The following is a 72,089-nucleotide window of genomic DNA, read 5'->3' on the forward strand; positions in this document are numbered from 1 at the left end:
TAAGAAGTATTTATTTAAAAACTCTATAAGGCAATTTAAGATGGCCAGCACTAATGAATGAATTAATCTCTCACTCATCCATCAGCCAACAGCTCAGTTGATCACTTTCTTTCTGCACTGACGTCTTTATTGAGAACAATTCTGAAATAGTTTCCTATTCCCTCTGTAACGGTATCCAGCTGGACCGTTGCATCACTCAGTCATTACACAATCATTCTAGTTGATGCCAAATAAACATCATTTTCTGGAGGAGAGATAACAACAGCCATGTTTGTGCCACAATGTTCCTTGTTCTCAAGGGAGCCCATAGGCAGCACTAAATAAACAGGCAAAAAAGGCTTTCCATGTGTTTGTCCGTCTGAGAAAGGCTGCAGAAATGTGTGACAGCCAGGGACAGATGGAGCAAAGGAGACAGCCAGAGCCACGGGAAATACATCATGTGTAACAGAGACTATTGATCAGTGTGACCATATGATTTTGGCCCAGCAGAGACGAAGACAATAGCAAGCTATCTACATCAAGCCATGCTGTGAAGGCGAATTAAGTCTCTCCCTCAGATATTTTTGCATTGCTATAACTGGCGACAAAAGAATACCAAATGTTTATATTTTTAAATAGAGACTGTCACAATGATTCGGAGCTTTCTATGACCAGCAGAGATGAGCCACGTCTGTATAATACTGTACATCTACTGAACAACTACAAAGACAAAAGGCTTCACGCTGCAGACAGGACACCGAGACAGAAACACCGAGAGGCATATGAATGCTACGGATTTCTGCAAACAGAACTACATTGTAAAAACAGAGTGTGATAAGAGCAATGTTGTCAGCTGAATTTCTTTTTTCTTGGTTCTTTTTTAGGAGGACAAAAAATGGGTGAGTGATTTAAAGGAAAACGGTTGTGAATTTTAGTTCAAACAGCAAGGACAAAATTCTGCCTTTGAGTGGTGAACTGTAAGTTCAGGGGTTTGTTTTGTTTAATTTTTTCCTGTAATTCATTCAACAAATGTATAAAATGTTTATTTGACATGTCTGCAAATATAAAAGCGTGCCTTGCTTGAATAGAAATGAACAGACATTTTAACTACCTAATAAGCGACACAGAATTAGGAGCAAGAAAAAGAGTTGAGAAAAGTGCTTGCAATTAACGCCTCGCCAAAAGCCACTTCCAGTACCGCACTCATGTGCATATTTACCTTTCTAAATATCAAGCAGTGCAAAAGATCACAAATAGACTGAGTTCTTTTCTGACTATCAAAAAAACAAAACACAGAATGGCAGCAGGCAGATTGACGACAGACTTCCTTTCTCGTTACTTACCCTTTCTTAAACAACTCAACAAGCTACCCCATTTTGATCGATTGATCCCTAATTAAGTTGAACATGAGCAATCTGACCAGCTGTCCCCAGCCAGACACAGGAGGCATACATTGACATATGGCCAGACGCCACCAGCCACAGCATTTCCACTGTTCCATAATTCAAAAGCTATTTCATCACCCCTTATGCTCCACCACCATCTCACCCATTACTTAATTGTCCCTCTAATTTGCACCAAGCTCATGGTGCCCTTGCGGATGATATTTGTATACAATCTACAAGCAGTTCAGTGCTAATTGAACTCAAAAGGCTTGTTTTACGTTCGTAATTCAACAGGACTGAATACTTTAACTTGCTCAGACAATGACAGAAAAATGACAATGAAATATATTCAAATAACAAATCAAGGCAATGGCGACTGGCCAAAAGCTTTGCTTCCTATCAGTCCCACCATGAATAAATGGGTTGAAATGGCGCTAATCATCTGAACACATCATGTGTTTTACGCCTCAAATTCATTTGTTGATCAATGTACATAATGTCTGTCAAACATAATGTCCCACTGAACCCACTCATTGGTAAAACAGTAAAATAATCACTTACATTTTATTTATACTATGCTACACAAGTTATACCTCACTGGAGACCTTCCCTTGGCAGCATTTGCATTAATCTGAGCAAAATATCAACTAAAAAGGGAGATTAGATTAAAACAACAAACTGGATGGATGTGCTATTTCATTTGATCTCTGTCGCTGGCCTAATCATATTTGTTCAGTAGCTTAATCATGAGCACAGATTATATTTTTCTGTTCCTTCTTGATGGAGTATTTTGTTACCAACAATTGTGGTATAAAATATTCACTACATCAGTGATTTAACTTAGATTAAATTTAAATAAATCCTTGCTTCTGGTGGTCTCACATAAATAAATCACTTAGTTTATATCTAATGGTTTGATAATTACATGGTTCAATTATCCAATGGTTATTTTCCAGATTATGAGTGGGCTTTACTGTAAAATCACTAAAGAAATAAATCTATTAAAACTCTTTACATTATATTTAATGTATATTGTAGCTATTTAAATTAATACAAACATTTAATAAATTCTATAATAGATCAATTGTACTTTTACATTCAATACAATGTACATTGTAGCATTAGTTATTCAAAAACAGTTTCCTCTAAGACTTTTTCTAAGTATATGTGTAACAAATATATGTTATTGATCTCCGTGTTTACAAATAAACTGTATCGTATTGGTGCTGAATGTATCATTAGACCCCTACAGTGTCGTTTCAAGCCCTGAATCTTTGTTGCCTACAGGCTGGCCATTAAAAGGACTGTTTCTGGGGCAACTACACAAACAGATTGCATTGCATGCAGCCATGAACTAATAATGGGCTGATTCTGTGAACTGAAACCGAAACAGTATACCGGTATATACTCTGTGTGTGTGTGTGTGTGTGCGTGGTTCTCTTTAGGCCTATAGCTAGAACCCTATATAGTCCCCTAACCAGAATCCTACCTGTCACAGCACTCCTCATTTGGGGTTCTCTTGTTCAGTAATGAGTGTTGACCTGATTGGGCTGTCTTGTCAACTCACTTCACATGCACACACACACATGTGCACATGCCCTCACACACATTTATGGACACACACATGTTCATCACCAGCCGACCAGATGCCCAGCCCCTCAGCCTCCAGGCATAGAGTCTCAAGTGTGTTCATGGTGTGTTCATCGTCTCCTCCTGCCTTGTGCATAGACATAATGATGTGTAAACTGTTTTACAGACAGTGCTTTTATGAGGAGTTTTTCCAAAGTGATGAGGTGCTGCTCCAAAAGGAATTTCAAAGGATTTGGCCACTGGAGCGTCTACCTTCACAGGATCAATTTGAATCCAAAAAAAAAAAAAAAATTGTATCTATAGTCTCAGTGATTATACAATAGACTTTTATAACTCAAGAGGAATGTCGGCAGCTCATTCATTATGATGGACATTTACATTTTTCTTTAATTGTGGGTTTTTTTTCCCCACCAGTTTTTTCCTTATCCCTCTTTCTTCTTTTTTACTAGTTCATTCTTTCCTCTGTTGAAGAAAAGTCTGACTGAACAAAGCTCTGGGAGCTATGCACCATGTCCAGTAAAACGGTATGTGTCTGCCAAGCGACGCTAAATTACCTCCAGTTGTCTTGCTAGGGTAGGTTTAACCACCATGGACTACTTCTCAAGTTCTGTGTGGATGACAGCAAATTATCATCGGTGCGGGTGAATCTTCATTAGAATAAGCACACACACACACACACTCAGATAGCTAATTTGGCAGTGCGGCGCTGAAGAGATGATAATCAGGATAGGACCTGAAGAGAGTCTGCCCCGTTGCCCTTGATGAAAGACTTCAGAAACACAATTTAACTTAAACATAAGTATTCACATGCATGGGCAAAAAAACTAATGTAAACACAAACATACCAAGCGCATATGATGCAAACAAAGTATTTTTTTTTAAGTAGAGAGCCCACTCTTATAACTTTTGCTGTGATTAGTGGTGACTGGTCCCTCGGTGTGACCAGAGGCTCAGGGAAAACATACTGTCAAATCCAAACAATATGGATGTCTTGACATGTCGACCGCAACACAAATCATACTGTTGCATGGGGGGGGGGGGGGGTTGCATACTCGGACCACATTAAAATCACAATTAATAACAAGTAAAAGTCACATCTGTGCTAGATAAATCGTAACGCAACAAGACAAAGGCATGTCCACTTGTATCTCTCATTGTGAATCGACACAATCTGCAATTACAGCCAGTTGCGGCGCAGCTGCCCCCATGGGTTAGATAGGAGGTGAAGGACGAGTTCTCCAAAGGAATGTGCACAAATGTCATTGTGCCCTGAAGACAGTGGCCTTGTTGGCAGTTTGTTTCATACAGTGCTAGTTGTAAATCCTTTGTGTGACTTCACAGTGAGCCTTAAAGGTATAGGTCACCCCTACATTAGTGCTCCTTGATTCGGTCATTACCGATTTAACTCACCATCCGCCAAAAATTTGAAATGGGTCAGCGTCCTACCATCCATCCATCCATCCTCCCTATCTATCTATCTATCTATGTATCCATCTATCTATCTATCTATCTATCTATCTATGTATCCATCTATCTATCTATCTATCTATCTATCTATCTATCTATGTATCCATCTATCTATCTATCTATCTATCTATCTATCTATCCATCCATTCATCCATCTTCAAATAATTCAATAAAAGCATTTTTTCTATTATTATTTTATTTTGACGTGCCATGATAGGAGCGGTACTGGATTATAAAAGAGCAGAGCAGAGTAAGGCTGAATCTTTTCTGTTTTGTAATTTGTGCAAGAAATACCTTGATTAATAAATATTTGCATAGAATAGAAAAGATGTGGGCTACACGCCTCATCCTTTCCCTTCATGTGAGACATTTTATGCCCATCAGAAAACTGTATCTCAGGCAACTCTGGCTTTGACTGGACTACTAATGTTTCTGCATGGCTGCCTCTGGCTGCTCTGAGAACACGCCCAGAAATCCAATGGAGCAAAACTGCCCTGCAAATCCACCACAAAGACCTCATATGTAAGGAACGGCTTGTTTTGACTCCTCACTGCCTGGTTGTAAGACAACACATACCGGTCTGAGCCACCCTGAACTTTATCCTCCAGTCTAATCCACTATATGCATCCTGCCCATCTAATAAGACAACATGGGCTAAGAAGGGAGAAAAGAGGAAGGAGATGGGAGAGTTGGGAAGAGGGGAGGATAGTAAGTATATGATGTATATGGGGGCAAGGGCGAGAAGATGGAAATGCATAGACCAGGTCAGAAAATAAAACATCTGAGGATGATAGAGACAAAAAAGATGGAATTAAGAAGCACTTTACAGATGGATGAGATGGGGAGAAGTAGGGAAGTAGTGGGAGAGAGAGAGTGCACAAAAGCAAAGTGCTGGCACCAAGGAGCTGACGGCTGCAAAGTGCCTGTTGTGCGCATGCGTAAACTAACACCCCGTGTCATTTTGGGGAAAGGAAATGTTTTTAGCATTTAGCCTAACTTCTCACAAGTCGTTTGAAAAACTTACTATCTACGTTCGAACAACTTTATCGAGACGTTTGGACACGAAATCAAAACTAAATACAGGAGAACTTTCTTTAAAACGTCAAAACAACGTCAATGATTTTATTTTCTCAAATATTCACATATGTGACAATTTCTCTTTAAAAAAATACAACTCCTAATATTTATAGTAGGAGTTGTCAAGGTCATTAAGTCATTACGAGAGTTGTTCAAACCCATTCCTATCAGTTTTACCTATGGGCTGCAGGCCTCCACCCAAGATATTAGAGTCATCAGAAAGTTAAATATCTGGAACTGCTGTTCTGAAGTGAAGAAGCCTTTTGGATGAGAAGTGAAATGTCTTCAAGTCCAGTTGATTTGATTTGACACAGAGTATGAGCTCAAGTATGTATGAAAGAAGCTTAATATAATATAATATAATATAATATACAAAATAAGCAAGAAAATATGAGGAATGCAAGTACAATAGCTCAGTTAACGCTCCTTATTATTTCCTTCTCAGGCTGGCCTTCATGGGGAAAATGATTATGTGGGATCAGCTGTTTACATCTATTTACTTTTCAGTCAATGTTTGTACATGTAGGCTCTTGCCGTGCTTTCAGATTCACCTGAGAGTTCGATATATCAATGTCATCATCCCTGTTTTCATCCCAACTCTATAGTTCCGAAAAAGAAATGGCCCCATACTTTTACTGGAAAGCTGAAATTAATTCGTTTCTAGCCAAGATCCCCAGATACCCTTGTCACGCTTCAGAGATTCAGGATTCAGGCTATGATGCGTGGAGATTGTGAATTAAGCTTATCAACAACGTTTACTGAACTGACTTTTCACCTATAAATGCTTTTAAAGTGTCACTTTGGCTGCTGACCTTTTGGTACAACAATTCTGTAGATTGAGGAATGATATCTTATCTGTATATACCACAGGGATTGAGCTGTGGTACATACATACATAAAAAAATCAAAATCAATAATGAATTAGAAAATGATAACCGTATGGCAAAAATCTAGAACATTTCATTGTAGAAAATTACTCATAAGGCATATACAGTATGTGTCTGTAAATATTTAGTCATTTCTAGGTTCATTCATGCAAGACGCTTCGGCTAATGAAAAAAACACAAATAAATACATGACAAACACAACAAATGAAATACACAAACACAAACAAACAATCGCACATACTGCGTGAACACACACACACATGTAACCCATAAAGCAGAATGTAATAGCTCACAAAACTGGCTGATACAAGCAATTCTGTCAACTGGAGATGCTGTGATGTTAATTCCTCTACCACCGCTCTTGCTGCCTCTCTTTGATTCATCTGTCTTCTCCTTCATGCCATCCTCTCTCGCCCACATCACCATCTCCCTCTCTGCCTTTCTGTCACTGTGCTCTGAACCTAGTCCTGTCACAATGGATCCATCAAAGCCATGCCTCAAAGGCAGAGACTGAGCGAGGCAAAGTTTTTGAGTGCGTGACTGTGTTTGAGAGAAAGGCAAGGAATGAGAGAGGGAAAGATAGAGAGAGAGCGGGCATTGTCCTGTACAGTAAACAGAATAACCTCCTCATCAGCGAATTACGCACATTTAGTTGTTGTTTATTTAAAACTGTTCTTTATTTCATGATGGCTCCTATGTCCTCTTTATCATCCTGCCTGTCAATCCAACTCTCTCCGTTGCTATGTAAAGAATATTAAAAATGTTAGCGTCTTCACGTCCTCCATTCCAAAATAACCTTGCATAAAAAGATCTCTCAGAATTTCATGGACTGAATAATAATACGAATTCTGTCTCAGGCAATATTATCTTTTTTTATATATATCTTTTTTTTTTTACAAATTTAAAATAGATTGGAAACAAAATCTGAAATGAATGCAAATATTCAAAAATTCCTTCCGAATCAGCAAGTCCATTGATTCAGTTAAGAAAAAAGTGACTTCTGCATAAGACGTTATGACCGAACCTTTGCCTCTTACGTTACAGAGCTGATAGGAACTGTGTATATCAGAGGTTTGAAATATTTATTCACAATGGCCTTTCTGGGGTGCTTACTGGGCCCTGTTCATAATTTAATAATGCATAAACTCCAACAGTGGTATATAAATATAAAAGGAGGCACTTAACATTGGATTGCCTAACTGCAGAGAAAAAGGCTTTGGAAATACAAAGAGATCTACCGAGGAGGGAATACATTCATTTGCCAGCTGTCATGTTTACTCATGCATAAAAATGTTGCAGGTGGACACATAAAATATTTTCTTCATAAAATATAGCAACTTTGAGGCAGGCTCCTTGCCAGTCGTGCTGCTGAGAGCGGTGAGATGTGCAAAATGTGCCGTGACAGGCATCGGTGGTGATATGGAAGCATTTGTCAGCAGACACAATTTGTTAGATATTACATTTTGACTTTCCGCGGAAACAAAATACAAATGAAATTGTAGAACAGTTTCCGGGTTTAAAGTGGTACAGTGAAGGTTACTCAATTCAAGAAATGTGCTTGTGATATGAATAAGTCAAAATTATCACTGTCCGATGCTCGGCCGAGACAAAGATTGAATTTTCAGGGTAAAGCAGTTTGGAAAGTCATTGAATTCTATTTGAAACCTGACAGGAGAAGGCTCATTGCAGGCATTATAGAACATATGTTAAAGATCTCCTCTAACAACACCAACCAACCTACATATATAATCATTTTTTTAAGATATTCACTTTTTAAAATGCAAGCTCTTTCATTATTGCACGGTAATATGGTTATTTTCTGCAACACTAGATGACCTGCATTGTCACGGAACCAGTGTTGCCCTTGTCATGTCATTACGATGTGTGGTCCACTGCTCAGGACTTGGTTTATCACTCCCCCTTTAGCAGTGGAGGATAAAAAATTGGACCAAAAAAAATAGTCCACTCCTTCAAGTAAATCAATTGGGACGTGAAGCTACTAGAACTAGATGCTTGGCCACATCACCAGTCAGGTCACATGATATTTGTAGCTTGCCACTATACTTCTCCTTATTAGCCTTTTTAATAGTTTTTTGACTTGGGTAAGGATTACTTTTGGTAGCTGACGCTACTCACACACACCACCTGTTTTTCATTAGAGACACTAGGAAAGCGGAGGCTGTTCTATTTATTAATGTTGTTTATTTTTCATAAGTTAGTATAGATAGGGAAATTTTATCATTTTCATTTTTATTTTATTTTATTCACTGGCTCTTATTTTGATAGCTCTGTTATGGTTAGATTTGTTCATTTTCAATTGAACTGCATCAACTTGCATATTTTTGTAGCATTCATCTCAGCTATTTATGCTTCTCCCCAAGCAAATAAATGTGCCTATTTACCAACCACACCCATTGTTATGTTATGTTGTGTTGTGGTTTTTCTCTCCCCCCACACTCACACTATGGTTGGTCAGTGATTGCAGGGCATTGTGGTTCTTTTCTTGCCCAGCACAGACCACAGTTGTTGCATTTTTGATAAGCTGCATCAATCCTGAAACAGCATAAAATGGTGACACAATGAGCTCTTATCAGGATACATGGGAGGTGATTCTGAAGCAATCAATGGCGACAGTGAAGGTAAACACAGTGCAAAATGTCAGCCACGGTGATTGCACTGCCACAATATCATCTTGTGGCGGTAGACGCAAACAACCTAAATCAATAACCTAATCATTTGGTATTCAAATCCAGCAGTGTAGACGTCTGGATCTTATTGCAGTTTTATGTCCCTGGTGTGCTGATAAATTCCAATCAACGTATCAGAGCAATCAGATGCATTGAATATACAGTAATTCTTAGAAGCTGTTTGTGGGCCTGACTGTTTCTGTGTAAAGATAAGTTTCCAATGTATTTTGGAATATTTATCATTTCCTTTATCTGATTCTAACACACTGAAGCACCATCAGCTGAAGCACCATCATCTTGAATCTGGATCTGCTCAAAGTTTATGCCTGTGGAAAGGCAGTTTTTCTTTCTCTCACTGTCACCAAGTGATTCCTCAATGAGAATGATTAGTCTAAAGAATAAAGAGTAATATCTTGACCTTTTGCTGGAAAGTGGCTCACCAAAAATACATACAGTAGGTTAATTGCAATTAACCATACTATATAGACAGAATATTTTAATAATGATTTATATGATACTATTGCAATAACACATAAGCAATATTCCATTATTGTTGCTTAACTATGTGTTTTTTCATATTTTGATGTCATATTATACACTTTTATGTATTTAAAATAAGTTTTTTAGTTGTACATGAGATTTAATCTGATTAATATAACACTAAGGAAAAAACCAGTGAGAGAATTGTTGTTGTTGTTTTTCCAATGAAAACAAATTCAAATATATTACATTTTTACTCAGACACAAATAGATTTTTGACTGTATTTTCACAGGGCGGCATACCAAGATAATCTGATAGAAACCATTAATGGCTGCATGAATAAATAAAGAGCTTTCATGTTTTGTCATCCGCTTAAACTTTTTCATCCTTCCAAATGTGTACAATTCTGCAGCTAGAAAGTGAGTGACTGTTTTTGCCAAAACGTATTCTGTAGCCCTAAAATTAAACAACAATCAATCTGCATATGCAAAAGTAAAAATGTAACAGAGTAAACAGAGACATAGAGAAAGCATCTGTTAGTGCATCTGCTCATCATCATGCCAAGCCAGTTATTGATTTATGTTTGCTATATCCTCTCTTCCACTTTACACAATTAGCACCAGTTTATAAGCCGGACACCCCAAATAGGAGAGAAGTGATGGTAATTGCCTTAACTTGTTTTGTTTCACACCGACTCTTTGCACAAATAAGATGGCCAGTCCTTCCAGGAATACAGTGGCCCTAAATAACTGCTTGTTGACAAAGAGCATCTCCGTGGGCTATTCCCTCTTGCAGTGTGTATGTGTGTGCGTGTGTGTGTTTGGGGGGGGGGTGACTAGGGGATTGTAGCACTGTACTCAGGTGGCAAGATATTTGTGATTGTAGGTGGTAAACGCTGCATTTGTGTGTGTGTGTGTGTGTGTGTATTTACTCTCCTGCTGCCATATCCTGGGCGAGGGAACAAAATGCACATGGGACAGACTGGTATCTTTAGCACAGACAACAGGATGCTCAGCCACCAGACAACAGCAGCAGACATAGCAAAATAAACTATTGGATCAATAATTAATTGTAAAACTAACATCAAATTTACCTTGAATGGAATTAGAAGAAATTAGGAATTAAATTGTTTACACTCTAAACTGGAATAAAGCCCAAAAATGTCACACATTTGTGTCTGCCATAAAGTCATAAGCCTCATTAGGCATGGCTCAATGACTAAGAAAGAACACATTCACGTTTGCATGAATGTCAATGGTGAGCAGCTGAGAGGAAGGAAGGCAGGGCCACGTTCACACGTTAACACAATCACACCTGGGATCTGCACGATCTACAGCCATGCCACACTGTCTTGCACTATTGGACACTGAGACACTCCAGTGAAATAGTTAAAGGTTAAGTGTCCAGAGGTCGCAGCCCTGATAGAAGTTGCTGTGGGATTTATAATCCCGGGATTTTTACAGCTACTGTTCGACTACAAGTTAAAAATATGACCTTTGAGTCTCATTTCCACTGAGTCTATCTGTTATTGCAGGTCAATACAAGACTGGTGTATTTAAACTGAGGTTTTTTTTGAGACATTCATGCTTAGGTCTGTTGATATTACCGTCTGCATGCGTCTGGCTATGCGGCCTTGTGTGTGGATCCATGCATGTGTTTACATGAGGGAAGATGGCTGCATATAATTGTAAAGGCCCATCTGCTTATTCTGGAAAACCGGCATGGATCTTCGACACATAGTCAGTGCAGACAAAAATTCATAGGCACAGACGCGCGCACGTCAATACATGGCACAAGTGCCTGCCTTCAACTTGGACCTCAAACAATCTGCGGCCTTACTCGAGCAGCTGTGTGGATGGCAGTGACTGGCATGGTTGGCAATATGGACGCAATTGTTTTAGGACAAAAGCCTCCCCGCTCAAAGGAAAGGTCACATTACAAGACAATATGCGTGTGTGTGTGTGTGTGTGTGTGTGTGTGTGTGAAAAAGAGAGAGAGGAGAGAGAGGTGTATCTGCAGCTTAAATGCTAATTCATTTATGTCTACTTCTTTAAAAAATAACCCAGACTTGACCAAAGTGACAGGAAATTTTAAAAATGTTAACCACTTTATATAATGTTAGTTTTGAAAGTAGGTAAGATTATTCATTTCAGTTTTATTTGTTGTGACTGCACCACCAGGAGACCGTTAATCTGTTCATCTGCCCATGCTTACGTGTACTGTGCTGCCGCATGACTCATTTTACACGCAATTGTTTAACCAATAAAACTGATTCTGATTGTATTTCAATCTGTGCTCTCATTTGGCTTTGTGGAAAATTTAGGTTGTGTGTTTGTGCATCCGGAGCAGGAAACACCTGTTTCACACAAAGGAAAATAAGAAGAATGATATATCCCCCACAAGAAAATGGATAGATGGAAATGCATGTATCCCCTTTCCTGTTGTTCTTTCTTTGTGCCCATTGTTAAAAGAAAAAAACAGACAAAATGCAGCCTTGATATCACAGAATTAGATTTCAAAGCAGCATTCAGAGTCATATAAGAGTCAAGGAAGGAAAGACTGTGGAATGAAGGATGTGTTCAGGAAGTATATTAAACACACACTTTACTCACACAATATTAAGCAACCTTATTAACAGTCTGCTGTAAAACAGCAAAGATTTTGTCTCCAAACAGGCTGACATTTTGCAACTCATGAACGTAATTTTAATTCATATTTTTATTTTGAAATGTTTTCTGTCAGTAATTTGTTTTATATTTGCCAAATGTAGGAGCAAGCAAGAGAGAACTCACAGCCAATTCAATCAATTAAAAATCGGATCACACATAAAACATGGCCTTAGGGGGTTGCATCTCTGCAAAGACGAAACATATTTCTCCTCTTTGAAAATAAAACTGTTGTCAACCACGGACAGTCTGACTAGCTGTCAATACACAAGAACTGCACCCTCATCCATCGTCAATACATTGAACGTGCAATTCATCAGCCCGACTCTAGGAGACAGTATATCTAATTAAAAAGGAGCTCGTAAATTCGACATTTTTACAAGCCCGGCTCAGCTTGTAAATACCCAGTAAATAAGATGTAGAAGTGGCATCATGGGCAGATGAAGGTCTGGAGTTTGTGGTGAAACTCCTGCTGATGCCTGCATTCAGCAGCAAACTGACTGCAGTTAATTTTCATGTTTGCTCCATTTCTGTGCAGCATTGTGTATTCTCTCTGGAACTGAACTGTCACCACAGATCGTCTGTGCACTTTTACGCTACCTAGTAAATGATGTTGCGGCTTTTGCTGCTCATTGCAGGCTGTGCTTTTCTTTTTTGTTGTTGTCTTGGTGAGTCACATTTGATTGGGTTAGTAGGTTTAAGAGGACGTATTTGTGGGGCTAATTAGCGCCTTTCCTAGCACAGATGGAACCCTAACATCTCCTGAGAGAACAATGGGTCATATTTGGGTTCTAAAAAAGCATAATGTGTACTGTAGAGTCAGCAAATATAACACAGCAGGTGTGATTTTTATCTTGTTTGTGACTACCCCAATGCTTAAATAGGACTTCTGTAAATAGGAATAAACTTAAGTCAACATTACTGTTTAATGTTTAAAGTGATGATAGTATCATAGAATATGTATTCAACTTATTCCTACCTGTTAGTACACTTTGCTTTGTCCAAGTGAAAAGCAATCCAGAGAATCACATCTCAGTGACAGCTGGAGGACCTCCTAGTCCTGGACAAAGAGTAAAAGCAGAGACAGAAAGAAAAAAGAGAGGGGGGAGGTCAGGGGTTATTCACGCTCGCTGAACTCAATAGAGACAGATACTAGCTATAACACGTAGTGAATGTGAGGTGCAATGCGAATAACAGCCTCCTCCAAATTGTGCGAATAGCCCATAACCCGCTGAAACACAAGACAGTTCACAAGCCACTTGTGCACACTTATGGTTGGGGTGCACGGCGTATGTGCATGTGTGTGTGTGTGTGTGCATATCCTCTGCCGGCTAACGACCTCTTAAAGGCAGAATGAGCAGGATTTGTGGATTGTGAGTGAAGCATTCTAAATTAGTCTGGCTTAGTTACCGGCTCAGAGCCCAAACCCTCAAAAAACACCTCCACTGGTTTTGGAAAGGGGTCACAGACACAATGGCCAAACAGGGAGTGCTTACACATGTCCCAAACACTATAATGAAGAAAATGCACACAGGGAGCACAGCTTCACAGCCCACTTCTAGTGGGTCAAAAGTGATGACTGGGATTATTTATATGGGTCTGTATGTTACTTTTTGGGGGGGTGGGGGGTGGGGGGAGTACTACTCTCAGACCCATCAGAAAGAGAAATCATCTGCTCTGGTCCTAGAATGCAGTGTCAGTCATATACAGTCAAACTGTCCCATCCATCCATCCATTTTCTTGTAGATGAGACGACCTCAATCATATCGTCGACAGCCACTTATCCGCCTTGCAGGTTATGGGTCTGCTGGAGCCTAGATCCCAGCTGGCTATGGGCGGAAAGCGGGGTGCACCCCGGACAACACACCAAACGTGCATGTTTTTGGAGGTGGGAGGAAACCGGAGACCCTGAAGAAAACCCGCGGCCACCGACTACGCCGCCGTGCCGCCGGTGATACCGACTTGTATAATAAGGCGTCTCGCATACATTCCCTAACAGCCTATGCATCTCGTTCTGTTTTGCATCACCGTGGCCCTGCGATGAACTGGCGGCTAGTTCAGGTTTCACCCCGCCTCTCGCCCGTTGACTGCTGGGATATGCTCCTGCACGACCCGCAACCCGGTAACGGACAAAGCGGCTCAGAAGATGAATGCATATATAGAGTACGTTGTTCACAGTGCCTACTTCCACCCTTTCCCCAAACCCCCTTCTCTTTAGGGTAAACCTTTCAACCTCATCTGACCAGGGTCAGTCTCAACTGTGTGTATTGTGATAGACATTGGATTGTGAGTTTGTGTATACCTCTTGATACGCAAACTAATATCATATTTGTGTGTGTGTGTGTATGTGTGTGTTTTGATGCTTAATGGGAGAGTGGATGAAGTGGAAGAAACAGCATACAGCATATCTGTTTGGCCATGAATTTGCTGTTTCAAAATCTTTAACTGTGCAGCAGAAAGATTTCCTTCAGATTTCACCAAAACAAGTTCATAAAGTCAAGTGCATCCAAACACTGTAATACACACATACTGGCACACACACACACACACACACACGCATGCATTTTACAGTGTGTTAGAGCCTCAACTTCTGTGGCGCTCTCTGGCAGGGCTGTGCAGTAATTGGGTATATTACTAAGCACAGGAGGGCATGAGCAATATCTCATTGGTTGGGTGGGCAGAGGCTACAACAAAAGCTGAGTTGACTGTACAGTGCATTTGTGTGCATGCATGTGTTTGCAAGACCTCATTTATTCAGTTCATACACCCACGATGAAAGCTCTCAGAAGCAACAGAGCATTAGCGAGTTCCCCCACCACCAATGCAGCCCCTTTGTTCTTGTCTCTCCAAACACCATATATACAGAGCAGCTCAGTGGTGGAGAGATCAATGAATCAGGAATGGAGGCATGGTAACACATCTGGATGTACAGGCAAGGGGCTGAAGGAGCAGGCTCATATTAGGAGCGGGCCGCTAAATGGGAAATTAGATTTTTCATTAAGGCCTATTTCCAGGACCAAATTGAAAAGAGGAAAAAGATTATTACAGATGCCTGAGTGTCGCGGCACTGCTTTAGTTCGGCTAAATTCTAGTTTTGCTTTGTTGTTGTTTTTTCATCAGAAGAAACAGATGTCCACTGCAAAGCCACACATGAATTGGTTTGCTATCTGTTGTCGCCTACCAGCCGATAAGGACCGCCGTTCGTCCAGGAGGATTAATCGTTTGCCCTTTAGCAAGGTGAAAACTAAAAGTAAGGATATTAAGGTTAGCATGGTGATGGTCCTGCAGCTCATCCATCGCTCCTGCTGCAGACACGCAATTACTTTTAACCATAATGGAATATTTCAATAATCTCTAAATATTTTTGTTACTTAACCCTATCCATACATCATTTGGCATGCATGGAAAATGTAACGGGAATATATTGTCAGCATCATCTTGTGTCACTGTTCTTGTTTTCATTCTTGTTGTTGAGAGAACTGAAAGAGGAACTCTCAGATATTCTTCTGTGTGGAAGGACTCAGGCCTCTTTTTTTATTTTTTATTTTTTGTAATAGGTTGATATTGTCATTGACCCTTTTTAATGCAAGGTACAAACATACGAAAATGTTTGATTAGAAGAATGTAATATTTCCTCATGCGTAATATTCTAAAATTTGATTTGCATTATGCATTGGTGTCACAAGCGAGATGAAAAGATGTCATGTGCTTTGTCCAGAGGCGGCGCGTGACACTGCAGCTTTATGAGACATGCTGGTTTTGAGCTGCCAATGGTTCAAATGAATATGTAAAGTCTATCCATGCTGGATTAAAAAGATGTTTTCAGTGCCTAGGTTCTCGTGGCATCTCTTCGGTGCTTCCCTCTGTCTGACTTGTTTTTCAGAGTTTATCAAAAATATTGAGGTTTGAGCTCTGGCAGCAAATCTGAGCGCTTCCGGGGTCACTGTAAAATATATGCTAGAAAATGAGCATTGTTAAAATAGAAAGGCAAATTTAAAAGAAATAGAAAATACATCCAATATTAACCTTTATAGATTACAGTTTTCAGGTCCAGGTTAAGATTCAACGGCGTCTGGGTCAGAAGTCAGGACCTGGTCATATTTGATCATTTTGCAGAAAATGGGATGCCACTTTTTAAACTGCCTGACTATCGAATGGATAATATGTCGGCATCTATATGGGTCAAATTCATATTCATATTGCTACAAAAGTTTTAGAAAATTCAGCAGCTGGCTTCCCATATGAATGCAGGATTAACATTCATTGATTGTCTGAGGTCAGAAATGGAGACTGAAGCAAGGTTTAGATCAAATGAAGGTGAGAAGGCTCCTTTGAGAGGAGTCAGCAGAGATGCAAAGATAAGGACAAAAGACAAAGCTTTAGATGGATAAATGGTGAATGCTAAGAGCTTTCACAATCGTGAAAGCTTTGGCAAATGGCTTTGCCTGACTGAACAATGGATAGACGTGATGAGGAGAAGGAAGGGGCTGTTTTATGAGTCTTAGGGCTCAATCGCTTCCTAAAAAACAAAACAAAAAGAGAGAATTGATTCCATGTGGGACATGTTGAGAGTTTTCTCACTATAAAAGGGCATGGTTTCCATCATAAGGGACAGTGGTTGTATTGATGTCTCGTGCTGTTACCATTACTCATGAGCCTGCTGTATGTACTTAGGATTACTCTAAAGTGTGTTCTCATTGAGGCTTTTCATCTATTAGCCTTTGTAATTGTGCTTTAAACAATAGATCGCATAATCAGCACCCCAGAAATGGTACGGTGCCTATTTGTAGCTATTTCTGGCATTTACAACGGAAACAATGCAGAGTCTCCCTAATTGGTAAGGTCCCTTATATGTTCATATTAAAACCACAACTCTCCCTTGGGCTTCAACAGATTCAATATAACCATGAACAATATGGAGCAATGGTCTATCCAGGCATAAAATTAAATACTCTTGTCTATGTGGCCCACATAAATCCTTGGATGAGAGAAAGTGATAGAGTGTGAATAAGAGAGGGTGGTGCACATGATGAAACAAAACACTGGCTGACTGGTTTTCTGGCAATTGTGAACCAGTGAACTGTGACCAACTGTACTCAATCCTGGACAATGAGATCTTTCACAGGATGAGCATACATACACACCCAGACACATAGAAATAAACACAAACAGCCACCTAAACATGTATTTGCAACCATAGAAATTGTGCAGGTTTTACACAAAAATTGAAAGTACCAGATATTATTTATCAAAAGCAATCACTGCATCGCCCTGCACTAAAGATCCTCCTTCAATTCCCTGCAAGTCAGATCTTGATACACATGATTGATACTGTCTTATCTTTTACACATCTAGCATCTGAACTGGAGCACATCGCGGGTTCAAAACACACTCAAGCACACTGCAGGAGGAGCGGCATGCAATTCCTCACGTGGTCAGAACACAGACATATGCTCATAGTCGTTATTGCTGCAGGCCCACAGGACTGAGCAGAGCTCATCTGTCTTAGAGTGACAGTATCAGGCTCCGGTGGTAAAGGTGGTTTTAAAATGGGTTCTTTTTTTTTATTGCAAATGTACGAGACACATCAGGGGCAAATTGACGGGTGCTACTACATGCCAAAAGGGACATGCCGTCTTTATCTCAAATGCCCAAATAAGATGTCCTTTCCTGAGCAGAAGCCAAACCACACAGCTTGTCTTAGAGTCACGTGTTGAGAACGCGCTAACAGCAAGCTAGATGACTCAAGCTCCTTTGTCAGATCCAAAGCGATATTCACTCGGTAGTCAAGGGCGATCAATGCATATGCAGTAGTAGCTATATTTACACTGATGAAAAGTCATTGACGTGAAGGAAACATAAAACACTGGGAATGATAAATGTCGATTAGTAACCCATTGAACATTGGTATATTCCCCCCCCCCCCCCCCCCCCCCATCAAGCATGACTGTTGCGCCATCCTTGTCCTCCTTCGGCATACAACAAACTGCACCATCGTGAAAGCTCCAGATCAATACTCACAAAGACTTGAAATGAAAATACCATTCGATATCAATCAAGATCGCAGCTGTACCGCTGAAAGGCTACGGTGGTGAGTTTTTTTGGGGGGGGCTTTTTTATTCACCATCAAACAACCAATCACATCAACTGAATCAAGTTAGATCTTGCAGTCTGGTTTATGCTAAAAGGAACCAGATGAACAAGGAGTGGAAAATGTATGTAATGCAGTTAAAGTAAAAGCCCAGTAAGCAGGACATTTAAGAGGGGCCTGGGGATGATGCTATTAGCAGACGCTGATTGTTGAGATTCCACTGACAAAAGAAAGATATGGAAAATATCATAGGATGCAGCGTGGTGGATAACATGTGCATGTAAATGCTGTAAAAGATGAGGGAAATGGAAAAACCTAAACAACGTAACTGTCTGTTCATACCCAGGTACATTCTATAGCAGTCATTCAAAATGAATTCTCCACTGTGGTGCTAAAAAAAAAATATTTGCAGTAATCACACCAGAATTCCCCTTCCATTGTCTCCGTCGCTTAAGTAAACTGACCCAGTCCATTATTTGCGTGGTAGAATAAGGACCTTAAACAATACTGCGTTTCCGAGCCATGCTGCAGTTTCCTCCATTGATAAGAAATGCTGTGTTACACCACAACCCTGGGAGATTTCTAGCCCCCAGCCCTGTGATGACCTCATTGCTCATTGCCCCATAATTCAAATCTGCGACGCTGTGTTGCATCACATTGTGTATGACTCATGTCCATGCACCCCATTCTCCAAACAAGTGGGGCCTCCTCAGCACACCGCACTCCAGCATGCAAACAGCGCAGCAAAGCATCGCCTCGCCAATAGCGCGGTGACTGATTTAACACTTATGTGCACACACACACACAAACACAAACACAAACACAAACACACAAGCACCGGTTTCAGTGGACTGAACTGGGAGGAGGTGAGAAGGGGATGCTTTTGTAAATGATTGCCTGTGGAGACCAAAATAATCGACAGAGTGAGCGTCTTACAAGCACTCTGGCCTTGTACACAAATTCTCTATTCAGCCTCCTAATGACACTGTGCGCGTGTCTGTGTGATTCTCTCTGGGACTATAGCGGTGCAAAAAGCGTGTGCTGCAGAGTGTTAGTAGTTGATTGTAGGACATTGATGTATGTTAGGAGTACCTGTGGAAAGAAATTTGCACGTGCTTTCAATGAGCGGTGCCAGTTTTGAATGGGGCGCTGGAGGTGAAGGACAAGATGAGTGTAAGCAGGAGATGTGTTGACTGGAAGAACAAGTGGTTTTATTACAAGAACAATGGATGGTGGATATGGAATACTAGCATGAAAAGCAGCTGCTTAAATATAAAAAATGAGTCATGATAATAGGGGCCATTTGAAGAATAAAGTAATACTAGGATAGGCGCTCGGGCTTAATTAGGCATTGAGCAGTGGGGTTTATGTCAATATTAGATAAACAAAACTAATATTTATTGTCCTTCAGAAAGGACAATAAAAGCCTTAATCTTATACCGTTACATAACCCTCTTCAAAAAAAAAAAAAAAAAAAAGAACTACAGGATGTTTTGCAACAAATATAACTGCAGTAAATGAAAGTCAATAATTCACTTCACTTACTACTAAATTCTGGAGAAAAATTAAAGACCGAAACTGGCCAACTGGTCAGAGCAAAAATAAAATATGACATGTTTTCCACACGACCCACAAATGTATCACTCCAAAGGAAAATCAATAAGCTGATAAGGAATGAGTGATTACTGCATGGTTGGTTTCACTGATTAGTCTTATTGTATTATGTGTATGTATTTTCTTTTGGACTGTTCATGGCACCAAGGTAACAAGAAATGCAAAGTGGGGTAGAGAATATGACATCATCACCTTGGATAATTTTAGTATCCCCCCCAAAAAAACACTGAGCAAAAGAAAAATTAATTTCTAAATGTGTTCTTATCAGGTTGTAAGATTAGACCTGACCTGAGGTCCTCTGAATTGTTTAAATAGGCAAAACACTGATTTAAAGCAAGATGCTTTCAATCCTTCGGGGTGTTTCAAGATTTCTAAACTTATTCAGCAGTTTTTCTGTCACTACTAGTAAACATCATTTTCATCAAGCCCAACACACTGTCGGGCTGGTTTTGTCAGACCAACACTGGAAGCCCAAATGTATTTAGTTTATCAAATAAAGCATAGAAAAGCAAGAGTTGGCATTTACAAATGGCCTGCACGGAGATGTCTGGCATTTTATTATTGAGTTCAGCATTTTATAAAGTAATCCTCTAAATGATTAATGGACTCTGTTCCGGTTCTATTTCATAGAATTAGTCCAGTGAATTACCATCTTCCCTTTTTGACCTATCGCTGATTCAGAACTGCTGCTAATCAGTGGTGTTAAAACAACCTACTATTAAAAAATATAATTACCACAGTGCCATTCACATAAACAGCCCAGTAAGTAAAGAGTCTGAGCAGAGAGAGACCAGCGGTGCCAGCCCAAAGACACAGATAATGGGCCGCGGTGGTTCGAGTACGAGCCCGAGCCCCTCCAACAGCTCCATGTTTAGTCAGAGTAAGACACTGGCTGCGTTTACATGGACACTTTCGATCTGTATAAATTATTTTGACATGCGCACTACCGGAAATAGTCGTAGAAGAAGCCGTAGCAACTTCCGTTGTAAACAAAACATCACTCTGCCCTTTTGCGCTTGAAACGTTAGCGTTATTTTGCGCATTATTCCCATTTGCGCTGTTACTTTCCACCTTTAATATCTCCGGCAACGGCAAAAGCCACCCCTCTCAATCGGAATAAAATCTTGATCGGAATGACCTTGATCGGGTCAGACTATTCCGAATTTGGTGTGCGTACATGAAGCATTTTTATTCCGATCAGGCTTTTAATCCGATTAAATGTGTCCATGTAAATGCAGCCAGTGAAGATGGAAGAGCAATAAGTCAGAGAATGTCCGGAAATCTGACAAGTCAACTAATACTGACTTTCCCAAGCAAAGTTCTTATCATGCAGCAAAGTAACTGTGTCGTCTTCTCACATGGTCTGAACCTCATAACATTGGTGGCCAATCTGACACATTAAGAGAGGTGAACTGAGCTGATCGCTCGGGCCATGGTGGAAAATGAGGCAAAGGTTTTTTTTAAGAGGCAAGCTTTGGCCTTAATATTTCAATAAGGGACAGACAGAGATGCCGTCTAGGACAGGAAGAGCTTTGGAATGAAGTTAAATTCAGCACACAATGCGGGGCTGGAGATATGAGTCATCATCGCATGAGGACGAAGGTAACAGCTCAGCGGCGGTTGATACTTAATATTATAATTGCAGAATTAAGATTTTTTTTTTTTTTATTTATTTATTTATTTATTTATTTATTTCGACCACGTAAACAACCAAAAATTTGGTTTTTCTTGCAGCCGAAACCATAATGGTGACAATTTATTTCTGCAGGATGGTTGAAAATCTCTGTGTGCACAAATGACACCTTATGTTTATCCACAAGACAGCGTGACACAGGCCTTTACGTTTGCTATGCATTATTCAAATAAACAGACGACTGGATCCAAGGAAATTCAAAATTCTTCAGGAAGCTCTTATTTAAAACTGCTCTGAGGAAATCAGCCATCATTCTCTATGGGACCACTAAACTAATTAAAAGCACAAAAGTTGACGCTAACTCTCTAATAACCCCTGAAGATGGAAATAGAGACTTCAGTAACAAGCAGATAAAACTGCAACAGAACCCGGCATGCTCCAATGTATCATGACGACGGGCAACATTTAACTGAATTATCTTGAGGTTTCAATGTGTAGACAAGGTATTTCAAATGCAATCGCAGGCTATATTATGAGGATTGTTGTTTTTTTTTAAACTAAACAAATCAAAATCACACATTATGTTTTATTTACAGCTCGAAAACAAACAAAGTCAAACAACGCTCAATCAGGCAGAACAATCCACGTGATCACTATCGGCGCAATTTGCTCCTGGTTTTCCCAATCACTTTGTCTTCCTTGTAAACCATCACAGGTGAAATAAATCAGTGGCCTCATTAAAGGATGACAGACAGACCGACAGACAGACAGACAGAAGGCTTGACTGCTTCCATTGCTCCATATATGGCTTCAGGTCCTTCAACAGCAGTGCTGCGTGGGTGTCATCACTTAGCACGGCCCTAAGGATGCTCTTTGAAACACTGAATTCATAGTACGGGGTCAGACACACACACACAGACACACACACGCTGTGCAGTTCTTTGGAGAGGCTGTCCAATCTGGTCCGAAAAAGAAAACCAGACTCATCCGCTGGTATTAAATATAAATACTGTTGAAGCAACAATATTATTTTTTTCCTTCAGAGTTGAAGCTGAAAAACAACATGTAAGACATCTGCTGTCAACAAACGAGGATAGTTTGATGGCAAAATACTTTTATTTTGCTCTCAAATATTCAGAACAATCAATCAACCGGGCAAACAAAGAACTGCGGGATTACTAGAAACACAACAGATGCACTGATGACAGATTATTTTGTCATATCCATCTCATCCGCAAACACAATAATCTTCTTGGAGACAGACTTGTGCTTTAACAGATGCTGCCAAAGTGGCAGCCAATTAAATCTGTCAAATTGTGCCCACCATGCATAACTGCTCAGCGCTGACCATTGTCCCACCTGCTCAGTAGATTCCTTGGAGACACTTTGCAGCTGCAGCACCGACAGAAGAGTCAACATATTGTCAGCCACTCAAACCAATAAAGCCAACACACACTTCTGCATCACGCTGAACACGGAGTTTTTGCACACAATGAGGTTCTGATTGTCTGAAATCTGAATCATTTGGGGGGGGGCAGAACACTTGAGAATGAGCATCACCGGGGGTGGAGGCACATGCAGGGAGACCAGTTGATGCTATTTGCTTTTTCCCAAAATTAGAAATAGTTGGTTGCAAATGATGTACTCCACGTTTATCGGCACACAAACCTGAAGCCGGCTGCTCTTTCCACAGCGTAGGTCCAAAACGGAAGAATTGTGCAACCTTCAGTGTAGTTTTCAGCAGCAGATCAAGGTCAACTGCAAACCTGGGATGCCTCTCCACTAAATAACAGCCTTCACTCATGAATCTGCATAATTGGCGTGTCCTGGGCTGCCTGGATGCTCCTTTTTCCTCTGGCTCTTCCACTGCGGTTAACAAACCAGTCCGGCCTCGAAATAAACCTCCTTGCATTGCAATGCGCTCAAATGAAGCGCGGGTCAAAAAACGTTTTTACTCAGTCTGTCATCAAATGTGCAAGAGCATGCAGTGTGTCATTGCATCCTGCAGTGTGGCACACACACACACACACACGTACACAAACGCGCGCGGCAACGGAATTAAAATTGTGCGCACCTCGGAGAACGAGTCGCCATGGGATACTGTGATCGCATTGATTGTTTGCCGAAAGCTATTAAGAATAATTGCCTGTTATTTCTCCTCGGCGACACCTCCCATGCGAGCGACGCCCCGATCCAGCCACAAGTCTCCGGATCAACATCTGCACAAATAAACGCGTTTCACCCTCTGCCGTCCATCGGAGCCCGTTTCCGCGCCTCTTCTATAGGTGGAATGAGCTCAGGCCACATTCCCATGGGCATCCGTGAGAACCGGAGTATACGCGCTGCGAGATATCCTCCTTCACAGCCGATCGGTGACGCGCAGCCAGGACGTTTAGCGGCGTCCAAACGAGCGATGCGCACAAAAGAAAACCCTTCATTATAAATCAACTGAATTGGAATTAGAGAGCGGGGTCCTTACCGTATCACTGCTCACAGCGACGGGCGTCTGTCTGTGTGCGCGTGTGCGTGTGTGCGTGTGCGTGCGTGTGTGTACACATCCAGCGCAAAGAGGAGTCGGGAATAACCTTGTCCTTGTCGTTCAGTTCCCAGGACGCGGGTCCTGGGCAGCAAATATGTTCCCGGTAGGAGGGAGGGAGGGAGAAAAAATAACTTCAGCGACACCACGCCTTCCAATCTGTGGGTTATTCTTGTTCTGCTTGTTTGGGGGGGGGGGGGGGGGGATGAATAAAAAGAGGGACGGGAGATAAAGGTGAGGGTGTAAACCAATAGATGCGCGCTCAGTATCCCGATCAGCGCGCACACGAGAGGATGCTGCCCGTCCTTCTGAATCCACTCAGCCCAGTGAACTGCTGGAGGACAGAGGCGTCTCTCTCTCTCTCTCTCTCTCTCTCTCTCTCTCTCTCTCTCTCTCTTTATATCTTCCTCCCTTCTCCTCCTCCTCCTCGCTTCTCTCTTTATCTTTATGTTCTTACTGACTTCAGCTGAAGTCCACAGGCGCAGAGCAGAGGACCGTGGGGGGGGGGGGGGGGGGGGGGGGTCAGAAATGACAAACCAATTTGGAGAGGCGGTGGATGCACGGCTGATCGACCGCAGCCCGGCGAGCGGAGCCCTGAGTTGCGGGCGGGCGGGGTGGAGGAGTTGGGGAGAGGGTGTTGATTCCTGCCTAGGGGGGGCGGGGGGGTTGCTGAGACACAGAGAGAGAGATGAAATGGGGTGTCTGGTGGAAAACATGGAACTGGATCTGGCTCCTAAGTTTCTGGACCTCGGGCTCCACCTGCCGTGTGGAAGACACTGCAGGGGTTCGCAGGACGATCGAACATCAGACCCCCGCCGGATAGGATTGTGTGTTTGTCTTTAGACATGACTTGGTCTGTGATTGTGCAAGTGCCTGAGGAAAAATGATATGTGTGTAGTTGCTGCAGTTCCATTTACTGCAACACTCAAATTTAAATAAAGAGGTGAAATCACAACCCTCATAAATATACTTATTATCTGCAGTGAAAGTGTTAAATGGCGTGTTTTGGTGCCTAGATCCACATGATTTAAAAAGATGAACATTGGGGGGGGAAGTCATGTTGACTGCCTAATGATCAAAACATTTCAACAAGACGACAGGCTAGGTATTTCATAAAATGAAACATGAACATTTTTCTTTCAACTAAAATGAAATGTTCAATTTCATGCCAGGCCATAGATTATATCATAGCAAGCCCCCTTTTCATGAAATGTTTTATTATGATGTTCTCCGCATTCTTTCAAGCACTTTCTTTGGCAGTGATTTTTACGTGGGATTATTTGGTAATCTCATCAAAATATATCTATATCTTTTTTTTGTTATAGCCAAAATTCTAGAATAACTATTTTTCTCTGAGTGCTTTAGAACCATGTACAAAGTCCTTGTACAAAGGTGCAAAGCCATGTACAAGTACCCTTAGATTTAGTACTGATCGTGCGGGCTGTGGCTAAATCAAATGTATAGTTTTCTGTGAACAGAATTATTTCCAATGTCCCACTGAAAGTCATTCTAGGATTACTCTTTTCTTCATTAGGGATGATCCCTTTGTGCCTGAAGATCAGAGGGTTGACATGCGCACTGCGCGGAGCGCTCAAGAGCCTCGGACACCGTGATGGAAAATGAGGCGTTTGCGTCTTGATATCCCTCACTGAGCTTTTATCACTTGTCCCATTAGTAAAGTTGTCATTCTCGGTTTTCGGTGTTGGTAAAGTCACCTTGCGTGCGGACTGGCGGACGCGGTGTCTGCGCCGCGCTTGGAGCGCAGCGGCGACCTGTTGAGAGCGCGCCGGCGCGCCGGCGCTGCGACGGAGGTGAGAAGAGGCTGAACTGTGCGTGGAGTCCGTCTGTTCGTCACGGTAATAACGCTCCGTTTAATCTGCCCAGATTATCATGTTATAGAAATTAACTGATTGAAGATGACATATCAAATTAGTATAATGGATACCGCACTTCATTTATCTGTATTTTTTATTTTTATTTTTTTGAAGCAGTCTGCATCACTATATGTTAACAAGTATATAGATTTCATTATTGGCTGCCGTGAAGGACTAATAAATACTAGTGCCTATCAATGGCCTCTAATTAGATCTAAAATGAGACGGGATCATTTCCAGCCGGCGTCGTTCTGCAAATCGAATCAAATCACGTCATTTGGTATCATGCTTTGATGCTATACAGGCTTCCCCGCAAGTCAGAGCGGTCGGTAGGCCAAGCGTCCCCCTTAATTAGCATCAATGTCTGATAAAGCCTTTTGGAGAAGACTTAAATCCTTGCTAAAGAGCATTAGCGCAAGGCAAGGCTCATGCAAACAAGCACGGCCTCGGAAAAAGCAGTGGCAATAGAAGTAAAGTGATAAAGAACAAATATAAGTTACATAACGGTTCTCCAATTGTTCATTTGCACACGAGGAAGTAAAATAGTTTGGGTTGCCTTCAGAGATCTTCAGTGAGACACCAGAACATGGCACATATATACAAGACAGGAATACACCGTATCTCCACAAAGCTGGAAATGTGTTGAGTGTATCTCTTCACTTGGAAACGGCTTGTATTTTTATACATTTTCCCAGGTGGGAAACACAGAAGAATGACCTCGCATGTGACGGCGATGAGCTCCGAGTGACAGAAATAATCTGAATAATCTCACAGACAACGATGGACATCATGGGTGAGTGGAGTTGTGCGGCACATCTAAAAGCCAAACATGTTCCAGTAACCTCAGCAAAGACTCTCCACCTCCGCCATAATCAGAGACTTACAATTAAGGTTTGCAGGCACGGCCAGACGGAGCTCGCGGAGTTTTAACCTCCTGCCACCTACTCCTTTTGTGGCTTGTGCTCGTTAGCTGCTGCTAACGGTAGATAAACAAGAGCAGTGTGACCTGATCCTTAGTCAGTTGTTGCCTCCACCTTTTAGAGCAGCAGAGAGGATGGAACATCTTTCTTCATTAGAAATGAGATATTTATTCTTGATAAAGTTTTCTTGTTGATCGATTCGAATTGAACGTTTGGGATTTGGCCTCAAGTGAACTCAGAATTTAGAAACTTGCTAACTTTTCCAGTTCAATGCCAACAGAAAACACTCTGTAATTAAAAGAAGCCATGCTTGCCAAAGGTGCAAGTATTGGAAAAAAATGCTTCCTTTCCCCTCATGCTTCCAAAATGTGTTTTATTTAATACTTGGATAATGGCGTTACATGTTTTCTGCTGTCTTTATATTCTTAATAATTGCAGATTTTGTATTAAGGTAGGACATGTCTTTTTTTTTGTTAATTAAAGGACCCTGTTAAGCATTGACATTTCAGAAAGCTTATTATCAAACATTAGCAACAATCACATAGCAGCTGCCACAACATCTGGAAATGAACACTGCTAAGCCTCAATGGGGGGAAAATATCCAGATTCTGAATGACACAAATGATGTGCAATTACTCTGCAGATACTCAGTGTGCCTTGGAGGCGGTGGAGAGACTGCAAGCAAAACTGAGGGAGAGAGGAGAGGCCCCCACACAGGAGAAGCTCATGCTGCTAAAGACTGTCCTGCAGAGCCCCCTGTTTCATCATATCCTCAATTTACAGCATGCTCAGTGGAAGCCCCCAGCCAAGGTAAAGCGCGAACATGTGGGCGTTATTGAAATGTCAAAACAGAGCCGGAATCATTCCCAAAATACTGAACGCATGGAACCAAAGTGGATGAGTAATCAGCTTAACAAAGCTTGCCACTAAAGTCCCGAGAAAGAGAGAGAGAGAGCGAGGGAGAGAGAAAAGGCGAGTGGGGGTGGGGGCAGCAAGCTATCATGTGAAGGGAGTTTGCAGAAGCGTCTGGAACATTGGTGGAAGTTTTGAGCTGGTGCGTGTGTGGGATGTGGGGATGTTGTCGTGGTGGTGGCGGCTGATTGACATCGCTAAGTTATGTTCATTAGTACATTTGCTTCACACACATACATGTGCACACACGTTGGTGTGTGAGATTAACAACATCAAGCATCTTTTTTTTTTGGCTGTGATCATCCTTTCTTTGCGAAAGGCACAAAGGCATTGTCGATAGAAATCTGAGTTGCTGTTGTTTCATCATAAAAGTCGCAGGTTTTATATAGAGCGTGTTGCGTGGAGTGCTTTCTCTTTTGTTCTCCCATTGCTATTTCAACAGGTGTCAAAGTAGTTGTAATGGAATGACACTCAGATCAGACAAAAGCAATCACCAAAAAGCCTTTTATAAATAAAAGCTGAAATACAAAAGATAGCAGTGGTTCGGTTCGGTGCTATTGAACAGAAGCTTCTTAATCTCAGATTCTTCTGTCCCTGCTCTCCTATCTTTTCTCTCAATGTTCCATTTAAAAGCCATCTTTTCTTTTTTTTCTTTTTGGTGAACAGAAATGTTCTTCACTACCACACACACACACACACACACACACACACACACGTATCTCCGTTCATTTTCTCACAATGCCTTCCTCGCTCAGTTTCTTTATCCCTTCTATTTCCTTCCATCACTCCCCGTTCCAATCACCCAATTTCTCTCCGTCTCCGTATCTCCTTACTTCAATTAATGCCTTCACCATCAATGCCCTTTCCCATATCTTTATCACGCTCATCTATTTCTCTCACGGTCCCTTTCTCCACTCAGTTACACCCTTCAATCCCTCTCTCACTCATCTAATCTGTCTTTGCATTGCATGTGATGTTTCATTTCTTTTCTCGGCCATCCTTCACGGCATTAATCATCTCCTTCCCTTCTATTTATTCATCTCACGAATGATGTCTCTCTGACCAGGGGAAGGGCATTTCCAAATCTGTGTCCATGAACTGTGGCCCGTGCCAGGGCATGCCACGAGGCCTGAGTCACAGTGACTCCTACACATGGGCCATGGAGAACCGAAGGCCCATCGCTGCCAGGTCCATCCATAGGGATGGGAGCATCACTTCTCTGGGCTCACAGGATCTGTCCTTCCCAGACATCTTCCCAGACAACTGCGTTCATGCTGAATCACAGGCATGTAGCCTTTCCATTCAGAATAAGGGATAATGTATATGGAGCGATTTATTGCAATTGTAGAGGAGAAGGTTTTTTTTTTTCTTCTTTCAAACATAACATTTGTTTTCCAGTACTGCACACCGCCTCGAATCTCCCGCACCATGTCGATGGGGAGAAACCTTTCTGCTATTTCTCATGAGGTACAGTAAGCTAACATGAGATGTTAATGTAGCGCATGCAAATATGTGTTTTTTGTGGATGTGAGCGTGGGAATTGCGCGTCACCATCTCCATTTTGCAATAGATCTCATCTCCTTTCTGCCTCCTTCTGTTTTCCTTCTCGACCCTGCAATTGTAGAGACGCCATGTGGCAATGATAGAATTGGCCAATGATGGCAAGGGGCTTGGTTTCGGCATCATAGGGGGGCGGAGCACGGGAGTCATGGTCAAGACCATCCTTCCTGGAGGAGCCGCCGGACAGGTAGATCAACCTGCCAGTCAATCATTTCGCCAAACCTCAAACAGATAGTTGAAGTAATATCAGAGACTTACGGAGAAAGTGCAGAAAGGTTCTTTTGCACTGAGTTTTCTGATGGACTATTTCTTGGCTCGGTTCTCTCAATCTGCACTGGTCACCTGCCAGCCTTACATCAACATGAAGGCAACAGAAAGTTATTCTGAGCTCAGCTAACTGCCTCATGGCTGCGGCCTCATATTAAACAGACTGACAAGAGAGAGGTCGTATTTCTTTTTGGCAACTCTCCACAAAGCAGCAAGGGAAGTGCATTTGTCAAAATCTCGATCCATTCCTTCCCTATTAATGGACAAACATACGTAAAGGTTGTATTTAAGGGAAATGCATTAAATGGAATGCTGGCCTCCCCCCAGGATAAGCGCCTGCAAAGTGGAGATCAAATCCTGCGCATCGGCGATACTGATCTGGCAGGCATGAACAGTGAGCAGGTGGCACAGGTGAGGTGTCTTTGTAAGACTTTACAATTGTATTTGATGAGTACAAGTTCTCGTTTCTCTCGTTGTCTCTTGTCAAGTCTTACCTGCTCTAACCCAGTGCACCTTTAGCCCATGGTTTTATGTTTGAGAACGCTCAGAGACATATATACGTGTGGTTTGTTCTTAAATCGAGGTGGGTGTTAAGAAGATGTAGATTTGGCCAGACAGCCATCCCTGTCGTTGTTTCTCTTTAACATTTCAGCTGACATGCAATAAAACTTCATTTCCTCTGAAATCTTTTTGAACCATACTAATTAAAGACAAAAATGGGCACGGCCAGTGTAGTTTTTATGTGTTCCAACATGATCGCTTGTCACAGGTACTGCGAAATGCTGGTAGCAAGGTGAAATTGCTTATCGCCAGGGACGCCATGAAGGACAACAACCACCTTACCTCTCCTGTCCTCAGCCAGGACTGCTTGGATGGCAAGGTGTGTGTGTGTGTGTGTGTGTGTGTGTGTCTAGCATAACAGACCATAATCAGCTTCAAATACAAAATTCATAAACTAGAAATAGCTGCCAGCAACATTAAACATGGAATAGAGTTTTCACTAAGCCCAGAGGATGTGCCTTCATTTGATCAGTCTTTGTGTCTTTTCCAGCTCAAAGACTTGAATGAGGACTATGAGTTCAGTGTGCAGTTCACTAAAAACAGCCGGGGCCTGGGATTCACCATTTCTAGCTACATAGGTGACCTAAATTCAGGTAAAATGTTACATTTGTTTGAGCGTGTTAAGGATCGAATGTGCAATCCCTGTACCGAGGCTGCAGAGCTCCAGCTAGCAAAAGCTCGATTCCCACCGGTGGCTCTTTGCTGCGTGTCTTTGCTCTCCGTTTCCTGCCATCTTTCCCGTCATGCTAATCATATAATTAAGGCAAAAAAAAATTGCCCAGAGTGAAGGTCAATATTTATTCCAAGATGAATTGATGGAAGTAAAGTGGGGGAGCACAATTGTGAATAGAACCTCCGTGTGGTGCCACTGAATTTGTTTGAGCTTTGAGCTGCATTCACACAATCAATGCCATTTCCCCCCCCCCCCCGCTGTGAGTTATTTTTTGCTTTGTTCAGTCTACAGCGCCGGCGTGATCGTGAAAAGCATTGTGAAAGGCAGCACTGTTGATCAAGATGGACACATCCACATTGGAGACATCATCCTGTCTGTGAGTGTTGGGGGGACAAATACAACAGATGGTTTTTCTATTGTGCTCCCTGATGACACATACTTTGTTGTCCCAAGAATCTTAGCGATCTGAGTATTTTTGAACTCTGCAGTTTTGACGTTTCAGGGCGCACACCAATGAGTCTCTTTTAGCTGAGAAAGGAGAATTGTTCTAGATTTACTCGAACGCCAATCCATCCCTGCCTCATCTTTTGCTGTTTTTATATGCTTTCCATCTCGCCCTATTTTTATTGCTATTGATTTTTTCCCAAGTTTACATGAATTTGTTGTACCCCCATACTGATTTCTTTTTTTTTTTGGTTTAGTGTCCATGCTTCTCCTTCTTTTCTCATAGCTTGTCCTCTGTCTCAGGTGGATGGCATTAGCCTGCAGGGCTGCAGTGAGCAGCGTGCCATGGAGGTGCTGAGGAGGACGGGTTCCTTGGTCAGGCTGAATGTGCTGAGGAAGGCTGTCCGTCTGAGTCACATCCTGCCCCCGGTTCCTCCCTTGCAGCCCCTCCGTCACTCCCACAGTTTCCACGAGGGCAATCCCTACAGAGTGAGCCTTAACAGGATTCAAGAGACAGGTATTTTGTGCTGAACATATTGAATCAGTGACATCATAAGTTGAATGTTTTTGACATAAACCTCATGATTATGAAAGTTTGCACAGGTGCTCGCTGTGCTGCATGTAAATGATGAACAAATTAACCGTCTGCTATCAGTTCAAACTAGAAGCAAAACATATCGAGCGGTTTCTTTTACCTGATAATGAACTTCCTGTCTTTTGCATGATTCAAAGACCTGCCAGGAATCTTTACACGTGAACGTTTCATAATCTTGTGTGTTTGTGAGCATGGATTTCTGTATTTTTTGTCTCCCAGGAATATGCTCACTTCGCGAAATCTCCCGGCGAGCAGCATACGCCTTCACACGACCCCGAAATGATTCCAGAAACAGTAAGCTCCCCTTATTACACTGCAGTGCAGTCTGGAACTGGATCATGGGACTTAATCTGATATACTGACTGGCTCAGGGAACAGCAGTATGGCAGCAAGCTAGTTCTTTGATGGCAATCTATTTATAATGTTGCTCCATCATTTGCTTATTCAAATAATTTATTCTATTCCAAATTATTTTTTGATTGTTTCGCCGGCTGTATTTAGATTAGGATTTTTGGGCTTGATTAGAGAGTATAGCCAAATAACCCCTGATTGCTGCAAGGCTCGAACAGATGAATGAGAAAATATTAGTTTGCCAAGAAATAATCAGATAGCATTATTTACACAAGCATTGTGGGTGTGTGTCCTCGTGGTTGTGGTTTATGTACCGCTTTGTTAAAATGGTAAGTGTCCTCTTCCTTTCTGCTTTATATAGGAACCTTTTCTTTTCATTCTAGGACTCAGAACAATGTTAACAAGGATGTGTTTTTCAATCGCTTGTGCCTTTGTCATGTACATGTAACATGAGGATGATTGTTTTTCTATGTGTGCACATTTTACAGTTGTGAAACTGACACCAGCTGAAGAGGAAGACCTGAAGAGAAGGTGGCAGCATGCAGTCGGGCCGCGATATGAAGTTATTGTATGTCTGTTTGTGATGAAAGTAGACATTAAGACAGAGACAAGTATCTATATTGTGCAGATCAGAGCGATATAGAACCCCACCTTCTCGCAAAATGATTAATGGCTTTGACCTTAGACCCTTTTCAAGGGTGTCAATTGTTCTTGTGTGTGTGTGTGTGTAGGATATAAAAACAGGGTTGAAAATGGTGGAGAAAAGAGAAAAAGCAAGTGAGAAAAAGAAGACTTTGACTTGCCCGGTTTTATCTCCCTTGCTTTTTCTCTCTTCTGCACCGCTTTTATCGCTGTTTTTATACTCTACACACACATCCATCATCCCCCACCGCATCATCATGATCATGACATTATATACATTTTAAATTGGAAACTTTATCATGTCGTTTCTTAATTTAAAAAAAAATGGGCAGCAAAATGTGAATTTGAAACTCTATGATTTAATTTGCTGTTTTTTTTTTTTTTTAAATGAGCACCAAACAAAAAAAAAAATGGCAAGAAAGGAGAAAGGAGGGACTTGGTGATGCCCTAACATTAGGTCAATTCACTAACCCATTCACTACTACAAGGACCAGTGATTTAATGTGGTGGGAGGCGACGGGGACAAGGCCAAGTTGCAGCCTTGAAAAAGGTCAAAGATCAAAGCCATTAATTATTGTGACAGAAGGTGGGGTTCTATATATCGCTCTCATTGAAATGCTTCAGAATTGTCTTTTTCTCCACCTTTATACTTCACATCACCGTTTTAGGTGTGTCAGTTGGAGCGCTTTGGTGAGACAAGTGGTCTTGGCATCAGTCTGGAGGTTCGAGCAGGACACCACTACCTGTGCTCCATTTTGCCAGAGGGGCCTGTTGGGCAAAGCAGAAAGATCTTTATCGGAGACCAGATATTGGAGGTACCTGAATGGCATGGATTGATGGAGCCTTGAGCTCACATCAGACAGAATAACACTCAAACTTGCATGGGGCAGATTTGACCAAATCTGTGAACTATTAGTGATAAGACACGATTCAATAAACTCCATCTCTTACTATACTGATCATCTCTTTAATCTATCAATGCATTCTGCAATGCTTTCCCTTAAGGCAGCAATAAACAGTCATAAAGAGGTGGGTGTGAGTATGTGTGCTTGCCTTTGTGCAGTTTTTGCTCTATTGAAGGGGGGGGCGCTTGCCCTCCTCCTCCTCCATTGGGCAAGATCAAACACCCACGCGCATCACTCATCATGATGAGCCGTCTGATGTACTCCCAGACAACGCAGAGTGGATGTTTTTTTTCTTCTTCTCACAGAGTACACTGCACTGGCTTGTGTCCTTCCTATCTTTGAGTGCACAGCCTGCATCCGTGTTGCAGCTCAACCCTTTAATCTCCTGCAGACGACACCAGTGTGGCAGAGCCATTAGTCGTCACCATTCTTAAACGAGCTTTCTCAGTTGCTGCTTTCATCTTTACTTTTCTTTATTTTTTTAAATAGCTTGATGCACTCTGTTAAATTCAACTTCAGTAGCATCTGACTCATTTAGTGTCATGCTGATAAACAGGCAGTCTTAAAATCAAAATTAGCATACGGACCAAAATGAACAGTAACGGCTGATGTCAGGTGTGACATCATCACACATCATCCTGCAGGTGAATGGGATCCCTCTCATTGGAGAGACACACAAGGACGTCGTCAGCGTTCTGAAGGAGCTGCCCATGTATGTTTGCCTGGTGTGCTCTCGCATCGTACCTCCCACCATGCCCTACAGTGATGAGGAAGACGATGATGACATGCACCTCACCCTGAAAGAGCTGCTGGCAGAGTTCAATGACAAGGTGAAGGCATTGAGGAAGTAAAAAGGGATTAACCCCATTAGGATTGTTCCACATGCTCTACATCTGAAGTGACACAGACACATTCTCCTGTAAATCAGTCTTATTTCCTGTGTCTCTTCTACTCGTCCCAGTTGGACCAGGGCTGTGTCATCCCCTGCCCTACAGCTGAGGACATCGCCAAGCGTGGCGTGCCCCCAATGTCGCCTCCACTGGCCATGTGGGAGAGGGAGGCGCAGGTGGTTGAGCTGGAGAAAGGCGACTCTGGCCTGGGCTTCAGCATCCTGGACTATCAGGTCAGAGACATGGCGGTGAGCCTTCCCTCAAATAGATTGGACTGGAACAAGCTGCCATCTAAGAATAGCAGTGTCAGGTTTGACAGAGATAGAAGGCGAACACATACTTCGAAGATAGACAAGCATGTTGAATTATTCTGCTTTTTATACTCTGCAATTCCCATTCAGAATGGAACGACTCCTTCTCTGTAGAGTAAACCCACAAACTCACCCAATCCATTTGCTTTTATGTACAGCAGTACCTACTGGTGTCTTTAAGTCTGCTCTTCATCCCTTTCTCATTCACTGGTCTCCCCGTGTGTGCGTTGGTTCTCTCCGGGTTGTCCCACCACCTAAAACATGCAAATTAGGTGACTTGGCTAAGTGCAATTGTCCGTAGGTGTGAGTGTGAGTGTAGGTGTGTGTGTAGGTGTGTGTGTGTGTGTGTGTGTGTGAATCATTGTCTGTCTACAACAGACCACCTTATCCTTTCTTATGTCCATCTGTAGGATCCAGAAGATGCTGCTAAAACAGTTTTGGTTATCCGGTCACTTGTGCATGGAGGCGTAGCAGATCGAGACGGCCGCCTGTTGCCCGGCGACAGACTCATGTTTGTTAATGAAACTGATTTGGAGGGCTCCAGCTTGGATTATGCTGTGCATGTCCTGAAGTCCACTGGCTATGGCCCTGTCCGCATTGGAGCTGCCAAGCCATTGCCAGTAAGTAAATCTTTTTGAGTGCATTTCCTTAAGGCACATAAATAAATGCAAGTTATCTTATCTTGTGTCACAAAATGTTTCCAAAAAAGATTATGAGAAGTGTGTGATATGGAAATAATTCTTATCCTGACATGTTTTGCAATAAAAAAAATATGCCTCACTTTTAGAATAACAATATATTTTTTCTTTTATTATTTAAGTTGAGGAAATTCAGCAAACAATGAACAAAAACATGTAAATATATTAATGATCATGGATTGTGGCATTGATTAATTTAAAAGTGGGGAATTTTGTGTTTAATTATTATTTAACAATTATTTAACTCTTTGAGTGCCATTCACGTCTAAAGACGTTTTTTTGAAACCCAAACATTCACTGCCAACCCTGATATTGAAATCTGCCTCTCTTCAACGGCCAATAACTCCGGAACACACTTTTTTTTTGATGAAAGAATATGCTTTAGTCTTTCATTTCGGTATTCGGAGTTTGCATAGTCATAATAAAGAATATTCTGTGGGGCTTGGAAAATCGGGGAAAAATGCACGAAAACTGGGGCACTCGGCATATAGCTGAGTTTAAAATGGTTGGCACTCAATGAGTTAAGTATATGTCTTTTTACAGCACGGTTCATCTTTTGTTGTGGACTGTGGCTTAGTAACAAGGGACAGAGAATCCAGTTACAGCGCTCTTCAATATTTCATGAAGCTCAGAGATGAACACAATGCCCAACCAACTGGGTTGAGAAGAGGCCGCCTAATCTAGTCAGCGTCTTTACCTCGTGCTTCCATGACAGATTTTTTAAAACATTATTTGAATCAACACATTTGATACTTTGATTTTTGACACTTTTGTTTTCGTAGCTGGAGCTGTGCGGCAACTTAACGCCCATCTCGGAGAGGAGCATGAGAGCTTCCTGCGATGACACTGAGAGCCACGTTCAGGTCGGCCTGCTGGCCCAGGCAGAGGAGGAAAACGCAAGCGACGCCACTTACGACCCGGAGGACAACAGCATCGTCCAGCCGTGGGGCACCACAACGGTAGGCCATTGACACAGCTCCTTTTGTACCGACTTTCTGTTTCACAGAAACATTTTAGTGTGTTAAAAATAAATAACATTTCTAGAATGTATAGAACAGTAGTTGAATTGGTTCTTCATCAAACACACAATCAATCACGATATTATAAAAAAAAAGATTCCTTTGAGTTCTTACTGGCTTGGTGGTCAGACAACAGCCAGACTCCTGCAGTGTCTCACACAGGAAGCATCGCTCATTCCCAAGCTGCCGAGCGAACCTGAGATTCTGCGGGGAGCACATTTTAGCTGCTCTGTAAGAGGTTGCTATGACAGTGTTAGCGCTTAGAGCAGACTGGATCAGGTAGCCTATGGAGAAAGTGTTCAGTGTCAACGACGTGTTCCTCTGTTGCGGCCTCAACTCAATCCTATTGAAGCAGCCTTTTGTAGTTGCTTTTGTGTAATTACCAACAAAAGCCTCTTGATGGAAAGTGCTTACAGCTCCCACAACACTGGTGCAGCTCAATCACACACACACACACTACACACACACACACACACACACGCACATGCACATGCTACCTGAAATGTTTCACTGGAAAAAAATAAGTTAAATATACATAAAATACTAAAATGATAGAAATAATCGCTGCATTTGGAACGAATCAGAATCAGAGTCAGAATCAAAATACTATTATAATCCCATACGGAAATTATATCAGCAACATTGCCCCACTCAACAAAGAAACAGAATAATTAACAGTATGCACATAGTGCAGAAATAGATAAAGAAAACAATAATATATACAAATACTTAACAGTCATACAATTTTACAATGAATCATTGAATAATAAGTTAAATGACACAGGAACAAATGACCTTCTGTGTCGTTCAGTTTTTGTGGGTGGTGGTCTCAGTCCAAGTGTCTGTGTGGTCCTCCGTTGAACCACCTGTATGGTTCAGGGTTGGGGGGTAGAGGGGTATTGGAAGGATTGCCGTGAAATACTGTGCCTGGCAAAATCCTCACAGTGCAGCTCGCACGTTTTTAGTCAATTATCCATCTCTTTTTCCATCTTTCTTTTCTAGGAAAACCAACTCCGTCATCGTTTGGGCATGATGGAAGACAACAATAGGCAGCAAGCGGCGGCTCTCCCTCCCCATGCTACTTTTGAGAGGACAATCACTGTTGTACGGGGCAACCGTAGCCTTGGTATGTTCGCCGCCTTTCTCATGGTGATGGTCTCTTGGTGTGTGTACGTGGCGCTAATATCTCTAATGGGTGGTGGCGATGAAGACTGCCCTGAAGAGGAGTAGTTACATGGTCCTCATTGCCTGAGAGAGGAGATGATTCTTGATGTATTTATTTTTGTATGTGTGTGTGTGTGTGATTGTGTTTGTTTGAAATGTTGATTTATTTATTTATGTATTTGTTTTTATACTCTGGTGTTGAGTACAGTGAGTGTAGTGAGTATAACTGGTCTCATTATAGACGATAGGCAGGAATCAACAGGGTGTAAGACGCTCCTGTATTGTCATCGGGGGGGGGGGGGGGGGTTATTAGGCCAGACTTATGGTCTGTACCTGTAATGATTCAGTAGTGGATAATTTAATGAACACTATTATTGTAGTACAATATGTACTACTTTACGTTCTTCCTGTTGTTAGGTGTCATGTACAATTCTATCGATTGTGTAACTACGATATCATGCCCATTTTTAGCGATGCCACAGATTGACAAGTACCACAAATACTTTTTTATGGTTGTTTTGTGCAGAGGGGACTGTTTGCCTATTAGCGAAGGTTGTTTGAGGAAAAGATTGATGGAACACTTTTATCTAGCCTTGCTTGTCATGAATTCAAGCAACCTGTGTAGAAGTTATTCTTGAATGCTGTGAACCTATAACATTTAGTACCTGGACAGTGTTTTGTTGAGGTCAAAACAAGTATAGTTTTTTCATATAGACATTGACCATAAAATATGATTAAATGTTTTTTTGCTGTCCAGTTTTGTACTGGCAAACATGGATTTTTCTGCGTGTCGTAGTATTTCAACTCCTTTGGGACTTAAAGACGCTCATTATTATTTCTTCAGGCTTCCTCTGATGTCTTTTAAATGTGTGTCTCCTGTTTTGCCAGTCGGCGTCGGTAGCTGTGTCTTCAGCTGATTGTAATCCAGGCACTATGATTGTATTGTAATTTGAATGTAACACCAAAAAGCAATAAACTATTTATTTGATCACGAATTAGCACAAAGTCATTTCTTTGACCAACTTCAAATTATATATGACCATAGTGTTGTGGATGTGAATCCGCCATTAGATAGCAATGTAGTAAAGTAATGACCTTGACCGGGATTATTTGTTGAAGCCTTCCCTGTCTGCAGCGTATGTGTGCGTAGGTGTGTGTGTGTGTGTGTGTGGGTGGGTGGGTGTGTGTGCTGCTGCTTGCCTGTTTGCATTAATGAAGTGTGTAATGGGCCTAGCATTCAGTCTGATAATGCCAAAGTCGGGGGAAAGCAGACATGCGTTAGCCCTTGAATCACCTGTGCCCTGTACCCTGTGTGTTGGTGATTGCAATCGTGTTTGTGCATCTTGTGTGAGTGTGAAGGGTCATGCTGTGCAAATGTCAAGCATGTGCAGCCATGATTGTGTGCTAATCTCTCAAGTGTCTGTCTTGATTATGCTGATTACGCCTCTGTCTATTTGGCAAGCATTCACGGCAGCTTTAGCCAACCCTCCACTCACCTGTGCTTGTGTGTGTGTGTGTGTGTGTGTGTGTGTGGGTGTGGGTGTGTGCGCGCCTGCTGGCAGGGATGACGGTGAGTGCAATCAAGGATGGCTCAGGCATGCTCGTGCGCAGTGTGGTCCAGGGGGGCTCTGTTAGCCAGGATGGGAGGCTGGGGGTTGGGGATGCCATCTTAGCCATCAATGGAGAAGCTGCCTGCAACCTGACCAACGCCAAGGCGAGGGCCGCGCTCCGCAGGCACTCTGTCACAGGGCCAGAGATGAGGTGAGGAGCCAAGCAACCGCATTACAACATGTAGAGAAGAAAGGTGATCCATACTGTCTCATCATGGTGTAGCGCTCGCTCTCCATCTCTACACACTTTCTACAGCAGATCTATCACCTCATGTGAATAGCAATGAACTTACATCCAATAGCTCTGTACCGCCACCTCTGTGCAGGGAGGGGCTCAAACGCTGCATGAAACTTGACATTCCTGCGTTGTAGATCATTATTTATCCCTAAAGTACAGTCACAGAATTAAATATTGTTGCTAAAGTGCGAGTTTATAAAAACAGAGCAGAATATTTATTATTATTGGTTTGGTTTTTTATTTAGAAATATATATACTGTGTGTATATATATAAACCTAATACTTAATATTTACAACATGTTTTACAACATGATTTTTATTGCTTGCAATTAAGTTTCAAGTGTAGCAAGACAAGCCATGATCTGTAAAATGGCAGCCTATCCTGAAAAAGGAGCTAAATGTAATTCAGTTATTGTTAATTCCGTTGCCAGTATTTACTCCTGCATTTGTTCCTGACTTGTTAAAATGTCTTCTGTGAAAAAGAACCTGCACAACCTGATTAGTGTTGATCTTTTTCTTGCTAATTGCACATCTGCTCCTGCAGAAGGTGGGTGTTGCATTTACATGAGATTGCCTGGCCAAATGATAAAGGCTATGGATGAAGCAGCATGATAACAAAGGGAGAGATTTCCCCAAGGACAGGCATCACCATTCAATGAATGGAATGTATTAATACATGGAATACATTTTATTGTGGTGGATAAATTCTTTATAACTATATGCACAGAAAGCTTTGTCTAAGAGTTCATCTTAACAAAGATAACAAAACATAACATATCTGATAGAGTGTGTGTGTGTGGCTAAAATGTGACACATAATATCTAGCAGACATGACTTATGACAGATTACAGGGTCCTGCATTGGACAGAAGATTACAGAGTTGTGTGTGTAGGTGTGTGTGTGTGTGTGTGTGTGTGTGTGTGCCAAATCTGGCCTTGAAAAATGAGAAAGAGAAAAGACTGAGCTTTTCATCAAGAGATAATTAAAAAAGCTCATTTGGGAGTTCAGAAAAAAAAATCGTTACTGAATATTGCTCACATTTTCTAGATGCAGATGTTTACCAACTCTGTGGCTCGGATGAGAGAGTGTATATGCATCATAAATATATAGAAATGTCCTCCCGGCAGTCACAAACTCGGCTTTCACTGTATCATTAAGTATAAATGATCTTGCCTCACTTTGGAGCTCCATTACTACTTTGTTTTTAGTGCTGTGGCTGACAGAAGAGCGGCAGTCATGTTAAATTAGATTGGATGATGACGTAAAAAAAAATTGCTCCAGGGGAAACCAAGTAAAGTATTACTTGATCTAACATCAGCAGTGATTGCTCCGCAGTGACAATGCTCGTTTGGCTGACTGGCCCTATCCCCCTGCCTCTGCCCAGCAAAACACCCACTCCCTCGCCATCGCCGCCTTTTACAGGCACACACACCAACACACTCACACAACCTTTCTAACCTCCAAAAATAAATGTTTCGTGCGACTGAAAATATCCTGAATAATTCATCAGTCACCTCACCTTGAACAGCGCGATTCTGAATAAAGGAGCGTTTTTAAAGAGCCTCTCATTTATGCACACACAATCTGCAAACATATCCATGCATCGTGTCTTTCATTATGCACGCGCCCACACACACACACACACTAAAACATTCACCCGTACACACATGTTCACTCTACCTCCTCCAGACAACATTGCAAACAAACGAAGCCAGAATGCAGGCAGATTGAGTTGCTTTGGTAGTCTCAGAGTCCGACAGGCAGGCGAGGGCTTGTCACTATCAAACGGTCCACGTGGCTCAGTCACACCAGTTTAGTGTAAAAGACCTCCACATTCAATCTGCTACCATCACAGAGTAGATAAATGGGCTCTAAACAGCATGTCTACTGCCTGCTGTGAGGAGGGGAATGGTGTCCTTGGCCCTTCGGTTAAGTGACATCAATTCTGCCGTATTGGAGCCAGATCCAGGCAAAACACGTTTTTCGACAATAAAAGCTGTGTTTCAGAGAGTCTTGCATAGGAGCAGAATCTTTGAGCGACACTCACTTAAACTTGAAGATTCATTTTCCATTTGACTCTTTACCAGATGGAGTGCAAATTTAATGGTAATGGTGTGGGACACATCTCTAATTTTAGAGCACTTAAATAAATTGACGGCATCCTCAGTAAATGGAAGTTGTCGTTTATGCGCTTGACTGTCTTCTGCAGGGGAAATATATTTTAATTTAAATAAGCAAAACTAGAGGCGTCCAATGTTATGGAAGCTTGTTAGTAGAAAACTCTGGAGCAATATGAATACGCACAACAGGCCACAGATGCATGCACCCATAAAGAGTTTCGACCTTTTTTTTTTTAGGTCAACTTTGTTGTGTTTAAAAACTCTAGCGATGCATATCTGAAAAGCAGATCCCCCAGATTGATATTTTTTGGAAATAGGTTTTATTCACACTATTCTCAAGAGTTAGATGACATTTTAAACCAGAAAAAAATAGTATGAAAAGTATCACTTGGGAACGCAACGAGGTTAGTCACGTCTTCCTTCATCTTTGAGATAAGCTAAGCTAAACGGCAGCTGGAATGCGGCTTTATATTTATTCTTCTATCCCTTGAAGGAGAGTGAAATGAAGTATTTTCCTGAATGTGGGACTGTTCATTTAAACCATACTGTTGGTTCATTCTCCGATTCAATAGCAGAGCTGCAGTTTATACTGCATAGGTGCAATTTGTCTCTTTCCTTGTTGTCCTGTTTGATCGATGCTGAAACTCATTGATTGTGCAGCAATCTCTCCCATATTCCTCTCCTCTCAGCATCAGTTATGTCCCAGCCCATCAGGTGGAGGAGTACCGCACCCGTCTGCGTTTGCCCCTTCTGGGCTCCATCGGTGAAGACAGCTCCCCTCCATCACCGTCGCCACCAATCCCAGAACCGACCTCGGCATCAGTCACGTCCTTTGGTCCGGTCGGAGCTACATCTCCAACTCTGGCTTCATCCATCCTCAACCACGCCGCGTCTGTCAAATTTAACACTGCGCATTCCGAGCCAGCTGTTAAAGCCTCTGTTCCATTCAGCGCGTCCTTCAGAGGTCCTGGCACGGCCCTGGCCTTGGACTCAAGGTAATGTAAGATCCACAGGTAAATCATTACGAGTCTTATTATTATCATCAGACTTCAAGGCTCAAGCTTTAGGATGGGCTGTTATTTTCACAGCAGAAAATTCCCACAGAGTCAAAGCTACGCATTCTGTCTGAAAGTGAGTTGGTTTCATGCATTATCCTCAGGCGTTTGATTTTTATAGCAGCTATTGCTGTGAAACATCAGAGATTGAATTTATCAGCAGCTCCTGAGTGTTGCTAATGATCTGAGTTATTATCTGAAACTTTAATTAACCACATTCATGAGGAAACAATGCATTTTGGTGCACAGCCCGCTCAGTGCACTTCTCTTCCGCACCGTACGCCTCTCCATTCTTTCCTCTGGTAAAGGCAAAAGCCTCTCTGACTGTTGAATCGCTGAATTATATTTAGCCGTTCGCTTATGGATCTCAGTGCTGACTGTCAGCGAAAATGAATTGTTTCACTTCTGTCTGTCCCTGCTTTCACTCCGTCTTTGTGCCTCTGCTTTTCTCCTCCCTTGCTCCCATTTCTCTCTGCAGCCCTTTCCTCACTCTTATCTTTCAATATATTGTCTTTGTCCCCCCCCCCCCTCTCTGCTAGACCTTTCTCTTGACTCTTTTTGTCTACATCTGTCTTTCATCTCTCCCACCATCAGTCATTTTCCTTTTTTTTTCTCTCTACCTCATTTTCGCCCTCCTTCCCCGCCTTGGTCCTATCCCTCGATCCTGGATGCTCTCTTTCAGCCCTGGTGGAACCATTTGTTCTGCCCTCTTCTGTAACTTTACTGGCTATAGGCTGCTGTCTCACAGATAGCACCACTATCACTCACCTCCATGGGCTTATTACGGCCCTCCACCGTTAAGTATATTCATGAAAAATCCTCTCCTTCTCTCTCCCTTTTTCCTGCACACATATACAGTGTGCGTGCTGTATATATGCATAGGCATCATCTGTACATGCACGTAAAGACAAAGCTGCTACCTTACAGTGACCTCCATTGGAGAAAAATGTGTGTTGTCAGGGGTATATCCATTTATTACTGCTGGCCAAAGAAAAAACAAATCACATGGGTTGGGTGTCAGGACTTGAAAGAACAGCAATGCACAGCAAGATGCCAATTATTTGATCTATTGGATGAAGGAGATCAATACATTGATTATTTTGATCGCATTATGAAGCACAAAAGGTCGAGTAAGACAGCAAACCCTCCCATTTCAGCAGCGTTTCATCATTTGCAGTGTATAGTTAATATTTGTTCTGAATAAATTCCAGAATAATGATCAAATTAAACTTGTGCTCACACAGTTAGCTGCTGATGAAAAGGACATTTTAGAGCCGTCAATATTTAAGAGGGATTTTTTTATTCAGTCATAAACTGCATCTTTATTTTTCTGTTTGGATATTGTCTCAACATCAGTTGGCAAATTCCAAAATGTCCCCCTCAGAAGAAGAAGGAGGAAGCAAGAAAAGATGGAGCGATTGTGGAAAAGAAAAAGAACGAGAGTAGTGCGGATGGGAAAGCACCAAAGCTGGACGAGGAGGAGGAGGAGGTGGAGTTACAGACGGATGGTAAAGCAGAGGGAGAAGAGGAGTTCCATCCTCCTGCCTCGGTGACTTGGGATCAACCCAGAAGGTTGTTAAATCACTGACATAAGTGATTCTTCATATTTTTTTTTGTTTTTTTCAAAACTGCCCAAAATGTAATTCATCCTTTCTCTGCCAGAAACAACTTAGCAAAAATCCCAGTGTGCTCAGACTATGTTCACAGCGAGAGGAGCGCAGCACAAGCCTCAGCATGATCGCTTTCCTTAGGCCGATAGCGAGCAGCTCCCTTCATGACCTGTATTTATGACTGCTTCCCTGCAGCACGGTGGTGCAGTGAGTAGCGCTGTTGCCTCGCTGCAAGAACACTGCAGGTTCAAATCCGACTTGAAGTTCGTCACCACCAAAAATGTGCAAATTCGGTGAACTGGTTATGCTAGATTGTCCACAGGTGTGAGTGTGGTAGTGTGTGTGTGAATGACTGTCTAAGCTAAGCTCCAGCAATACCTGTGACCTGGATTTTGGAAAATGAATGAATCCATCTCCCTTGGATAAATCACATAAGCTGCACTACGTACAAAGACGAGCTTCCTTGAGTCTTTTCCTGGAAGGCGTTCTAGGTGTATTCTAGAACTTTATCTGCAGCCCTAAGCAGCGGATATAGGGAGACTAAAAGAAGAAGAAAAACAACTACAATTGTGGATTAATTCTCCTTCATGCACATTTCTGCAGTAATGCTTCAAACCGAGGCGCTCACGAGGGATACAAAAGTTCATCATCACGGTTGCTACTCCTAAGAAAAATGTGCACAGCGTCACAATTTTTGTGTGTTCCTTTTATTCATGGTCCAGAGTGCGATTGGCTCGAGAACCGGGCCAGTCCTTGGGCATCAGCATCATGGGAGGCAGAGGTATGGGTCGGAGGTTGAGCAGTGGAGATATGATGAGAGGAGTGTTCATCAAGAACATCAGCCCAGGCAGCCCGGCAGCACGGAATGGCACCCTCCAGACGGGAGACAGGATACTAGAGGTGTGTGTGTGTGTTTATAAGTAGTCATAGATGATGCATACTCTTGTGTGTATCCAATCACACAGGGGCGATAATTAAAAGATTTACACACACATTCCAGGGTCCCGCGGTGAAATTGTTTGGAGTAAATCATTTATTTTCCTGATAAATCAGAGCTATCTCAGAACATTCATTTCAGAGATTTTTTTTTCTGTCCTGTTAGTTTTACCAACACTTGTAAGTTTTACTGCTTAAATATCCCACCCACGGCGGCAGAATGGTGATGGATATGTGAAGATTTATTATATCCGACTAAATCCGTGACTCACTGGTTGACAGGTTGTCTATTAGCTAATGAGCAGCACCTTCCATAAATCAAAGTGGAAGCTGCCTGATCCGTTCATTAGTAACGTGGGACGTTCAAATTAGTGTATACACACAATCGGCCACCCATTCAAAACTATATGTAATTCTATTTAAAGACCCTCACTGGGTCTTTTACTCTGCCTCTGCTGGTCTCTGCAGGCTGTAATGCGTTTTTAAATTATGTTGAGCAGCAGGGGCCGTACAGGTGAGTTCCTTATTGTGTGTTAAATTGGTACATGAGTGATTTCTTTGTCAGCAATTCAAAGGTTTCTATTGCGGCACAGAAAAAAACCTGAAGGCTATAGTTTTAAATTTAACAGGACAGAGGATTCTGCTATTCATTTTACATCATTCATCATGGTGCAAATGTGTTATATTAATGCAACAATAACAATAATGCAACTCTAATACCCACAAAAATGCTATTCACTCCAGCTCTTATCTACATTAGAGTTTGACACATCGATTGCATATCGTTATTTTCCCAGGTTATTTCATTAGAGTATCCCACATACAGACATTCCGCTCGATTTTATCCACCCAGATATTTCAACTTCCCTTTAAATAAAAGCTTCAGACAGACATTATTTTTTTATGATATTTTTCTCTCTGTGTTAAATTGGTCAAGGTTTGTGGTGTGGACCTGCGAGACGCCAGCCATGAGCAGGCAGTGGATGCCATCCGCAATGCTGGAGATGCTGTGATCTTCCTGGTCCAATCAGGACAGCAGCGATCTCAGGTACTGTGCCATAGGAAAAACACATTTCACATTTCAGCTGCTTTTTTTATGTACCGGTACTGTGAAATGATATGCAGATGTACAGACATCTTGATGTCTAGCATTTAAATCTCTTCAGGCTTTATGTTCTCTTATCATTGAATTTCAATAATCAACAAGTGCAAAGGGAAGGTGCAGCTGTATATTCCGTAGAAAAATCCCATCAGACTTTCCAGCTGAGGTGTGTGTGTGTGTGTGTGTGGGAGTTTGTGACATTACAATATGTCCTCTGGACTCGCAACACACTGAACAAAAGTATATTTTTCTAAATAAAATAAAAAAAATCTAGCATCGTAGAACAATGGGGGCATTTTCATCATCTGTGTTTCACCGCTACAGAGATACTCATCTGTCTATTCTGCGTCTTATATTTCGCCCACAGGCTCCTATGCTTCCCAACCATAAGAGACTCAGTCCGACACCACGGCCCAGCTCACACAGCAGCAAGGTACCATTGAACTAACTTAATACATAACATTCGGTTTAAATTCTACCAACAGACGATAGGATAAGATCAGAAAAAGCTCTGCTCTGAAACATGTCGTGCACCATAGCTACTTCTGCAAGCCTTTGATGCCTTCAGATTCCATATGAGTGGACGTTAAGAAATCATTTTTCTCAGGTTTTGTTCCCACTTTGTTCCTGATTTTTGGATGTGTACGACTGTAGTGCGTAGAGAATGTTTTATATATACACTATGGTATACATAGAGAGGTGAGTCATTAAAACCCACACGGTATGTCAGAAAGAACGGCGAAGCTTTTTAGGGCGATTTGAGGGGTGCGCTGCTGTATTGATGGCCATATGTGTTTTCCCTTATGTTGGAAGGAAGCAGAGACTCTCAGTGGTCTGTTCCTTAGTCTCTCCCCCACAAACCCCTTCACTCCCACCCCTTTTAAGGTTGGTAAATTGTTTTGTGTGCATGTGTGTGTGTGTGTGTTATCATGGGAACATCTGAAAAACAGCCTTGTATTAGCATTTGCACTATTCCAACCTCCCAACATTTTAATTAAGGTGCATATTTATCGAGAGAAGCCTTACAGTTCAAAGTCCCCTGCAGCTACCTTGTTGTTTAGACCCATTCTTTTTCTCTTTAGGCGGAAAGGCGTAACTCTCTAAATAGACTGCACTTTCTTTTGAAGTTATTTTTCTGTGCATGTTTGTTACAACAACAACAACAAAAATGCATGTTCCTGGTCATCTTTCATGTTATTTTTAGCCGGCATTAAAGCTGTGCTCATTAATTCATCCTGTTTGTCAGTTTTTCTCACCGCTACATCAAGCACACTGAACAAGCCCCAGGGGTAGTCCATCTCATGCCTGTAAGGACCCCTGAGGCATCTCCAACTCTGCCTGTTCAATAATGCAAAACCTCTCCCAAGGTGCCTTTGCTGACATTGGAGAAAACGGATGGGGAACGCCCCATAACTGCAGCAACGCCGCTCGCAGCTTCAGCTGAAGATGAGGATGATACCTGCATGAGTGAGTCTTCATCGCGCAGTGATCCTGTATCATTATGTTGTAGTTCCATTCGTTAGAAAAGTGTAATGTTCAAATAAAAACGAGTGTCTCAAATTCACAAGTGACACAGACTTTTCAAAACATTGTCGAAGGGTCCACCAATGATCTTGTCATCAGACTTATTCTGTCCATCCATCCATCCATCCATCCATGGATGATAAGCCAATTGGCCTGGTCCAGGATGAGAATGCATTACCTCCTGGAAAAAGAAAACAAAAATGGGAAAGGATTTTATTCTCCTCTTGGGCCAAAAAATAATGTTTTTCTTCTTATAGTCTTTCTTTAGTTTACTCTGTGTACATACAGTAGTGATAATGCCCTGTGGAGTTTTATTGCAAACAAAGTTTCTGTTTACATCCAGTGTTGTGCATCAAAGCCCCCTTGTGCCAATCCTTGAGGTACAGCAAAAGCAAACAAAGACACAGAGGATGAGTTTGAGCAAAAGGTTTATTTGTTTCCGTGGCTGATCGAGGCAGGGAGCTGAAAGGCTTTGAGGAGCAATGCGTTGCTGAGTTAGGCAGAGGCTCGAGGCCGTTGGCTGGAGTGGCATGGGCTCACGAACCGGTCCTGGCAATCCAGGAAAGAAAGCCACACAGAAGGAAAAAAAAAAGTGGGCATGAGTCAGGTGGCACCATCCGGTAAATAGCGTGTTTATTATAGGGCGGATGAGGTTATTGCAGATGGGTGTGGAGATTTCCCAGCCGCAGGGGAGCAGGAAGCAGTGCAAATGCATACACATAATCACAGACAGGGAGGTGGGCAGACACAAGGGAAATAAAGAGAACAAGGAAACCCATGGATCTTAAGTGGGAGTCGCAGCTGGAGCCACGCAACCTTGAAATCTAAGCGCGTAAGTCAGCAAAATAGTGTTAAGCAGCAAGAATCTGTAAAATGCTTTACCAGCATGGATACAAATAAAGAATATATAGGGATCCACAAGTGGAAAACAGTCATCCAAAGTGCGACAGAAATATTTTGCTTCTTTGACCACCACATATATGACTTTTAATCATATTTGTGTGCATAAGTAAATACGCACACGTAGACACGCACACATTCACACACAGTAGTTAACAAACACAGCATATATTTTAGTCATACAGTACACGTACACACACACACACACACACATCTTCTCCTTGGGCACAAGCATGCACACACAAGTGGTGCAGAAACACAGGCATTCTTCACCCTTCTGTCAGCGTGACTGACATCATCCTCACCAGACAAAATGCAGCAACACACACTTACCAGGCTGCGCCGTTTCATCTCCACACGACGTGTCAATCAGAACGTTCCACACTTCCACTCTTTGGCGTGCCCATCAGAACGTCTGCTAGCTAACAGCATCTTGTTTGTTAACTCTGTCTCTCCTAGAAAAGATGCTTCAGCGTTATGGCAGCCTGGCCGGGAAACTCCACGTGATCGAACTGGAGAAGGACACTGCTGCTCGTGGTCTAGGAATCAGCCTCACAGGGAACAGGGATGGATCCAGGGCCAGGATGAGCATCTACGTGGCTGACGTAGACCCTCAGGGACCTGCTGGTTTGGACGGGAGGATAAGGGCAGGAGACGAGCTATTGGAGGTGAGGAAGATATTGGATTTGAACAGCAAGTGAGAATGTGGGAGGAGGGTTTAGAGTAATGGATGGTTGATCGTAGAGACCAAAAAAAGGTTTTTGGAGTTTCTACAGAGACAAAGTTACAAAAATTGGGTTGAGATCAAGATCGGAATAAGGAGAGCAGAAGGTTGTGGGTAGGCGGCTTTGATGAGTCGATTGTTGAGGACCTGCACGGTAGATTTATCGCACAAATCACCATTTGAAGGATGGTGCAGAGCTGGATTTTTTTTTTTTTGCGAGAACCAGAGATGATGAGGAGAACTGGGGCAGAGGTGCGCCTGAGAGGGGGAGGGGAGACAGAAGTGGATGACAGAAGATGGCAGATGAATGTGGAGATGGATGGGAAAAAGAAGGATCGGTGAGGAGATTCATGACCTGATTTTTCTTCCAGATCAATGGACAGATCTTGTATGGCAGGAGTCACCAAAATGCCTCCACCATCATCAATAACGCTCCATCTAAAGTCAAGCTAGTTCTCATCAGGTCGGACATGCTGAGCGATTTGCTGATGGCATTTACATTTCCTCCAAACCTGCACTAAAACAGGATGCTGGGAATGATAGAAAACATCCAGATGAAATCTGATGTGGCTTTGTTTGTTTAGAAATAAAGAAGCTGGCCATCCTCTTACCCAAGACAGCAGGACCGGTCACGAGGACACAGACGACTCCCAAACGGACTCTGGGGGATTATCCAGAGACACTCAGAACATCACCCTACCTCAGGTTATCTATTAAGCAGCTCAACAGGCCGTATCATTAACTCTTCATCCACAGTTAGACGGTCTGCTTTTTTTTCCCATTCTCCCTCCAGGATCTCAAAGGTCTCGGCCTCAGCCTGGCAGAGGAGGAGTCCAGGGAAGGAGTGGTGGTTAGGTCCCTGATTCACCATGGCACGGCCTTTAAGGTATTACATCATCATTATCGTCATTGGACGAAGTAGGAGGGGAAATCCCTCCCTCTCCCATGCTGTACTTCCTCTACCCTAGATGCACTGCGTATAGCGTTACTACGTACATTTGGTCCTGTGTTTGGTACGGTGAGCTTTCACACCGCATAAGAACCGAACCAGGATTCACTTGCAAGTGAACCGAGACCCACATTTTCAGGCGGACAAGAGTTCGCTTGTTTTGTCCACACCAGAGTACGGATGAGCTTTCATACCTGCCCAAACGAAGCCGACTGTCATGTCCAGGAAGTCATGTTAGGTTATATTTTGTCTTGTGTCTATGTGTTTCTCCCACTTCCTGTTTTAGTTTGGCACTCATCCATCCTCCCTCTTTTCAGACCCCGACTTCCTCCCTTTGTGTGAGTGTCAATCCCGCCCTGATTGGTTCCACGTGTGTTCCCCTGCCTCATGCATAAATTGTTTGTGTCTCCCTTTGGCCTGTGCCAGTCCGTCTTGAGCGGTTTGACCCAGCGAAGTCATGTCATGAGAAGTGAGATTTGGATTTTGATACTTTGTCTGATTTTCTTTGTCACTTTGCCATTGATGATTTATGACTTTGCTCAGTTTCAGGGTCATAGTTATCTTCCTCTCCGAGAGTGATTTTCTGTTGATACTTTGTTAGTAAAACTTACTGAATTTAACTTTCCTTTGGGTCATGCATTTGGGTTCAGATCCTAGTTTGGGTCCTGACTGGGAAGATCTGATTGAAACGGACCAAGCAGCTCTGGTGTGAAGGCGACTTGAGTGTCAGCGTGTACTTGATGGGAATAGAGTGGCTCTTGACAGAGTGTTCATATGATTGTATTATTTTTATTGCTGATGCATTAAGGTGCTTGAAGCTTTTATTGTTTTAGCCTCATAAATTGGAGCCTTGCATTTAAATAACTTTCTGTCATATATTTTACGTTCACTATTATCATAAAATAAGGATACCTAGCAAAGGTTGACGTAGTGGATTAATGTACTTTGGTAATTTCCTCCACTGCATTTGATCCCAATCATTCCTCTTCTGGGAGGTGTGCAGAATAAAATATTAATAAACCTAAATATTAATACGTCCACAAAGTGCGCATATCTAACATTACTCACCAGTGGAGAAGGCCCGGTCTGTCTGGAAAGTGATAAATTAGCTTGTTAAACCCTGGAAAAATGTCAAGAAGCATAATCTGATTATTCCCCAGCCCCATACTCGCTCCTTCATGGACCCAGCATTAAAACGTCTGACTCCCAGACTGGCCATCGCACAGAGCTAATGGTAGCACCTGGGCCAAACTAGAGGAGCTACCCCAGAGTTATCAGAGGATCATTAGCCATGTCTATGGGTCACAAGAGGTGTCATTTGTGTTTATTTTAATAGGCCAACTGTTGTATTGAGTCTCAAATTAGTATTTTCCTTTGCTCTCTGAGTTCCAGAAGTAGACGTTTCGCTGAGATAAGGAGTCGTTCATTCGTTGAACTGAACAATAATCACCTAATTTGGCCTGAATTATACTTGGGAAGAATACTTTTTTTTTTTTTTTTTTAAGTCCGGTCCCCTTACTTTTCTGCTTAGAAAGATTCTGGCCCTTGAGCAGACTTGGCTGCTAACTTGACACATGCTCTTGGATGACATGGAAGTACTACACAGGTTGCATTGAATTTCATCCGAGCCTTGCTATCACTTAGCACCGTGAGAGCACCGCATTACTGTACAAGAGAGGCAGTCGTGAACCGTGATGCGTTGAGTCTCGTCTCTTTACTTGTATATTTCTGGTGGTATCTAAAGTGCATTAATTCTGAGATGATGGTTGTTGTGTTTGAAAGTGTTGTCATGTTCTCAGAAGCGTTCATGTCGGGCTCCAGACTACAGTTCATCAGAGATTTGTCCAGAGGGTGTGTTTTGATTTGCACTGAAATGCATTTTGCTCCTCTGACTTATTGTATCCCCTTCATAATATATAGAGATCAATATGTCTGTCTGTCAGATAGACATACCGACAGATTGTGGGGTGATCAGAACCACCATTTCTGAAATAATTGTATTCTTTGTTAACTATCAAACTAATTATGATGCATCGCCTAATTTTCTCTTCAGCTAAGACTGAAGCGATGGTGTCTCTGTTTGTATCCAGGATGGAAGGGTGAAGGTTGGAGACAGAATAATAGCAGTGGGTGATGAACCAGTTGCAGGACTATCAGTCGACCAGGTTACAAACATGAGCACAATGTGAATTTCCGGGTCAAACTGATTCAGTGGTCTGATTCTCACTTGTCTTCTCTTTATTCAGGTGTCCAGGTTGATTCTCAAACACAGAGTCGCCGTCAAGCTCTCCATCAGTCACTCCCCAAGTCTCCCATCATCTCCTTCATTACCCAGCTCTCAAACTTCTGCCTCCTCCTCCTCAAACGCCCCTCTCTCCTCCCCTTCCTCACCTTCATCCCTCAAGACCATGCCGACTTGTCACATGGAACAGTCTTCCACATCTTCTGACCCCCTGAGTTGCCCAGTTGTGGCTGGTAGGGAATCCACCATAGAGATTTCCAAAGGGAATACAGGCCTAGGCCTCAGCATCGTAGGAGGATGTGATTCTCTGCTGGTGAGAGTCAGTTGATATTTGACATAAAAATTTTATGACGCTTTTAGGAGAAGGGACATTTGTTATGAATCTTTTATAATAACCAAATTTGGCAATGTAGGTTGGTATTTTTCATTTTCACATTCTATAGCATTTCGTTTGTTTGAAATACTGAGAAGTGCAATACTGTATATTTTATAGTTGGTAATATAGGGATTTCTGATTATACCACTAGGGGGCAGTAATAATCCATGAGGTAAATGATGGAGGAGCAGCTCAGAGAGATGGAAGACTTCAGGCTGGAGACGAGATATTAGAGGTATTATGGGTACACACAAGCATATTGATACCATAATATAAGTATAAGTATTCATTTAGTTGTCATATCAAAAATGAAGTTTGTATATTAGCCCTTAGTCATGGAGCCAAAGAAAGGCAGCAGTAATACCAAAACGGTATGTAAATGGTACAGAATTGTGTTAAATTAACTTCTACTATGTTTTAGTTTTTAATACTGTTTACACTTTTATTTGTTATCTGTTATTTAGCTACATGTAGTTACATATTAATATAACCGTAGGCGTGTAAATTGGCATTTATCTGGTGCCTTGGAATGGATTAATCTAGTTTCCATTATTTCTTATGGGAAATAGAGTTTCTGTTTTCGAACAAAGTGGTTTTCGAACAGCATTACGGAACGAATTATGTTCGAGAGTCGAGGTTCCACTGTAATTACTGTTGCAAATATTCAACATTGTCTTTTAAATGCTAGCAGTCAGGTCACTGTTGGCAAATCTTTTCATTGGACCCATGCATGAAAGCAAAAATAGACTTTTTTTAGGTGGACCAGATAACGGATGCTTGCTCCATGGTGCCTACCCTGAGCATCAGGTCCAACGCCAATCTCATCTAATCCCAGTCCCCCCCCCCCCCCCCTGAACTGTGTCCATGTTTCTCACTCTCTCTCAGGTAAATGATATAGACCTGCGGCAGGCCACTCACGGTGAAGCCAGCAGTGTGCTGCGCCTTACCACGCAGCGTGTTCGCCTATGTGTCTTCAGGCACCAGGAAGCTTACAGGGAGGAAGACCTGTGGGATGTTTTCAGTGTGGAGCTGAAGCCTCATCCAGAAGAGGGGCCGGGATTCATGACTGTGGGAAAGAGGTGTTTCTGAAATAAAACAAGTCTAGAACCTTCACATATACAAGTCTGACCAAATTATACTATACTGCAGTTAGATGTTTACTTTGATGCATTGCACAAATTACTTCATTTTTATGTAGAAGACATTTTTGACATTTTTGAAGAGTTAATGCCATTAGTATTCTCTCAGACTTACTTCAGAGGGGGAAAAAAACGCTTAACTTTAATTAGTGTATCTTCATTTTTGAGGTTCACGGCCAGGAAATGTGTTTGTGTGGCAATATCTTAAAAGTAAAGTGATGTTTTGGTGTGATGCCATTGTTAAGTTAAAAGGCTGTTTCTGTATTTGTAACTAGACTCATGTCAGTAAAGCTTAGAGAACCTGGCCGTAGGATTAGGCAGGTTAGGTGCAGTGAAGTCAAATGTTGCAGAATTCAAAGTTGCCTCATGTTTTTATGCACTCAGGTGTGATCATGCAAAACTGAATGCTTACAGTTCACAGAATTCACTGAACTGTGGCTTTGACCTCTGTCTCCTTCTGACAGTGACGACACAGGCGTATTTGTGTCAGACATCATCAGAGGAGGCGTAGCAGATTCAGATGGCAGGCTATTGCTAGGTGACCAACTTCTGTCAATCAATGGAGAGGATATCCGTACAGCATCCCAGGAGCATGCACAGAGAAGACTGCAGGTTTGACACGTTCATGCCATGTTAAGTTAAGTTCAAGGTTTTTATGGCTCATTATCAAATGCCAAAAATGTTGTTTTTCTGTCAGAGTTGCAGGGGAGTGGTCCACCTGGAAGTGGCTCGCTTTAAAGCTGGGCTTGAGTACACACATCGGAGTCAGGTAAACTATGATTATCTACTCAATTCTGATTTAGTCACATCTACAGCATTGAGAGATCAGAATTTGTTACCTTTTTTTGCATTATTTTAGAATTTTCAGCAGTTCAACTATTTGTTTTTTTTTTAACAAAAACACTTTGTGAACCTAGGAGTACTTTAAGTTGTGTTTTATCCAGAGCGAAGACTCTGACTGTTCAACCCTGACACCCACAAGGAGATCTGATGCTTCCATCGACCACCAGAGGGAGACTGATAGCAAAACAGGATGTTTCTGTAAGTGGTCTTCATGTTGATTTTACAAAAATACATCCTGCACATCATTTATCCTGTTTTTTTATTTACTCTGAGTAAAGAGAATGCTGTTCGCATTTCCCAATTTCGTGTATGTGAATGTCTATTTCCCTTCCACTCCCACAGCATCTCAGTTATACGCTGGCATCAGAAAAGTAATAATACAAAAGGTAAAGCATGAAATTTTTAACATAAAAAATAGTATTTTTGACTTTGAGATGCATTTTTTTATTACTTTTGAGTATTTCTTCACGTTTTAGTGCCGTGTGTGTGTGTCATATCACTACAGGGTCCACGCGATTCCCTGGGCATCAGTCTCGCAGGAGGAGTGGACAGTCCCCATGACAACATACCTCTTTTTATTGCTGCCATGGTTACCAGTGGACTCGCTGCCAAAACACAGCAATTGCAGGTGAAGAGTGTGAGCCTGGACTTGACTGAATTTATGGCATCGTGGGGACAAGTCTGTTCCTGTAATCACATCATGAGCCCTGACCTACTGTCACTCTTAATTCTTACCATTTCTATTCTTTAAAAATATTATTGCACTTTTAATTTACAGATGTCAAGTTGAGTAACAGTTATGTTTTGGGTTTTTTTACAGAGAGATGGTTATCTGCAGTGAATAATGTCAAAACTATATGTGTATACAGTATATGTATATATTGCATTTGCACTTGTGTATGTGTGTTTTAATCAGAGAGGAGACTTCATCCTCAGTATCAATGATGTGTCTGTGTTGGGAATGACTCATGTTCAAGCTGAAGACCTGCTGGAGAACATCACCGGAACCATCAGTCTGCAGGTACTGTTACAGAGAATAACATCTGTGGAGTACTACATTCCTGTTTCATCAGTCTCCATCCAATATTGTGAGAGGAAGGCAGTAAATGTACAGATATCAGCTTTCTCTCGGGCACGAAAGATCCTCAAGAATTTAATTTTGAATAAAAAATTATGAGCAGAGCATTTCATTGTCTTTGGATGATCATGTGAGCAGAGTGTGAGACAAAAGATTTTGTTCTGCTTTTTTAATGATGAGTTTTTTGGAAATACTTTAATTATTTTGAGGGAACCAAATTAATTATTAGAAACCACAACTTTGGGAATAAAATAATTAACTATCTCTGTGTGTATGTGTGTTTCTAGGTGGCAGCAGATTCTGGTGGGTCTAACATAAAGGACAACAGTGATGCCCATGCCCTGTTGTCTTGCCAGCCCAGCAGCCTGCCTTGCCTTCACAACAACCTCCAGTGAGAATCAGTTTCACTTATCAAACTCCCGGACCAGCGCTTGCTCTCTGAACACTATCATGCCCAGAGACACATTGTTTCGTACTGTATTCCCGCAGCGCTCGCATGTATAAGACCATCACTCTCGAGAGAGGTTCCTCGGGCCTGGGCTTCAGCATCGTGGGTGGGTTTGGAAGCCCTCACGGAGACCTGCCGATCTACATCAAAACGGTTTTCAACAAGGTGAGAGGGGAGGGACACCTGCGAGGAGATCACGGTGCATTCCGGGATTTAGAGATGTGATTTCCGTGCAACAGAGAGCTCGTGCAAAAGAGAAAATGTCACAAAGAAGAAGCAGGAGGTTTTTTTAGCAGCACGACTTTAGAGCCATTGTTAATTCAGTCGTGAAGGTTAAACTGGTTACATCTGCACCGCACATGCTGATAAACTAGCTTATGTGCTCTGCAGGGGGCGGCCATAGAGGACGGCAGGCTGAAGAGCGGGGATCAGATCATTGCTGTGAACGGACACTGTCTGGAGGGCGTGACTCACGCTGAGGCTGTGGACATCCTGAAGAAGACCAAGGGAAATGTAGTCCTAACTGTCCTCTCCTGAGAAAATGGGGCGCTTTTGTCGTGTTGTTGCAATGAGGCCTAAAAGATGGCATGGCTTGCATCCTGTGGAAATCAGACGGATCTAAGAAGGGATTTTTTAAGTTACCTTTGCTTTGTTTATAAAATAAGGTCAAAATCTATTTTCATTCAAACACAGCCTGGGTGTGTTCACATTCATAAATTAATTCCTGTGAAGTTTTACTGTTGGATCGCCGTGTCCCCAATCAGGAATATTTCTTGAATGACGACTGGAAGCAATGCCAGCCGAACCCAAAGCGTCAAAGGCTGATGTAAAAGACGCCATATAGGTATAGATGATATCGTTTTGAATTATTAGAACTCATGTCAACACACTCATAAAAAGTTGATGCCAACTGCAGATATGAATGCAGAAACTCTCTCTCTCGCTCAACATATTCTGATATTGAGTTAGATGACATGCCAAACGCTTCAGCCAATCTTTTGTATGGCAATACGGTTGATGGACATTTGTAATGAAAGTCTTTGATTCTTCATTCTCTTATTATAATCAGTATTTATATATTGCTTGACATCTATTTAGCAACAGTAGCCCCATTTTCCCTAGCAAGTGAAACAAAATGTGTTACATCTGTTATGAAATTATTATCAATAGTAAGTTGTTGCTGAAAATGTTTAAATATTGTATTTGTTGTGTTATTTAATACTGTTTTCACAGTCTTCGACATGATCAGCTGTTCAGATAAGTATTGTCGTCGTAGCATGTGCACCTTATTATTTAGAAATCTTTGAATGTGTGTTTTATATGAAAATATAAGTACCGTACACAGTGGAGTTTAAGTTTTCTGTACAGCTATTCATTTTATTTCCTTTCTGTTAGTCCTCAATACACAGCTTTGTGTTTGACCTTGTGTGACCTTGATTCTGTTATTAAATGTTCATTTGCAAGCGTTTTGCATGCACAACTTTTTTAATATTATAGTGCAGGGATTCTGTTCAGACCTCTGTGTAGAACATCACAGTGGAACAATCAATAACCTTGAATTTGTCATATTGTATTTTATTATGAAAACAACAAGAGGTTTTTTTCTTATGGGATTCTCTTTGGGATAATACCGAGTAGGATGAGCCAGCGGCTTCAACACTCTCTGACTTTCACAGATCAAAGAAGCTGGTCAGGATGAAGTAGTGGAGACACATTCTTGAGATGTTACAAAAGTACTGCTGGCTCCTTTTTTGTGCATATTTTTTACATCTATCAAAACGGTTTTACCTTGAACATGATTTGTTGTTCTGTTGCTGAACAGAACAGACTTGTCTCTGTCAAACTTGAACACCTTAACCTGGATCAAATTAAATGCCGGGATGTTGTGAATGTCATACACAATAAAACGGAATGAGGGTCAGGACTAACTCGAAGACTGTGGATCCAATTACGTGAATCATTTTTGATGATGCAATTTTGTTTTGTTTTTTACAATTAATCATTTTGTCAATCAAATGTCAAATATTTCAGAAAGTATCATTATAAATTACCAAAGGCCAGAAGACAATATATATATATATATATATATATATATCAAAGGAAAGTAAGCAAATTCACATTTGACATTTTGTTTTATAAATGGTTGAAAAAATTATGAAACAAAAAACTGATTGTAAAACGAGTTTGCAACTACAGTTATTATTGCTTAAATGTGACAGGAAACTACATCTTTAAAACAAATTATATTTACTTCTTGCCACTGGATTTATAATATGGGGATAAAGCTATCATGCTATCCATCTGTCTGTGAACCTATTGTTGAGATTTTTCATGAAACCTGGCTACCCATCAACCATATGCTGCAACCCTTTTTCTATTTAGAAATCTGTATTATTTAAAAAATTTGGTGTTTCCCTGGCAACAACTTATTTTGTTATTCTTAGAAAAATGAACGAGACATACATTTTTGAAGACATCTTGTAAACTGCAAACTTCCTGACAAAAAGTGAACGAATAGCAAAAAGGATTTAAAAAATGTATCTAAATAATTATATATATATCTGTATACATATAATTTCATGCCCATAATTTGGCATTGGTCTTGGTTTTAAAAAGAGAATAGGCTTATTTCTAATGGAAGCCTGCTGCTTAGGTCACCAGCTGGTCTGCATCTGAATATTTATTTCACTGCTATACTGAAATAACTTCTATTCATATTCAGTACACTCGTGCATGTTCACAAATGCTATAATTTATACTTAATGAGTAAATATATACTATATATATATATAAGTAAATACATAAAAACTGAAAAGCAACTGCTAAAATAAATGTGATTGTGTAGTATTTATTGATTCTCTCTTTCTGTCAGAAGGACAGCAGTTAAGGTGCCAAGATGAAGTGTGTGTCGTCTGTCACAGAATGACAGGGAGACAGTCAGCGAGAGGATTACTGCGACAACAACAGAGGAGAGGAGGATTAGCTAAAGCAATGCAGCCTTGCGGTATGTTATCAGTCTCAGTCCCTGAAACACCAACGATGAGCCAACACGCCATTTTCCTACCAGCACTGGACCTTCATTTACTGGAGTTACTGCTGACCACTCAGCAAACAATATATTTACACGTGAAAGTCTCATTTAGAAAATAGAAGGCATCCACAGAGATTCTGTCTGGGGGGGGGGGGGGGGGGGCGCTCTGCATTAATGGAAACCATCTGTTCACATAGCGAGCTTTACTGAAGCCCCGCCACCACAGGCTGCTTTATCCTTGTCCAGATGAACGCCTGCCTCTCCTGCAGGCCGAGTGTGAAGATGGAGAAATGGAAAAATGTTCCTTGTGTATTTATTTCAAGAACGGTTTCATGAAATGTTGTGACGAGGAAAAAAAATATTTTAACTGCTTTGTGTTTTGACATCTAAAAGCAAATGCATTTTGTAATATGACTTTTTGTCATGCGAACTTCAAAGAGGTTTCGATATTGCTGTTCTGGGAGTAGCAGCAGGAGGCTACAGCATTGACTTTTCCCTTTATTCTCTTTCATTTACCACCAAAAAACTGATCTGTTGGTTTTCACAACCGGGATCAAGTTCCCCTTCAAACAAGCATTTATTAGTATTTCGCCAGCAGACCACAGTGGGACATTTGTTCAAGTGTATCGCCCGCCACAGCTTAAAAAATCATCAGGGATTCAAATGATCGGTCTTTGCGGAACAGTCCATACTAATAAATTACAGTTTTCTTGGCTGATGTGTCTCGTTTATCAGTGACATAGCCTCAAGCAAAAAAATAACTCGACACAGGCGCGTTTAGCAGAGATCGACTAAATGGAAAGTTACAACATTTAACACGTTTTTAGACCAGCCTTGTCTCATTAAAATGAGAATCTGCCAATCAAATCATTTTTCAAACTGCATTATTGTTTCTTTTCTCTCCTTTTACTCAGATTTTAAATTATATATGCTCAACAAAAATATGAACTCAATGAAACGTCTTGTTTTCTTAATTTTTCCCATTATGGATTATTTAAAATCAGAGCTTGTGAAAATGTTCCCCTCAATGCATAAATGCACAGTTAGACACAAAGCGTATCCCAGGCATGGGCAGTGTAATGAGGATAAATGAGCTATATCTGTTGTCTTACCCAAATTGTGCCTTTTAATGATTTAGTAGATTAATTTTGATCCCCTTGATGCATTGGAATATTTTCACTTAACATTGCTGGGTTCCATTTGAATATCAGAACCACGTGTTTGCTCAGTTTCTGTGAAATCTCTGCTTCCACAGAAACGTGAGATCTTTTTGGCAAATGGTCAGTAGATAAAAACATTCACACAATGAATCGAATAACAAAAAATATATTATAGCTGATTTTACCAGTGTGGCTTTATGATTTATTTTATAGGTAGAAGCATCTTGCTGCAGTAATACTTTATGTCCACATGGGGGAAATGTTGGCGTTGCTATGAAGGCATGGATATTTGCACACAGACCTGATCGAACTCATGGGAGAGAAGCAACATTAAATAGGATTCATGGTTGGTTTGCTTTTTAATTTAAAGTCTGACACTTAAATTTATTTGGTTGTACATAAATAGGCAATTGGCTCCCAACTACTTGGATAAGGAAAAAGCATTAAATACAATTTGCTTCTCTTTGCTGTCATTTATAATATCAGATGAAGTTTCTTTAACTATTTGGCTGCTGGTTTGACATTACTTTAGGTTCTGGAAAATTATAATAGCATTTCTCTTTTTTACAATAATTAATTGTATATTAAATATTTTTTAATCAATGAATTGATTAACACTATAAGTGTTTGTCTTGTTTGTCCAACTATAAAAATATTATTATTTATTGACACTCCCATAACGCCACACATTAAACCCAGAATAAAAATGAATAGGAATACACACATCTCACTGTCTGTGTGAATACATTAGCAATATATAACCAGGAACTGTCAAACTGACAATACCGTTTATTGGAAAAATAGTCCCCAGTATTGTTTACTGGTTGCAATTTGACTGTTCGTTAGAAGATGAGTTGCTGCAAGACATTCTGGCATCTTGTCTGCAGTCTGATCTCGCCTGCTGTTGGTGTCAAAAGCAAATCAGCCTGAATTTGGCCGCCTTGCAATTTATAGCAAATACACTGACGCACAGACTCCGGGTTCAAAACCAGTTCAACTTTATTAGAAGTAGGAGAATAATAATAATTAAAAAAAACCTAACAAAAGCATGAAAATATTCAGACTTCTCGAGAAAGGCTTGGATTCCTATAAGAGACTGTGATTTGTTGAACCTCCGGTCAACTTCTGAGTAGCCTCGGAAAGTCTCTCCCAGCAGCAGCGGTTCCAGGGCCTCTGCGGAGTGGGAGGGGTGGGGGGCACGCACCGCACAGACAGTGACACCCACCACCCACCCACCCACGAGCACTGCCGCTATGCTAATGATCTCAGACAAGGTGTAAGCACCAGCTTTGGAGGAAGAGTGGAAGGCCATCAGGGTCACTGGGGTTTTGTGAATGTATGATCATATGTGCATGTGTGTGTGTGTGTGTGTGTGTGTGTATGTGTGTATTTTAGCATAAGCTGGTGTTGCTACTCACTCGGCCACTGGACCTTATAAGAGTAGCCCAGATTTGCTGGAGCAGAGTGAAACATCTCAGCATTGGTTAAAGGAGGCCAAAAAGGAACCATATTGAATCTCCTGATGTGGCCAATAGGAGCGTTCCCCTCAGGATAAGCTATTTCCCCTGCAGGACTAGACAAGAATAAGTTCTTCCATTGATCCCTCTGACTTGGCTGCATTTCTATTTCTGCATCAGATTACCTGGTTGGTTCTGCATCGGTGAACGTGCGCAGCAGGACAAACAAAGATGGGATCATTGGGCGAGAGGTGAGTCTGCCCATTGAGGAAGAGGTGGGCCAAATTGTGGCGGCTGTGGATGATGGGGTCATACGTCCCTTGGGGGGGGCACTGGAGCCTAGAAAATACATAGCAACTAAGGCGTGAAATGAAAGTTCTGATTCTCCAACAATAGGAACAGCAAATGCTGTATTAGAGCGAACCATATGTGCACGTGGGTGGAGGCTTTAGTTTATTGGTTTTTCGTGCATGTGTGTGTGCATTTCTGGCTTTCTTTTTTATTTGTATCTGCGCAGTCACATAGCATTTCAGCAGCCAGAACTGAGCCCAACTGAACAAGCATATCGCCCCTGATTGACAGCTTAATGTTAAATCTTACATGCCGCATTCACTCTTGACCTATGAGGCATAAATGCACGCCTTCAACGCTGTTCCTGAAGCTTTCGGAGGAGGAGCTGTGTTGAAGGTGCTGAGCTACAGACAGTCCGAGACATCCTGGGGCCGAGCAACATGGCCTGCAGGGTTCCTCAGGATGGGACTGGTTTCCGTGTCTGGGTGATAAGAACAGAACCTGAGGTCAGAGATGATAGAATCCAAATCAAGGGTTATCTGCTTACCTTGATGCCCATACGCAGTTGAGCAGTTTGGCATTTACACAGCAGTTGCAGTTTTGTGATTCAAGGCGCATTCACTTGTGTTTCGGACACAAGCCAAGCGGCCCTCCCGGAAATAGAATGAGATATTTAACAGTCTAACTATATGCAGGAGGCTCGACTAGTTTGATCAGCCTTGACAAATGATGGTGATAATTTCTTGAACGTCAACAGTGGTGAGTGGAGCTCTGGGCTGAGCCAAAGCTTATTCCCTCTTGCACGCGGTGACATATTTCTGTTTTAGGGTTTTATCTCCCATATGTGTACAAACATGCAGACACACATCCCAAAGACATGCACTGTGAGGCGCACACTCTGTGAGGCGCACAAGTGCATAAACAGACGGCTACATAACGGAGCCGTTTGAAGATTATTCCCTCAGATCAAAGTATTCGGTATACTGCTGGATTCCTGTCTTCAACAAGCCCATGCACAAATGAGGCAACCCCTTAACCTATTTACGGAAGACGTTGCTTGTTTGTGCAGAAAATAGCAGGTCTGTCACGACTCTCTTGATGGATTAATGAGACTGATCGTTCACACGATGAATACTCACATGTTGTAACCCTGACAAAATAAGTCCCTTCTTTATCTTGATGCATATAGAATTGTTCCAAAATGTCAAACGCTGGACTAAAATAGGATTCATTGTAATATTCCAAAATACTATATGGAAAGAGAATGTGTTTGAGAACTAAAGAAAAGGATAAGAAATGAGATCCAATCCCCGCAAATCTGATTTTGGCAAATCCAGCATATTATAAAGTTGCTTTATTCCAGTTTAATCTTGACCCACTGGGTATTAAAACTTGAAAACCTGCTTTTTTCCCCCTGTTGTTTGCTGTAGTAGTTGAATGCACTTTGAATGCAAACATCAACCGATAAGAAGCTGCGCAGTTTGAAACAAACTGAAGTAATAGCGAGCAATATCAAATGCAGCACAACAGCTGTGAGGTATTATTTATAGCAGCTTATGTTCTACATGCTTTCTTTATCAGCTCTTTGTCCTCATTTCTGATGCAGCTGAGACTGCATTGTATATCAGCGCAGTGTGTGTCTGAGATTTTAGTTAATGTTGCGGAGGGTTGCCCAAAGTGTCGTAGCCATCCACACTCTCACAGGTGACCCTCTTACTGGGAGAACATAGAACTGGGGGCTTATGTAGCTTATGTTGAAGGAGCTACTGGCTCCCAGCAGGTCATCGGTGCAGATGTCACATTCGCTGCCCCCCCCCCCCCCCCCCCCCGATGGCAAAATTCCAGCACGGCAGGGCGAATGTGCATATGATAGACAGAATAAGGAATCAACATATAAATGTAGGTTTAAAAACATTTTTCTTCATTAAAAAAAATTTCTCTGCTGCAAACCAAATTGCCCTATCCCTACGGGGATAATAAAGACTGTTGAACTTGAACCTTATTTTTTCACTACTTTCCAACTTTTGATATTCTTCTTTGCCACCCCCTCTCTTCTCCTCCTTTCCTGCTACTCCTCCCCGCTCCAGGATCGCTCCTTACTTTCTCCATTTCGTTAGATCCCTACGCTCTTTCCTTCTTCCTTTTTATCATCTCATCACCCATCCTCTCTTCCTTCCCCTCTTTCCTGTCCCCTTCCTTCCCTTTGCATGTCTCTCTCCGGTTGCAGCAGATAAAAACGATGGCAGGTGACAAAACCAGGGCCCTTATGAGAGAAGTGTATGCCACCGCAGCTGGCCTGGCCCGGCCCCAGGTATGTTTTGCTGACTGTATAGTAGTGGGAATATGTGGTGCCTCGCGATTAAAACAAAAGGTCAAAAGGCTTTTTTCTGTATGTAACCAAGACAAATGTATTAATGTATTGATAAAGTTCATAAGGTATGTTACAGTTTAGAAGAGATTAAAAAAAAGAACAAGTTAGAATTGTAAGAATCGTGTTTCATTTATATTTTGCAAGGCTTAAAAACTGTTAAAGGTACCTGGGTAAAGCTAAAAGTATATAAAATTATTTTGATGTATTTTATTTTTGTTTTATTGTGAAAAGCTAAAGGAAGCACTGTGTATACAACAGCTGCCAGTCATTTGCAGGTATTATCTTTAATTGAGTGAGAAGAGAGATTTTCAGGTGTGACGCTGTTTAATTAGATGAGTTTCTCGATTGTAATGGACACTCAGTTAATGGGTTTTTAGAATCGCTCATGGACATTTCAGCTTGAAGTTTGTCCTGCAGTAGGGAATGTTTTGTGATACTTTAAAGCAGTTAAGCACACAAACCTTTAGCATTTGCTGGCAAAGTGGATGCTCGGCACAAGGACCGGTTTAGCCAACTCAGCTTGCTGTGGAGACTGTTTTTTTTTTTATTATTATTATTATTCCGGCCTGGGTGTGAAGATCGGCCACAAGTGAAGTGGTCAGAAACTTATATATTTTCTCCGGACATCGCTCACAGGAGTCTAAACTTGGACTGGCAGATGGTGATCGCCGCCATCTTGGGACACCTTTGGCGCCTCCTCTTCACGTGAGCTTGGACCACGCACTGAATTACTAAATCAGGTACCTCCTTATTTTGGTTTGCTCATAGAATGAAGCGGCCATATAGTTTTGGGCCTGACCGCTCCCAAGCATCGCTCAGGCCTGAAGCTAAATAAGCTGGCCTGTGTGTGTGTGTGTGTGTGATTGGTGAGTGGGCCCCTGACATACAGTTTATTATTTGTAGCACAGAATTCGAGAGCAGATATGTTTTGTTTGTTTACATGTTCAGAAAATGATAAATTCATTGAGTTTACAGTTTGATCATTTGTTCATCATAATGTGTGAGTCGCCGTGATTTGATCACTGTGTGCACTGAAAGGTGATATGAGACTTAAACTGGGAATTCAAGGTGCGCATGAATTAAGAGACAATAAATAAAAGAAAGCAGTTGACTTTTATTAGTCTTTTAGCACTACATAAAAGACCCTCTGGAGCCCTTACCTCATATGGTGGGTAAAGGAGGGTTACATGTAAAAGCTGAAAAACGCTTGAGAATTCATCTACAATAATTTTCAGCAGTCAACTCCTGACTAAATGGATGATTTTGTTCTCCCACCTGCAGTTTAACCAGAAAACTGCCCCGGGTTTCCCAATAATTTTCACAATAGATCACAAGTTCACCCGTCGGTATATTACAGATCATCCGACAGACTTGAGCTTGGTCTTGAGCAGGTCTTTTGAAAAAACCCATAAATGTCACCGTCTTGATTTGAGACTTGCCTTAATTCATTGAATGTTCAGCATCCAGCAGCATCATCCTTTCATTTAATCCCTTTGCAAGTAATTGAAACGATTTTATATTATTCCCACCTCCAAAAACATGCAATTCTGGTGAATTGATTGCGCCAAATTGTCCGTGTGTGTGTGTGCTGCCGATTAGTCAGGGGTGTACCTGTAGTCAGCTCCAGCAAGACAGACAAAGCGGCTGGATGGAGGAATGGATGGATGGATGGATGGATGGATGGATGCCCATACCATCATGTACAGATGACCAGGACAGGGTAGACAGCTCTCTTTGGCTAAGTCCAAAGCGTTCACAAGTGTCCGCTTCCTGGCTGCTCTCATCTGCGTTATAGTCCTCCTGACTGAAGGGAGATCAATGGGCGAAAGAAGGCAGGCAGGCGGGCATTCAGAGAGGAAACGATAGGTTGTTGAGGTATCGGAGGTGTGGTGAAGGAAGAAGAAAACTAGTAGAGTAGTTTGAAGTAATGTATTTTCCTCCGGTATGTATTTGGGGTCCTCTGAGAATGTGTACAGTATACAGTCGGAGTTGCAGTAGGCATTGATTTGTTTGTTGCCTTGGTTTTAACCATATGCAGCATCTCTGTCAGCCAGTCAGACCATGTCGACATCGACCACAGTTGTAGCCACTGATATTCCCATTACACTGATTGACAAACCTCAGCGGCCACCTCCTTCTGTCATCGCGCCCAGTATGAGGGTACTGGGGTCCATGGTGACGGATGTCTTCAACAATGGACACACAGACCCCCCCCCCCCCCCCCCAGCCTGTGTCGGCTCCACACTCGTCTCACGCTGCGCCTGATGGAGATGGGCAGCACTGGCTGCTCAGGGTTTGACACACTCCCGGGGGGGAACTGGGCCAGCGATAGGGTGACAGACAGAGTCACCAACAGGAAACCCACTCTCCACGTTCTCCAAAAACCCGCGGAAGGAAGGAAGAAAATGGATCAGGGCCGTTCTGGTGCTTAATGTGTTGAGAATTGCTGTTTTACATCTCCTATCCATGTTCAGGGTTCTTGGTAAAGGCCCACAGTCCCAGCAAACATTTGGTAAGACAACTACCAAATATTCCAGTTAACTAAGGTTGTCAATCAAGATTACGGTATGTTGGTCTACTGCTAAACTCCATTGTCCGAGCATTATTCAGAAACTTAACTTCACACACGGCCCTGCAGGCAGCATGCAGTAAGCAGTTACTTTTCATAATTCAAAAGGTCATGAACGCTATGCTCTGTTTTGAGTTAGCTTTACTTATATTCAGCAGCTCCATTGGCTGGGGATGATGGAGTGCCGAATAATTTGACCAAATTGATTATGTAACAACAAGCATGGGATAATTTGGCAATCAAGGAGCAGTTGCCAGCGTTTATCATGTGTTTTGCAGAGCTACTGCATCTTAAAATTGATGAACCATACACACCAAATGTTTTAATGAAGACATTTGTCCTGTGTTACTTTCTCAGTAATTTGACAGACCTCAGTCTCAGTCCGCTTTCAAATTGTGAGTTTATCCTGGTTATTGAGCACATGACCAGACTTTGTTTTGTACACACATACACAATAGACACACTTAAAATAGAGGGATGAGAGGATTTAAGCACTCTCTGAAACATTTATTCATATGTCATGTGATCATATACCCCAAATTTGTGATCATTCAAATAACGGAAGATAACATGTGAGATAATGTTCACGCTGTCTTATTGGAGTTACATTAGTCATGTTCAACAAAGATGCAACCTGTAATGACTTGCGCTCCGTGGAGACGGTCAGGTTTCAGAGAGTCAATGAGCAATTTGCTCTCTGTAATTATACTTAATGTGTGATCTCAGAAATGGAACAATTTCAAACTGTTCCCTCCACAGTGCAAACATACGACTAAAGCATTCCTGCAAGGGGCCCAAAAATGAGGACGCAATTCAACCTCTTCATTTCATTTGATATGCTCAAATTATGACAAATGTCTGAAGATATGTCAAATAAAAATCAAATTAAGCTATTTAAACGTTATCTCAACAATGAGAAATCTTGTTTCGTTTTTTTTCATTGCACAAAAACATTCAATTGTTGCACATCCACTTGTACTGAGTTGTTGATGAAACTCAAACATCATCACACTCACTGCTCTTTGTGCAACATGTTCAATGGCTTTGTACAGCATTGTCAGAATTAAAAAAATGTCAACCTGATTTCATCCTAAAGAGTTTACAGACATTAAACAAGAGTCACGCCGTTTTCTCCGACGCACTTGCACATATCGTGCATGCTATTTTAAAACCCGCTCTTCCTCTCCCACACATTTACAACTGAGCGCAGGCATAAGTGCAGACTTCTGCCTCCATGCGTTCACACGTGCCAAATGTGCCAGTGCATCTCTTCCTTCCCATTTTCTCTCACACAGATCAACACCAAGACATAAATGTGAGTGTGTTACATATACAGTAGTTATTGCAGTCAGACGCCGAGGCTGTCTGTGTTTTGGTTGGTTAGGGTTTGACAATTTGTGGTCATTCACTATGTTTGTTGGGAATTGGGTGCCTTGATGGAGAGTGGGTGTCATGGATTCCCAAGAAAACAGCTGGATTCCCTAGAGGATGGAAGTCCTGAGGTTCTTTGAGGAGTCTGGTCCTGGTCCGCTGTTCGGTGACTGCTCTGTGGCTCTGGGCAGGAGGTCAGCCATGGTAATCACACATTCACCTCCGTGCTGCTCTTTGGTTTGACCCAGGGCTGAAGCCACATCACAAGTGTCAAGTGTTGCTGTCCTTTTGAAGAGTACAGAAGGGCAATTGAGAGCAAAAGTTTGCAATGAATGAATTTCATAAAGGGAAGCTTGCTGTTGTATGGTAGGAATAATCAATCAGCGCATCCAGTCGATGAAAGAAGAAGAATCTATTCTGTTTTATACCAAAATTAAGACATGTTCATTATGATGGTTTCAATCTTTCAATCTTTATATAGAGTATGGTAAATTTTATTTAAAAAACGTTTTTACTACGAGGTCCTCACCATCAATTTGCTGGAAGAAGATACTGGAAGGAAATAATCACTTAAACTGACATTATTGACCAATATCTGTTGACGTTGTCATGTTAAAAAGCAGTCAAACACTTTCTTGTGATTCCAAACTCACCATTTAACAAATATCCTATAATAATAATGCATTGGTTTTATATAGCGCTTTTCAAGGCACCCAAAGACGCTTTACATTTAAACATACTTTACAGTCATTCACTCCATTCTTGGTGGTGGTGAAGCTACTATTGTAGCCACAGCTGCCCTGGGGCAGACTGACTGGAGCGAGGCTGCCAATTTGCCAGGAATCGAACCACCAACCTCTCGATACTAGGATGACCCGCTCAACCACATGTGCACAACATTAGTATAATATAATAATATATTGAGTTGGTGTGAATACTGATGTCTTAACCTCTTTAATCAACATTCGTCTGTTGTACAATCTGATTTTGCCTAATTTTCAAAATTAATATCTTGTCGGGAAAGATCAAACACAAGGAAGTGCAACAAGAACACTTCCTGGTTCCAGAACGTGTGATCTCTGTGACGCCTTTCTCATGGCTTCCACAGGTTAATCTCTCATGGGCCTTCCTTCCGCTATCCTTTCACACAGAGTCGCATATGGCTCCTTTATTGTTGGAAAGGTACTACAGCTATAGAAGAGACTACTGTATGACGTCATATTCTAAAAGTGAATACTTGGGATTCTTGACTATATTTATTAATTGAATTATTTATTTTGTCTGTGAATGTGGTTCCCTCTTCCAATGACAACTGGCTTTTCACTGCAGCTATAAAGTCTCTAAACAAGGACAAGATATCAGAAGGACTCTGACGACTGCTAAATAATTCAGCGCTTCTTTGTTATCATCTGTGCTGGGCTCACACTGCTTTCACTTGCACAAGCAGAACACAAAGCATCACAGACACACAACTTTAAGTGCAAAGGTTTTTTTTCTAATGCCTGTCTTCATGATTTTCTGTTGTTTCATATACTTTCACATGATTGATCTCCATGAACTCATTCCTTTTACATATTATCGATCCAAGCCTGCTAGTCTGATTAGGAATTGTGGTATTAAATGGTAATTATTTGGGTTCACAAGACTCACTCGCTCATGTGAGCTACGGATCAGCCTCCTGAATGCATAGCTTTCAGGTTGAGAATCAGCTGATGATCATACGGTCTTGTGGACCCTAAGTTTTCACGTCAGTGCACCACATTCAGTCAGCTGACAGTGGACAAATCTGACATCTGGCTAGTGTTAGCGGGAACGGAACTGATGCTGCGAAATAATCCACTAGAAAAGCAGCAAAGCAATCAGAAATATTTTTATCATACTTCTGTCCATAAATCTAATTCATGTTATTTAAATGAAATGTTCTAAGTCATATTCATTTGTCTCAGATTAACATTATTTTATGCTTACTCTCAACGGAGATGTTTGCAGAGTAGCGCGTAACCTCAGACACGGCCGCAAAGAACAAACAAGAAAAATATCACAGCTTTTAAAAGTTTCTCTTCTTTACAGATTTTGCCAAAAACATTGAGGACAGCAAACTCCAATCGCCCAATAGTGGAAATTAATTGAAACGTTTGAAATATTTGTGATACTGACTCACTGCCCATCAGTACTGTAGAAGCCTCTGATCGCTGCAGAAACTAAGACTATCTGGGTATGTGTGTGTGTGTGGGGGGGGGGGGGGGGGGGCACTGTCTAAGATGGCTGAGAACACTTTAGCCTTGAAATGGTTTAAACACCTGTGCGGCATAGCTCCCAGGTCATCTGTGATGAAGGCTGACTGTGAGATTTTTGTATTTATTGAATTTATTGACAGCTACAAACAAAAACATGATATTCTATCTATGCTTCCAATCACAACAAAAGGGATGTTAGACATCACTCTCTCATCAGACACCATCACCAAAACACCCCACCTTGTCCTGTGGAAGAACAGGAATTATCCCACCGGTCCTGTTTATGAAGTCTGAGCCAAAGCAAACCTAGCAGTTTGTGGTTTATGGCGTTTAATCACGCCGCCACTCAAACAAACGTTGGACTTTAATAATATTTTATAGCTGAACGTACTGTTGAGCGTCCCCATTGTCTGCAGGGAGTGTGTCATCGCTGCAGTCACCTCTCGCAGCTGCCTCTGTTTCAACACAGCTTTCCTCACATGTCTGGTGGAGGCACCGGGCTCTGCATGCACACAGACATACGCCAACAAAATACCATGCATCTCAGTCACGACTACTGACAAATGTAATGCATTTGAAGTAGTACAGCATGTTTTTGTTTTGAGAAATAGTGAACCAATACTAAAACACGTGCCCTCGTGTCATCAGCTATCAATGTGGAAATGTAAGTTACAGCCTGGGCAATATTAGAAGCAATCACGAACCAGCACTGCTCTAAGTCCCATCTGTGGTTGCAGCACTTTTGGATCTATTCAGCAAACAAACAATCAGATGGGCAGTTTTGGCTGTGACCAAAAAAAAAAATGCACTGGGACGTGGTTGGTACGAG

General features: G+C 41.8%; 1 protein-coding gene across 1 annotated transcript; it reads left to right on the forward strand.

Moving 5' to 3' along the window:
• The first annotated feature begins 26,747 nt into the window (after positions 1-26,747).
• On the forward strand, positions 26,748-57,310 carry LOC137915821 (multiple PDZ domain protein-like). The gene is made up of 43 exons (XM_068758941.1): positions 26,748-26,760; positions 27,531-27,697; positions 28,866-29,084; positions 29,198-29,266; positions 29,424-29,546; positions 29,954-30,037; positions 30,396-30,506; positions 30,678-30,780; positions 31,145-31,236; positions 31,608-31,821; positions 32,119-32,193; positions 32,739-32,818; positions 33,561-33,707; positions 34,442-34,627; positions 34,759-34,920; positions 35,409-35,618; positions 36,479-36,639; positions 37,081-37,090; positions 37,718-37,841; positions 39,442-39,640; positions 42,537-42,842; positions 44,259-44,474; positions 45,235-45,412; positions 46,386-46,496; positions 46,918-46,983; positions 47,364-47,435; positions 47,918-48,017; positions 49,434-49,642; positions 50,070-50,161; positions 50,283-50,403; positions 52,738-52,812; positions 52,894-53,202; positions 53,417-53,500; positions 54,151-54,344; positions 54,869-55,016; positions 55,102-55,173; positions 55,322-55,439; positions 55,590-55,633; positions 55,753-55,875; positions 56,164-56,268; positions 56,613-56,628; positions 56,784-56,938; positions 57,164-57,310. Exons 1-43 carry the CDS (start codon positions 26,748-26,750, stop codon positions 57,308-57,310), a joined length of 5,610 nt encoding a protein of 1,869 aa, XP_068615042.1.
• Positions 57,311-72,089: the final 14,779 nt, after the last annotated feature.

Source organism: Brachionichthys hirsutus, unplaced genomic scaffold, assembly GCF_040956055.1.
Source record: "Brachionichthys hirsutus isolate HB-005 unplaced genomic scaffold, CSIRO-AGI_Bhir_v1 contig_218, whole genome shotgun sequence".
Classification (NCBI taxonomy): Eukaryota; Metazoa; Chordata; class Actinopteri; order Lophiiformes; family Brachionichthyidae; genus Brachionichthys; species Brachionichthys hirsutus.

Coding starts and splice junctions, on each gene's coding strand:
- LOC137915821 (XM_068758941.1), top strand. Junction 34,921..35,408: donor TCAGCATCCTGGACTATCAG/GTCAGAGACATG, acceptor GTCCATCTGTAG/GATCCAGAAGATGCTGCTAA. Junction 53,501..54,150: donor CTGGAGACGAGATATTAGAG/GTATTATGGGTA, acceptor ACTCTCTCTCAG/GTAAATGATATAGACCTGCG.